We start from the raw sequence: 63015 nt of genomic DNA, 5'->3' as shown, positions 1-63015 counted from the left end.
GTGGAAATAAGTTAAAATTAATGCATACAAAAAATACAGCTTCTGTTGCAAAGTTGGCCTAGAGAGTTCAGAGTATAGTTCATGAAATGTTGAATATATTTTTATATAAACATACTACACTTGTATCCTGTCACAGTGTGCATATAATTCAGGGACATAGATCCTCTGCTGTCCTTTGACTGTTGGTGTGTCTTACTTTTATGTTGCATATTAGGAAAACTATAAATGACTTAAGTAACTGGCCATCTTTTTCTTCAAGTATACTAAGGAAGGAAAGGAATGCCACGCTGCAACTTTTTTTGTTTCAATTTTAATGTCATCGAACTAACCTGTTCCCAAATGAAGGTAAGATCTGAATCTAAATATTACCAATTTGTTACTCTGCTTCTGACTTCATGGCCTTGTGAAAACAGTAAATGTGAAATTGCCTTTTTTTTTCCTGTATTTGGCACAAGAATCACTTTGCCAATTTGTGTATGTATGCGTGCGCATTTGATTATGGCTTTTGCTCCTGAGGTTGCTTTTGTAGACTGCAGTACTCCAGCAGCGTTAAATAAAAAACGAAATAAAGTGTGATGAAATAAAGCGTGAAATTTGGCTCTGCAACTTGTAAAACTTTGGTGCTAACCTATTTATAGAGCTTATACTTACAAGAGCTCCTAAATGGCAATGAAATGTGTTGCTGCTGCTAGAAAGTTTGTTGAACTACCCAGGTTTATGCAATGCCAGAATGTTAAGGCTACAAATTAGTTAGAAGTATTTCTGCCAGAGGGAACGATAGTCATAATAGAGGAGAAGCAGGGAAGGGCAAGGAACAGCTAAAAAGAGCTCTGTCCTGAAAGTTTTTTGCTAGAACTGTGTTTAGAAAATGAAAAAGAAAATGTTTTGAGAGATGTGAAGAGCAGATGTGAACTGAACTGTCTTGGCACGTTTTAGTGATGGAGAAGGATAATGATGTAAGAAATGGGAATGTGCACATCTCTGGTATTTTGCAAATTGTACTATCGTATTTGACAGAAATGCATGTGCACATGTTAAATTGTAGCTTTTTCAATGTTTAAGAGGAAAGCTTCTCCTTTTCTTTTGTCAATAACAGCAATATATACATCACAGGCCACCCCCTTCTCATCTGTCTCAATAAAAACAAGGAATGTCCATACTTTCCATTAAATACCTCAATTACTTTTTCATGCTAATATACTAATACTAATTTTAAACACTGGAGAAATCAGTCCTCAACAGTGTTTTATTGCATTTGTTCTACTTTTAAGATGATTTATTTTGTTATTTACCAAATGTAGGTTTAATGTGTCATTAATTGTAGTATTCTGACTTTCCCTTAAGGAAATAAAATATGATGCTGTTTCTCTAAGAAGTGCCAAATGTGAACATATTTAATCTTTACCTCCTACCTTTATATTATACAGTGATTTGAGAGTGTTAATGATAACCTCATCTTCAGACATACATTTCACATACTTAATCTTTATGCATTTATTTTAAAGAATTGTTTTTATTAGTAGTTATTTGTTTTGTCTCAATTAAAAATTACCATTCACTTAAAGCCATGCCTTGCCTTTGGAAGACAGACGGCAACATTTTAAGTAGCATAAGCTTTACTCATGTAAAGAACTCCACAAAACTTGCTAATCACATTATCTTAATAAATTCATTTTATATATTTGCTAGTCAGACTGTTGAAATTCCTTTTGTGGATTTACTTATTTATATTTTGCATTTGGGATAATTAGCTCATATATTTCTTATAGTTTTTGTCAGGATTCAAAGCAACCACTGCATCTAGAAAATATTATGTTTATTCTATGACAATAACTGATGCTATACAATAATTTAAAAATCATCTTCATGATTTTTAATATAATCATTTTAATAAAATGATTTTTATTATACTCTGAAGTATAATGCTGCAGGGTATCAGACCTTCTATTGCTATAAATGCATAGTATTGAGTTATGGTACTACTTTGGGGGTGTTATCATCAATCAGATATTTAAGATTTTTTTTATTTAGACACCACCTCACAACAGAAATAACAAAAATGTGAATAGCTATTGGGGGGTGGGAGGGGAACCACTCTTTTACAAAGAAACTGGTTTGCTTTTGTCCGTGAACACTGGTGTATGCACATCTTATGTGACACAGATTTTTAGAATGAGGTTGTGTCTAGCATATAACTGTACTGCTTATTTATGACTAACAAGCAGAAAGGTTGGACTAAAGTTTTATCTCTTTGTGGGAAATGTTCCTTTAAAAGAAAACACAGGACAAAACGTGAAAGAAACAAGTTCAGTTGTATGTAGTTGGCAAAAAATTATTGGCATCAGTAATTATATTGCATAAATGAGGGACTATGCAGTCTGGCCCCATGTTTCCATTCCAGTACCAAATTAGAATGTTTGGGAAAAAATGGAGTTTGTTCTTTAAGCCAAAATTGCCACCAGCTGTCCTAGTTCTTCTTCATTTTTTTCCACGCTTCCCTCATCTTGTTTTTATGTTGTTTATTTTTCAAACAGTGACCCATAGAGTTTCTGAAATGAAGTCTGCCCCTTGGGAGCCTTTCCAGTCGCTCTGTGCATTGGTGTTCTTTCTCTGTCCCTTTGCATGTGTCTGTCCCCAGGATCCCTGGGGTTTTCAGGCCTCCTGTAGAGAGCTGGGAACTGTGTCCTTGTCACACTTGCTGCATTTTAAAGCAGGTTTCCAGCTCCAACATCTCCAGAAGCCTGCCAGGAAACAGGGATGAGTCGAATTGGATCCTATGAGCTATTCTGTAGAACCCCAGACCAAGAAGCTGGAAGATATTTCATGAATCAACACTGATTCATGATTTTGACAAATTTCTTACCATGGAAATTTCAACCGCTTCTAAACTTTGCTTTTATGGTTTCCTTCATTCTTCTTTTATGTATTGGATTGGTTTCATAAGCATTGCTGAGACTTATAACTTCTCCAAATACTGTATGTGATTTGCAAAGGATTAAAATTTAAGGAAATACGTTTCTGAAGAACAAATGAATAAACTACAGTTTGAAAGGAGGAAAGCTAATAATTTTTCAGTGTTAAATATATGGTTGATTGTTTCAATCCTTGATACTACAATGAGGGATAGAGTGCAGGTTTTCTCCCTCATACTTGCTCAAATACAATTCAAAGCATATATGCCTTTAAATTACGTATTGTTTTCTGTTTAGAGTTTTTCCAATATTTTTTCCCAGAAAATCTTCTTTTTCAAAACATGCTTTATAAATAATTATTTTAAAATACATGTTGAGCTTTAGGAGGAGTCTCAAAACATTGGAAATGCAGATTTCAACAGTATTTGAAAACTTAAGCCCCATAAATCAAGCTTAATTGAATGGTCATTTTTGGGATTTGCCTTGCTAACAGGTATTCTTCACCTATAAATATATTTGTCTTCACTTAGTTATTAAAAATATGAATACTGTGAATGTAAAAAAATTTTCAGATAGTCATTTTAACTGCCCCCACTACAGTTTTCATCATAGAAGTATTTTCCCAAGAGATCTTGTGACTATTTTAAGTATCAATAAATGACTAGTTTGTGGTAGAAGATTCCATTGGGTTTTTTACTGTGATTTCATACTCTGATAACTCTCTAAAATACATATTAAACTACTAAAATACATATTAAATAACTAGTTAACACACCATTTCAGTGGGTCATTACAAGTGTTTGTTAAATTGTGAAAATAAATTGGGATGCAGTGGGATAGGACTACCTGTGTGTTATGAACGGAAAGCAGGTGCAGATCCCTCAGGACAAGGCACAATGCTTGGTAAGCGAAAGCTTTGGCTTTTGATAAAGTGTAGCATTACCACGGTGGGAATCCTGTGACACTGATGCTAATCAAATGGGGACCTGATGCAGTGGAGCCCTGCTCTGGAGTAAAGCTCAAGGGAAAGCATGGCAGGGGTGAGTAATAAAACCTGCGCTGATTAACATATACACATCCAATGTCCTGTTTTGCTCATTAGCGAACTGATGTAATGCAGGTGCTGTTGTCCGAATTCAAAGATCTGCAGCTGGCCTTCACCTTGGTGCCCATGCAGGGCTATGTACAAACTGGGGGGAAAGCGAACTCTCCTGGCTTACCGTAACAAGGAGATAAAACGTGCTTGGGACTCTACATACATGGATGGAAAGAAGCGAACTCTTCCAGGTTACTGGAACAAGAAGACGAAATGTGCTCGGGACTCTACATACACTGATGAGGAAGGCAAACTGTCCTGCGTTACCGTAACAAGATGGGTGGGGGCTGGATCCCATTGTGTCTGGGATTTTTACTAATGAAACACGGGGTGGGATGGAAAGCACACTTACACAACATACAAGATTAGAACTCACAATAATCACGGTGATGGTTTAAATTTAAGCTCTAAGTCTTGTATTTCTGAAGGATAAATATGAAATGAAATGTAACTGAAGGACTTCAGAAAAAAATCTCTGGGGGCCATAGTGGATCACAAACTGAGCATGAATCCATGTGTACAGTTTCCAAAAAAGAAAAAAAAAAATGGGTGGGGGAGAAGACCTGAAGCATACTATAAGAGAGCCATATATGACAGAAGGTAATTGTCTTGCTCTGTTTGGCACTAGTGAAGCATCAGCAGGAATACTTCACCATTTAGGCACTGCACTTAAGGTATGTACAGGCAAAATGAAAGAGAATAGAGGACCATAATAAAATTATGTTTAGAAAACATAAACAGAGAAAACTGAAAGAATTGGGCTTATGTAGACAAGATTAGGTTGAGCAGAACTGTGTGTGTGTGAAGTGTTGCTGTGAAAAGTGAGTTTTCTCTGTGCTGTGTCAAGCTTAAGCCAGGCAGTATTAATTTTTAAGCAAGGGTGATTCTGTTCCAGTTTTTACATTGGAAAGCTTCACGTGGAGCACCGGAATAGGTTACTCACACACCTGTGGGATCCCCTTTCCTATAAATTTGTAAAAACAGATCAGATAAAGCTGTCATAAGTGCCCAGGCCCACTTGGTCCTGTCCCTGGGAAATGGAGGGACTCAGCAGTGATCTGCAGTCCCTCTGCGTTCTCAGTAAAGTAGATTAGACACACTCAAATATTTACCTTCAATCAGGAAATGCTATTAATTTGTTTATTAATTTCATTGTATTCCAATCACTTTAATTTCCAAGGTTTTACTTGTGGTTTTTCCACTGATACATAGCAAAAGAATAGGTGTTGCCAAGGTGTTACTAGAACTTATGTAAAAGATGTTCTAGGGGAATACTGAATATCCATTATATACATATGCTAATGCAGTGGAAAAGTGACGTCATTCTAAAATCAGCAGTGGGGTAAAAGCCTGCCATGCACATCCATGTGTTGGGGGAGGGTGGAAGGCAAGTCTTGCCAGTCCAGTCGTCTTAGCTGCCAAGAACTTGAGTCACCGTCCCTGGAGGTATTTAAAAGAAGTGTAGATGTGGCACTTAGGGACGTGGTTCAGTGGTAACTTGGCAGTTTTAGGGCTACAGTTGGATTCTGTGATCTTCAAGGTCTTCTTTTCCAACCTAAATGAGTCTCTGATTCTATGATTTTGTTACTGCCTCAGCTAAACTTCTGCAACTTTTTCCCTTCGTGTAGCAGTTTCCTGGATGTGAAGTCTTCATATAACCAGGAGATGGCAGAAGAGACCCTTGCAGCCTTTTAGATGCACACGCAGTACTATCAGCAAAGGTGTGAAAAACAATCAGCCTTCCAGCTGTGTGCCTAAAATCTGCCCATTAGAAACAGGCAGACACGAAATGGCAGAGATTTTTTTATATTCGATTTTTAAAATGTGTTTACATTCAGCTGTTCCCTTTAATCTTTTAGAGAAATGCCTGCACACACAACTTGGTAATATTAAATCTTAGATTACCTTCTGTCTACACGTAATGCACTCATTTGTGCAAAAGCTGTCAAAGTAAGCACACTGCAAAATATAGATGTTGAATTACACATTACAGACACAGCGTTAAGCATCTTACCTAACATTCCTGTCCTCACCGGCTATAGCCCAGCTTTTTCCTTCAGTAAACTGAGAAGGGATGTAAGGATGTGTCTGTGCTCCCTGATTTGGGATGCAGTGAAGGTAGATGGACAGAGTAATTTTTGTTCTGTTGCTACAGTTCTGCATCCTGCCGAAGTTATTCTTTTCCTCAGCTCATAGTAACACTCGCTGGATACTTGATGTAAGTGACTGGAAGAAAGAAAATAGGAAAAAACAGTGTGTAGTGAGAAATATAGAAGTGGAGAAGAAATAACTAGAAACATGAAATGGAGAAAAGCTTTGAAATCAAAAAGGAAAACAAGGTAACATTTATTTCCATTTCATTTGAACAGACTTGTTTGGATCAGTACAAAGATCTGATTTATACTATGTGTAAGTTAAGGGAACGAAGAGTCAGTAAAATACTTTCATTGCTACATTTCAAAGCAGCGTTGTATGGCATACACCAGGATGGGCACAGAGGGTGATAGATGACGGAGGGCTGCCAGCTGTGATGGCTCATTCTCCTGCTGGACTCATCATGCTCAAATGCTAACTCTGAAATCAAGGGAAAAAATGATTCTCTCTTTAACAGCTGGGAGTGAAAAGTCACTTTCAAGAAAGATAATGCTTTAGTCGTGGCATAGCTAGATTTCTTTAGAAGGTATTTGTGGGAAACAAAAGTAAAAATAATGGAACATTTCTGATTTAATACATTATTTTTTTATATTTAACAGGTTGTTAAATGTAACTTTAGGAGTAACCATCATGAAAAAACTTATCCTTCAGCAAAGACTGACAAAGAAAAAGGCCTTGATCTCAAATGTGAAGTCAGCCTCTCTGTTAGGTTTTGAAAAGATTTCAGGGTGTCTAAGCATGACATTTTGTGGTCTTGATCAGATTATTAGTCCAAGTGATCTGAACAATTATTAAAACCAGTAGCATTTATGTGAATTTGCATATGCACATTGTTCTCTGTAGGTGCATCTCATATCCCTAGATATTTTTACTACAAACCATAGCCTAAAGCATATTTATGCACCTAAAAATTAATCCCTATCTACTTTGAAAAATAAAACCATTTCTAAAGCCCCTTTTCATGCTGCTTCCTTCCAACTAATAGTTTTTAAATCTAATTACTAGTCTAGACTGAATTAAACCAACTACAGACTTCTGCGCGGTTTTGTTTGAGCAATGTCCATGCTGAGATCTCTCTCAATGTAACAAGAATGGGTGCTGAAGAAGGATTTACATGGCTGGTTTTCCAACTATAATAGTTCAGCTAATAAAAATTAAGATAGAAAAAAAAAAAAATCTGCTGGTGAACCTTGCTTCTCTAACAGCAGTACGTGTTTTAAATGTGGTCCTGATTCATATCAACTTTGACTTTTTTTTAATAAGCTTAAATTGGGGTAAGAAACTCTTAAAAACATAACACGTAAGTGTTTTCTTTCTAAATATTTATAGCATCTCTACAGAATATATATCTTTTTAAAACATTTCACCAATTCTGCTTACCTGCTGGTAATTGCCTTATAGTAAAGAGCCATGGGAGCTCTTGGCATTTTGAGCGCTGTGTTGATTTAGATCAGTTCCAAGCATGATGAGCCATTTAATTTTCATCTATGCATTGTCCCTCTGTTTATTCCAGGCCCTCTTGGTATTTCTGAACATATGGTCTTTTTATTCCTTATGGAAAAGTAGCTCTTATTCTGTCAAAGAGGAAAGATTATAATAACTGATAGTAAAGAAATTGGTTAGAGGCCATTTGTAATGCTTTTAAGTCACAAGGAGTGATTTCTCAGAAATTACAGTGGTTGGATAAACATGCCAGGGCAAAGACCATATAAATTGTACAGCAGATGCCAGCAGCCCTTGCTTCACAGGGCAGACCTTCAACAGGAAACCTGCATGGCCACAGATGAACACGCATCCTCCTGTGTGTCATGAGATGCCTTTTTTACTCTGAATTGCATCACCACCGAGCTACTCCCAAGGACCACAGCTTCACTCTACCCTAGTCTCGCAGGACCCTCCACTGTTAGGAGAAAGGGTCACCTGCTGTAACAAAATGACAATCCCCTTCTTTGGTCTTGTGTACCCCCACTGTAACAATGCAAAGTGGTGGCAGTTTTCTCCAGTACCTGTGGGGAACCAAAGGTACTTGGCAGCCCTTGGTTACTCTCTCTTCAGTTCCTTCAAAGTTTCAATAGGAAGGTGATATCTCAGATCATGACCCTGCCCCTCTGCAGGGCTCAGGGCTGGCCTTTGGGCTGGAAGATGTGGAGTAGCAATTAATTCTCAAAGGCTGGACTGTTATCCCAAAAAGATATCTGCTTCTCAACTGCCTGGTAGGCATCCAAGCAGGACCAGCCAGTTCTGCAGAACCTCCTCAGCCTTGTGCATGTACATTTCTGCAGAGCTGCCTTGCATTTGTCCCAGCCAGGCATCTCTAACGCCACTTCTTGGCCTCCTTGAATGCAGCTGCTGCTTACAAGAAGTATAGGGGTCAAGTGACAAATCTCAACTCATTTTAATTCCCCTGGATGCTAAAGTGTTGCCATCTCCATTCCCACAGAACGGCCTGGCCTGGACTGGCAGTTGGCATTATGATCCTCAGAATCCTTTGGTCTTCAGGAAGCTGATGGTCCTTATGAGGGAAGTGGTGCCTCCCCAAAGAGAGCGCACAAACATCTGCATAAAATATTGTCATTATCTTCAGTAAATGGATCTTAAGACTTCTGCTAGTGGTAGTCATGTAAACGTGTCTGAGCTCTTTTTCTCCACCTTCTTGTAGCAGCAGAGGGAAAGGTTCTATCTGGTCCTGCTCTACTCTGTGACTAATTCCCGAGGACTTTAGCATAAGCAGGTTTTCTTCACATTGGTAATATTACTTGATTTTAAACATGCTATTTCTGAACTCCAGTTTGCCAGGAGGTTTTCAAACAAACACCTAATGAATAATACATAGAAACAGAAAGAAGGCAGCTTAAGAATTTCAGATAAAATTAAACTAGCAGCTGTTAAATATTGTAGCAGTCATTACATCCAGAAGTCATCTGCCATCTATCCAGAATACTCATACATTTTATGTATAATGGAAATGAGATTTGGTTTAACCTTGTCACAATGTGATCAATTTGTGTCTCTGAGAGATTAACATTTGATACCATCTTTTGGCTGTGACATTTGCCTCAATAAAAAGCAATTAATAAACCAGCAGTGTGTAAAGATGCAATTTGCAGCTCAGATGGTGAAAATATCTCAAAATCTGCAAAGAAACTATGTGACAGATGTATCAGTGGATGCTAAAACCCGAGATTTTCTATTTTTTAGAGCACCATCATATGTCACGTATTCTTTTTGTCCTATTGAACAGCTTGCCAAGTACCTTTATTAGTTGACATAAAATAAAGCTGGAAAAAATAATGCCATATAGATAGACTGTTTCATACTTTTAAAAAAATATTTGTAAATAGATATATATGTATATAAGTTATATAGAAGCACATAAGTATCATATATTATTTATATGCGTAGTTAATATTATGTAGGGACTAGGAATGGAAATAATTCCGGGCACAAGGGACATATTTATCTCCCTGGCATGGGACCTTGCCCTATCTGGGATGTAGAATGCTGTTAAAGTAATCAGAGAAATTTGAACTGAGAAGGAAACTTGAAGGAAAATTTCCTTCTGATGTTCACGAAAATTTAGTCCTTGAGAAAGGTATTTTGCCTGACTGCAACAGAGGTTTGGCAGGATTCTCCAGGCAGGCAATGGCACTGATATTGCTACTTCTGACTGGAGAGGCTGCTTCCAGGCCACGTGTTAAATACAGCTGACCCAAGGGACTTGTCATTTAGTAACTCAGTTAACAGAGCAGATGCCTGTATGTCTCCTTCCCATCTCCTGCATACTTGGTCTGCTCCAGAAAATATGTTGGCACCAGAACTGGCTCACCCTCAGAATCTCTGCTACTTTAAAAAATTTCCTCAAGTTTGTGGTGGGCGTAGTCTTCACAGATACCTAATGAAAAGAACAGTTAAGAACCTGTGCTTGGGATATTCAGGCTGGGGCAGTGAAAGGGGGGAGGGGTGGATTTTTTTATAAAACTGGGGAAATTTAAAGCAACTTATGTACGTTTTGGTCAAGTAAACTCTGTAAACTTCCCATTGTTAATCAGAAAGTGCTTGGGAAGGATAAATGGATGAGGTTTTAAGTAATTAGATAGGAAACACATTCATACAGTGAAAAAAAACAACAAACAACAACAACAAAAAAACCCCACCGCAAATATATGTGTCCTGCAGGGCTTTGTCTGTGTTAGAGATGTATGTAGACTTTTTTAGGTATGTAACAGATGTACAGGAGGCATTAATGCTTCAACTTTTGTTCAGACTTTTTTACAGCAGTTCCCTTAGTTTCCTCCAGGAAGCTTATTTAGACATTTTAACAGTAGTTCCCTTGATTTTCTCCAGGAAGCTTTTTTAGTGGGCACAGGCTACTGCTGTAGTGCAGGCTTCAGAGTCAATTGCTACTTACACAGATCAGAAACAAAGGGCTCCAGGAGGACTACAGTCATGGCTGATTGTGGGCAGATTCTAAATAAGTTATTAGCCACCTTTAAATAGAGGTGTCTGAAAGGCATTTGTAATTTTGTTGGTCAGAGACAATTAAACTCTTGAGCGGTGGCATCACTGATAGAACAGAGGAGGACTCAGGCTATGCCATGAAAATGAGCGAGCAAGGAGAGATGGCTTAGAACGGGCTCACAAGTCAACATCATTCAATGAAACAATTTGCTATAGCAACTGTATTTTGAGTGGACAGGAGCTGAAACGTAGGTTTTATGGAAAGACAGATGAAGAGGTTTGAGTAAAACATTTTAGTGTATTAATATAAAGAAAAATATATATCTTTATATATATATACATTAATAGATTTAGACATAAGCTAAATAATTAAGTAGGAGGAGTTCAGCCTTCAAACCTCTACCTACTGACAGCCTAAGAAATAGTCAAGAGGCATGGTTACATTAACTGTGATCACAGAAGAGTGAATGCTGAGAAATCTAGCAGGAGTGGCAGAATAACGCAGCAAGCCACAGGATAAATGGACAGTGGGGCTTGTGTGTAGGTGGTAGAGGATGAGTGCAAAGCAGAAAACAAGAACAAAGACAGACAAATCAGATGTGCAGTCATGATTTCTGGAGGCAAACTGATGCCAAGCAGGAGTGTGATAAGCATTTTCAATGCTGCAGTAGTCCTATTCTTGCACAGGAGGGGGGATGGAAAGGGGAGGGAATTCATGGGTACCCTACAGTGAAAAGCTGCCCGTAAAACACTAGGAACCTTCTATCAATATACTACAGGGGCATTACTGCAGCAGCCAAGTGTTTCTGGTGCACACAAAACCCAAGGACGGGATGGGAACACTTCTAAAAGCCGTGCTCAAGGTAATATGAGGAAAGACAGGGAGAGTAAGGTAGCAGAGAAACCTGTGTGACCTGCAGAGCTGCAAGAGATCTGGGAGGGAATATATGACATGAATCCTGTAACCTGAGCAGAATGTTAATTCTGTCTTTTTTGATTCTTTAGTCCAGAAAACATACTTTATATAAGCAGCCAGAAGCCAGCCGATTGGTACAACCGAACAGCCTTGACCTTTACCTTTTTCTGTTTTACAACCTTCTCTCCCAAACCCCTCACCCCATGCCTGGTGCTTTTAACCTGATGCTGTAGTCCCAGGAGAATGCAATGAGGGAGTTTATCCACTTGCTTGTCTCAGACTTTCTCGGCAGCACGGTGCTCAGCCCAGAAAGGAGCAGGCTTGAGACGACCTCTTTAGACAGTGGATCATCTGCTTGATAAGGAATAAAAAAGCCAATTCTAGGGGTAGGGGGATCGGGAGCAGCAGCGTCCCGTCTCCCGCCGGCGTCCGGGGACGCTGGTCCCTGTGCCCTCCCCTGGGGGTGCATTCCCCAGCGCCGTTTGAGGCCGCTCAGCTCTATAAATGCCATTTGCATCGGGATAGGATGTAACAAGAGCTGTAAATCACTGACGGCGGAGTGAACTCCTCCAGGGGCAGACACGGCGGAGCCGAGCCTCCGCGAGCTGTGGCAATGTGTGAACGGTATCTTTTGTTGGGGGGGAGGACTGATGGCAATTAGATGATACTTATCTGGCCCTTTGATGTGTATTTACACAAACAACGTTTTCCTCCTGGACTTGCGGTATAAAGGAGGAGCAGCGCTCCTCGACACCCTCCGTCCTGGCATCTCCGAAACAAGACAGGATGACCAAGGCCCCTTTCTCTGTGGAGTGGTTGTCCCAGAGCAGCCAGGCCCTCAGGAGCTCCACCGAGGGCTTCCCGCACCGATCATCCTCTGCGGCCCTGGGCCACCGGCCCGGCTGCAGCCCTGGCCTGAGCGAGCGAAGCGAGGAGCAGTCCACCGGCCCGCGGGCAGGGACGGGCGGCGGGAGCCGGGACCGTTTTGCGACCCCCCCCGCTGCAGGTAACCGCGGTCTCCCCACGCCCGTCGGGGCATCTCGGTGCTCCTGCGCTGGGATGGGGAGGACAGACGGGGCCCTGAACCACCCCCAGGGCCCGGCTGAGGACCGACAGTGCGGCGGCTGCCCGAAGGTGAAGGAGGCGGGCGGACACCCCCACAGTTCCCGGGCCTGTCTGACCTCTTTCTCCCTCTCCCCAGGAGCAGGCGAGCAGGCGCGGGGAGCGGAGCAGCCCCCGCCGGAGGGGGGTCTCGATTGCTCGGGCCCCGAGGAGCCCGGCGGCAGGGCCGGAGGGCGGCGGCTGCGCACGGCCTTCAGCGCCGAGCAGCTCAGCACCCTGGAGAGCTCCTTCCAGCGGCAGCGGTACCTGGGGGCCGCCGAGCGCCGCCGGCTGGCGGGCAGGATGGGGCTCTCGGAGGTGCAGGTGAGCGGGGGGGTCCGGGCACGGCATCGGGCTCCACGGGCCACGGCCTGGGCGTGGGCCATGGCATGGGCGGGGTAACCTCGTCTACCCCCTTCCCGCCTCCCTTTTTTCCCCAGATCAAAACCTGGTTTCAGAACCGCCGGATGAAGCTCAAGCGGCAGCTGCAGGAGCTGAGGATGGAGCCTTTCTGCAGCCCCCCACTTCCTTACGGACCTCAGAGCAGCGTTGTGCCCTTACCGCTCACCTACGTGGCCCGGCCACCACTTCTGCCCCAGGAAGGGGCTGCCTCCGGGGGCTTCGCCTTGACGGCGCTGCCAGCACCCACCCTGGAACTCAGCAGCACCTGCAGAGCACAGCCTGTGGGCTTTTGGGTGGCACCCCACTTTGTAGGGTACAGGAATCCCAGAGCTTTCTTGCTGGGTGTCTGACCCTCTAATATGGACTATGACGAAGGAGGATTTGCACTACTGATAACTATCTGGGCTGCCCTTGTCTGTAACTGCCTGGTGGAGTTATGATGCAGCACTGAGCAATGAATTTTACAGAGACACACTGGAAAATCTTGATCTGGATCATGGACTTCAGACCCCTGCATTTATAGGCAACTGTGTAAAATAGAAACACAGTGGGGCAAACACTAATTTATATTGGAATCTTTTAATAAACCAAAAGTTTTTCCAGCTTTCATGTGAATTCCTTCCACAAGGATTGCAGAGCTATTTATCCTGCCCTAAAAGAGCTCCTCTTCATTAAAGGAAGCATAGATTCCTTACTCTCTAGAGCTATTCTGCCTCCCTGCAATTTACTGAGAGTGAGTGCAGAAAAGCATGCATTTCCTTGTCCTCTAAAGCAGGTATCCAACCCCTTCAGCCCCTTCCTAGGTGGCACTTTCTCTGATGGGACTGTTTTTATCCAAATGTGTGGATGCACCTGTTACTAATACCTAATACCGGGGTTGCTATAGTAGCAGAACAGATGCTTTCTGTTGGAGCTCTTTAAATAGCATATAGAATATAATTTTAAGATGTAAAAAGTTACTTTAAATAAATATATAAATATATCTTCACGTTTTCTTGTGCTGCCTCAGTTGATTAGTACTAAACAGATCTTGGAAAGAATCTAGCCTTGAAATTTATCAACAAAATAGTATCTCAGCATCTCACATGCACCTAAGGGGGTATGAGGGTGATTATCAGAAGAAACTCAACATTCCAAAGCTGTTTTCCCTTAAATGGTAGTAAAGTTGTTACCATTGTGCTATGCACTTTTTAATTACTATTATTATTTGAATACTGCTCTAGAAAATTTTAATATCAAAATGGTCTGATTTCAGGCTAGAGAAAGAGCCCTGAGAAATGATCCTTGCCTGACAGAAGTTGCCATAAATCTTTCAAAGTCAATTGTCAACTAACATGAAAAAAGCAATAAAAATTTCCATCACACTAGAGTTGATCTCGGGGGTTATTAGAAGACTTCCAGCGCACTTGTAATCTGGGCTCATATAATGAATGGTCTGAAGGTTCTCTGTCAGTCATCCTTCAACACACCTATTTTTCTTTCGTATACAGAGGCCAAACTGCCACTTGAGTACACTTGCCTGGTAAAAAGCAACATTATGCTTTTTTTTTTCAGCATTACTGTTGAAGGTTATGGCCTTTGATTTTCTGAGTAGCTGTCACATTTGGAAGTCTCTTTAATTATTTTGTAATCCATGCTGTATTTTCCTAGCCTTTTGAGATAGTAGTTTTTGCTTGTAATTGCAGATAATGTGGTTCTGATGCTACAGTTTCAGAAAACTAATAAGAGCTCAGCTGCTATCAATCTTGATAAGATCTCTTCAGGGATATGATGCATTTGGGATTAAGGAAATTTGTTGACACAAGATAAAAATTCCGATTGAAGGGAGGTTTATTTCTCCAAGTCAGGTATTGTTAAATGGCTATATTGACTCGAAGGAAAAAAAAAAAACAATCTGCAATTCTCTGACTCTTTCAAATGTCATTAGGGAACTGAGATGTTTTTGGAAAGTCATCTGCAACGGTGAATATTTTCTTTGCTCTAAAGCAGTGACATTTTTAAAATAGCAAAACAGTGAAGGTCAATAAATATACAGTTTACTGGGAGAAGGAAAAAGGTCTTAAGCGTGAGACCCATCTTGAAGGGGATAGTGGTAGAGGGGTTAGGTGATCCCCTTATAATCTTGTATGGCCACAGAGGTGGAACCCACCTCTCCTATAAATGCGTTGCTCACCCCGTACAAAAGGAAGAGTGATAGCCCTTCGTGCTGTTAGAAGCCAGAGCCGGGTGTATAGGGGGGGCGGGGGGGGTACAACACTCCAAGGGGGCCGGGCCGGAGCTGCCCGCAGCGCCACAAACCCGGACCAAACAGGGAGGAGGGTGAAAGGGAAGGAGGGGCGGGCACTGCCGCAGCTGAGGCCGGGGGAAGTGAGAGAGAGATGAAAGGGCTGGGGGGGGGGGGGAGATGAAAGGGCTGGGGGGGAGGGGAGAACAAAGTGCTCCTACCCGTGGGGACAGGGTTTGGGAGCAGGCTCCCCCCAGCTCCCAGAAGGGCAATAAGGAAAAGGAGACGCAGGAGCGCACCTCACCGAGGTCTCCAAATGTCCCGGGTGAGATGTCTGCCGAAGTCTAGAGGTGCTCAGAGGGGCGTGGGAAGCGGTTCCCCCTCTCTCCAAAAGTCTAGAGCAAGCCAGAGGCAACTGGGGCTGCCGGGACGACATATAGCGATGTAGCGTTGCAATTTTGGCAGGGTTTAAGCATGCGGGGGTTGTGGGGACCACGCTGGGACAGGCAGAGCTGAGCGGCACCGGCCACGGGGGCAATCTCGGAGGTGGAGACTCTGTTTGTATGCTAAAGCGGGGGGGGGGGGCTTGGTGCTGGGGGTGCAGGCTGGCGCGTGGGACTAACGGGGTGTCCTGCCTGGGCGGGTACGAGCTGCAGAGCGGCTGGAGAGGGAGAAGTCAGGCTCTGTTTGAAAAGGTGCTGATGATCGCTTAACATAACGACTCCTTGGCCACACGTATACCCAACAACCACACGAAATGCCTTGCCAGTGTTCTGGCAGTGCCAGCTTCCAAATACTGTCCCGTTTCCCGACAATTGCTCAAATGAACGCGGGAGGTGACGGTCACTTGGCTGAGTCCATAATGGTAGCCGATTCCTCCGAATACCTACATAATAATTCCTCTTCTGCCTACAGAAGTTGGCTTTCTCTAGGAGGTAACTGCCACATTCCAGTGATCTAGAAAACTATGTGAAATCATTTCATTTTGGCTAAAGCGGTCCAATTCTGTTACGAAAATGCAGTTGCAAGTTTTCACTTTGATCCGGGAGAAATGAAGGCATTTCAGGAAAGCATCCCTTCATGGTTTATTCTTGCTCATTTGAATTTCTCATCCGCTGTGTTTTACCCCCGGCGGCAACAGAGGTGCATTAGCGCTGGGGTCCTGCGCTGGCCCTGCACGCCACAGCCCCGGCATTAGCCAGAGGGCCAGCAGCCCCGCAGCCAGCCTCCCGGCTTGCTCCACCAGCGCGGCTGGGAGCCCCCTCGTTTCTAGCACTCCCCTTTGTATCTTTAATCGCATCACGATAATAATCGGGACAGGAATGCTCTCCCGCAAGACAAAGCTTTGTCTGCAAGTGAGCTACAAATGGAACAGCCGGGTCGATGAGCTGGTGAGGAGCAGTTTAATGCTCGTGCGGTGAAACTGTTGGAGCCCCCGGCCTGGCGGCTCTCGAGGAAGAGACCGGGTAACCTGGAAACGGGGCTCCCCGGGGAGGAAAAGGGGATGGGAGGGGAAAATTGCCAGAGCACTAACTTCAAAGCCTTTCTCCCCTGCAGCGTGTACGCGGAGGGGGAGAAACATGATTGAATTAGCCCAGTGGTAACGGCAGGGAAACGTCTGCAGCCCACGCTTCTTAACGCCTGTCCCAATTTGGCGAGAGCAGCCAACAGGGGAGTGGGAATAGGGTAGGGGTGTTTCCCGCCCCCCCCCACCCCCGCAGCTCCCAGACACGGTGGAGCCTCTCCAGGCTCCTCTTTACAAACCAGGTGAAGTTATTCGGCGTTGTGTGCTAATCGGGAGAGATTTCGCACTAGCAGGCCATTACATCTAATTGCTGTCCATTATCTCTTTCTTTGATACGCAATTAGATGACAATTAACTTGATAAATCCCACCGAAGCGGGGGCAGGAAGAAAGAGGTCTTGGTCTCGACTTGTTCCTTGTGCAGACTTTACTACTTCTCCTTTATAGCTGTTTCTTAAACTCTCTAAACCTCGACTCAGTATTACCTTCCAATGGTAATTAGTGGGGAGCTAATCCCGGCAACCCTGGTATTTAGGGAGGTTAAGTGCTTTAATTCTTGTTTCGGTGCTTAGTTATTCTGCTTGGGCAATTCCGAACAACTGTGGAGGTGTCACAAGTCCTCGGGCAACGTGGTGATGGTTTGTGTGGGAATTCAAGTACTATTTTGTTTGGAGCTAACTTGTACTTAACTTATCTAGGCGCTTTGGCCATTAGTTGCGCAAAGACCTGAATGAGATTTCCCCGATAAACTGTTTTTTAATGCAAAGCGCGTGTTTGCTCCCGCAGTTGCTGAATGGGACTGTCTGAGCCTGCAGCGTGGGAGCCGGGGGAGCAGAGGGTGCAGCGCTGCTGGTCAGGAGCGTTTGTCATTTATTGTGTGTTTGCCCGCATTGTTCCCGTGGGCAAAGGAGCGACTGAGTGATGGCCCTGTTAGTGTTCTCGGGTACTTCAAACAGAAGAGCATCTATTTCGAAACAATCGATCTCGTTGATGCCTAATTGACTATCTAATAGCACCTATCAGGACATCAAAGGAGGCGCTCAATAATCTAGTTAGCATTTCCAAAGGGGAGCAGCGGAGGGTACAGTGATGGATTGTCCCACCGGCCGTGTGCGGGGACCCCAGCCCGGGCCCTGCCCCTCACTACGGGCCTGCATTTCCTACGGCCCCGGCTGGACAAGGGCAAACGTATGTCGTCTTGCCTGTACTTCCAGCACGTTAACCTCATTCCCTGCGGTAAGTCATTTTACTTACCTTTGAAGGGCTGCCACAGACTCTCTCCTAAAAAAACTGCCACCTGTTTGTGCAGCTAAACAGAGGTGGCGTACCATCCCCACTCCTCCATTTTTGTCAAGAAGACTTTGAAATATCTAGACTTTCCAGAAAGATAAATGAAACCTGCCTTGTGATGGAGCCAGTAACTCAGTAGGTATCAGGTCTGGTGACCTAGTTAGTACCTCAGCTCTTGGTCTATGATAAATATTATGACAGTTTGCTCAGTATGCTGCTTTTTGATGGACTATTCCTCACAAACATGGCTAGTAGAAGAAAAGTTTGGAACCTGATGATCTGCCGCAATTTTGCTAGAAATTATTTTTATTGAGAATGATTATTCTTCTGTTCTCCAATTTGTGGCCATTTTTTTTTTTTTTCTTATGCTGTCACACAAAAACAGGTGTGGAAGGACTTGTCACAACAGCATTCTTGGGGAGTACAAGTACTTGAGCTTCTAGTAACTGGTGCAGGAAACATTGCAACCTAGGTAACAGGCTGAACATTCCCCCCAACAATACCTCCATGCATGTAGCGCTGCTAAAGCCCTGCACGTTCTCATGGGCTTATACTTTGTGTGTGTGCACAAAGTCCCAAAAGAAATATTCCCATTGTGTACCACTGAGGTAAATCGATAATTTCTCCCTAGAAGTCTTGTAGAGTCCACATGAAAAGAACGCTTTGTCCTGATGACTTTAGCTGTAATTCTCACATCTTGGCATCTCTCGCTGCACCTAAATCTCAGGGTATCATACAGAGTTATAAGTGCATATAAGTTATCAGTAAATTTATTGAAGCAAGCATGTTTCTTACGGTTGTAAGGCTTACATGCAACAGCAGAACAACAAATATTTATAAATAGGATTTGGAGAAATGGGTCCACTATGTTCTTAATAAATCATGTAAGAAAAATAGATGTATTTTCTAAGATTCTACAATATCCCTAAGTTCTGGGTATACAGAATTCTACATGAAAAGACATTAATTTCCCTAAAAACTTAGATTTCTTTTTAATCATGATTATGCATCAATTGAATGATACAAAAAAGTTTCAAGCGTTACAAAAGAATTGAGTGGAAGTAAATTTTTGTCTCCTTTAAGCACTAAATTTCTGCAAGGTGAGGGGAGGATTTAACTGCAGCTGCAGAGCCTCTATCCACCCAGGGTCATCAAAGTTTTCAAGTTTCCCAAGCTGCCACCTCTTTCTGATGGGAGCTACAACAGCCACATAACACATCCCACCTCTTCCCCATCTGTTCCAGGGTTTTGTGGTCCACAGATGCAGCTATGTTCATGTGGGGGAAGAGGGGAGGAGTCCTGTGGTTGGGTATAAACATCTTGTTCAACAGGCAATTCAGATTGGATTCTAATTTAAAAAAAAAAAAAAAAGTAGGTCACTTTTCATTGACTTTCAGCAGTGAGATGGGTTAGCTGCTCACCTGCATACTCGGTCAACTGACAGGGGAAATGGCAGCAGCTGTTCAGAGGTACTAACAGTTCCTCTATAAGACACATAATGTATAAATGCAAACGCACGTGCTCTTTGGGCACAACACTGATGTTCATCTCATGCCTGGTTTAATTTTGGTGGTAGGGATGAAGTGTCCCTCACTAGATGGTAGTCTCTGGGTGTCACTGTGTGCCTGTGGGGGGGGACTACAGGGCACAGAGGACCCAGGGCTGCCTGGCTTGGCACAGGTTTCATCTGCTGGAGAACTGGTGGGGAAACTACCCTGGGGGGAGGACACTGCATGCTGGGCAGGTGTGTGCTTGGTTTAGGAGCTCCTGAATCCCAGTGGTTTTCAGGTACTACCTCCAAATGTATTTTTGGCAAGGCAGTCGGGCTCTGTAGATAGTATGCAGTGCACTACAAGGAACAACTTGCTGTGGGTGAATTATATATATGGCGAAACATGAGTTTCTCTGCTTGGATTTGTCCACACATGGGGTTATTCAGAAACGGCTGCCCTCAAATAAGATCTAAATAGTGAGTACTGTGGTGTGTTTGCTCTAGAAAAAGAGGGACCATATAGAGATTGAACAGTTCAGGAATGGTTATTAAATCCAGAAATGATTAAAATGAATATACAGGCACTTAGGTCTTTCAGGGAGCAGTGAGTGGCCTATCCCTGTTTGACTGAAATATGTCTAGGAAATGCTATGGGGTTTAAACTCTCCCCTGCTATGGTGGGTTTGGTTCTGTCAGTGGCACACACGGGTATGTGTTTCTGACCCAGGGAGGGTGTCTGGTCTCCAGCTCAATGTTCAACTACTTGGGCATTTGCACTGGCTTGTGCATATCAGTGAAAACGACAGTCTTGTGTCAAGAGTAACTGAACCTCTGTTAGTGGCTACACCCAGCACCCCATAAAGACCAGGCCGATCTCTCTATCAGGGCTGTGTCCAGGCAAGTACAGCCTCTCCCATCCCTACCCTTAGGGACTGGTGTTGCAAGCAAAGCTCCAGAAGGAATCCATCTTCTGGGTTCTATGGGCTTGGTAAGGTGTTTGCATTGCTCTAGTGCCCGAGCTTTATCACTCCCCAGGACAGAGTGGGATAAGCCGGTGTGGCCCTTGGGGGCAGGAGGGGTCAGTAACGCAGTGTCCATTCTGGTGACCATTGAGTTACGGGAACACTTGAAACAAAGAAAAGGGGTAGCACAAATATGATTTTCTCCCCTGACTTTTCATTATAAATTACAGAGTTTTGAGGGGAGCTGGTTTGATTTGGGTGTTTGACTTTTTTTTTTTTTTTTTTTGGAGAAAGAAAACTCGCATCTAGTTCTTATGAGTGGGAACCGAGATTATCGCTCTGTTCTTAGAAAGAAACCAGGTCCCACCCCATTAGATCCAGGTTTATGGTGCCCATTCCTTTCAGTTGTGCATCCTGGTGGGAACCCCGAGGAGTTTAGTGACAGGACAGAGTCCTGTCAGTGCATTCACTCAGTTACAGAGATGGCAATCGCTTCAGCCAGTCTTTAGGAACATCGAGGGTTAGAATGTGTGTTACCCAAGTATCCCTACTGCCGGTGGGGTTGTGATCGGTGTGGTCTTTTTCACTGGGGTGGCTAAAAGCCGGGTGTCAGTTGAACACAAGAAGAGCCTGGAGACGGCTGAGCTGCTGGGATGCCTCTTTCCCCAACTGCGCTTTACCGGGGAGGTGTCTTGGTGTCCTCCCTGCATGACAAGGGCATCGTCCTTCTCGGGAAGTGATGTGTGGATTGGGGATAGTTTGAAGTTGATGGGGTGTAAGATTTGCTGCTCACTTAGTGCTTTGATCACTAAACTCTTTGGGAGGTTGCTTGCATTTTCTGGCTAGACCGATGGCGCCAAGTTCAAGCTGAGAGGGCCCGCGGCCCTGCTAACCCCACGGCTCAGCCCCAGGCATAGGGACTTCTTGATACCGGCCTCCCACCGCTTTTCCCAGGGAGGCCGGTCTCCACAGCTCCCCCGGAGTGAAGTGCCCAACGGCAGGGCTGGCAGGCCCTGGTCGGCCTTATGTTATCCCTCATCCCTGGTTTGGGGTACCTGCGCAATGCGGGACCGCGCGGCTGGAAAGGGAGTGGGTAAAACCGCGCTGGTACCGGCGCCGTCGGTATCTTTAAACGCCCCTTCGCGGGGCTGGGCCTGCCCGTGCCCTGCCCTCCGGGGGAGAGGGGCAGGTTTGCACTTCAAGGGGGTCTCCCCGGCCCCGCAGACACGCTGGAGCCAGGGGCCGTAGACATTTGCCATATGTGTGAACTTTCCTCCTCGCTGGCAGCTGTTATCTCTGCTCGATTCCCACTTTGATGTAGGTTCACACTTGCAAACGAGCCCGCCCGGGACCCAAGAGCTCATATAAGAGCGGGGCGAGCCCGGCGCTCCCCCAGCCCCTCTTCGCCATGAACCAGGACAAACTCCCTTTAGTGGAGACCAAGCCTCACGGGATCAGGCCCCACATCTGCTGCGCTCCCCCTCCCCGAGCCCCCACCTCCCTTGGCGGTCCCCGACTCCTGGTCAGAGCCGAGCCCCGACGGGGCAGGCCGCGACCGAGCCAGCCCGCGGACAACGAGCCCTGCGCGGTGGAGCAGGACCAAGTCAGTCCCCGGGAACCCACCGACCCGTACCCGTCGGAGACAGGTAGCGATAGGACAAGAAGTAACAGTTCTAAACTGAAAGAGGGTAGATTTAGACTAGATTTTAGGAAGAAATTCTTTGCTGTGAGGGTGGTGAGAGCCTGGCCCAGGTTGCCCAGAGAAGCTGTGGCTGCCCCATCCCTGGAGGGGTTTAAGGCCAGGTTGGATGGGGCTTTGAGCAACCTGGTCTGGTGGGAGGTGTCCCTGCCCAGGGCAGGGGGGTTGGAACTCGATGATCTTTAAGGTCCCTTCCAACTCTAACCATTCTGTGATTCTATGAGATGGGTGAGGAGGGGACAAGAAGGGAGAAAAGGGGAGCGGGTGTGGGGGCACACACACGGAACTTGGACTCCCTTCGGTAAAACGGCCCGACAGGACAAGGGAAGGCAGAGGCACCCCCCCAGCCAGGGGAAGAGTCCTCACCGCCCCCGCTTCCCTCCTACTTTGCAGCCCCCGACGGTGGCTGGCTGAGCGCCGACGAGTCCTCGGGCTACGAGAGCGAGAGCGCCGGCGGGGAGTGCGCCGTGGCGGCGGGCGGGAGCCTCGGGCGGCAGCGGCGGGCACGGACAGCCTTCACCTTGGAGCAGGTCTGCCGGCTGGAGAAGACCTTCCAGCGCCAGAAGTACCTGGGGGCTTCGGAGCGGAGGAAGCTGGCGGCTGCCTTGCAGCTCTCAGAAATGCAGGTGGGTCCCGGAGGAAGCGGATCCTTCCCGGCCCCGTCGGGCAGGGGCAGCCAGGCTCGGCATCAGCCTTCCCTGTCCTGAACAGACGTAGCTGGGTTTAACAGTGGCTATGGGAAGGGTAGTGGGATCCCTCGGGGATTATGGAGTTAACAGTCAGGGAACTTGGAGTAGTTTCTACCGGGTAGGTATTAAGGTTTCTTTATTTCTTAATAAGGTAAACTGCTTGTCCGTGATGTACAGTGATCTGCATAGACCTTGCAAAGCTTATGTATGGTCTTAAAGACTCAGAATGATTAATCTAAATCGCTAAACACAGACACTCTTCCCATCTACACCCCCCCACATCCCCTGCCCTCAGTTAACTAGGGTTGAAAGCATCAGTCCAACTCTATCAATTCAAGTGGAGCAAAATGGCAAAGGCAGATGAGATACAGTTAATAGCCTGCACATTATTTTTAAGCAAAGTTCCTCATTTGTCTCCTCCACCCGTTCTTTTTGTTGCTCAGATCAAGACCTGGTTCCAGAACCGGAGGATGAAACTGAAGAGGCAGATACAGGACCACCAGCACAGATTCGTGTCTCCTGCTCCACTCTACACCTACCCCCCGGGGACCCTGTTTCAGGATGGTTTCCACTACCCCTTTGCTCCACAGCACCAGAGACTCCTGCCTTTTACACCAGTGCCTGCTGTGCAGTTCAGCTTCTCCTTTCCCAGATATGATGGATCACAAAGCACCTACTGCTTTATGGGAAGTGAGCTGCCGTACTACCATCAACACTTTCTTCCTCATCCTTCTTTCCATCCAGTTATTCAGAACAAAATGGACAACCAGTGCCACCCTGTATATGCATTATAGGAGGGGAAGAAAAAGGGGCAGGCAAAGGGGGAAAGTGTTGTATGCTGCAATGTATTATTTTGTGCTCAGAATCTCTTATCTAATTTGGAAGAGCATATGTTTATTATTTTAACTTAAATGTTAAAAGGAATATTTTTATATTTTTACTAATTGATATTAAAATTCATTGGATGTGATGCCACTCATTTTTTTGTTTGATAGGCTATTATTTTTTTTTAAATATTGGTAGTCTACTATCTTCATTGAAAAGATAGTAGACTGAAAGGGAACTGGAGGGAGAAAAGTGGTAGCAGAAACTTGCTTTTGCCAAATTTCCCATGGTGTAGGAAGAATATTTAGTCTGAAATAGACATGTTAAGAAACTGGTTTTCATTTCACATTCCCAGTTTTTCATATATATATAAAAAAATAAAATCTGAACAGAACCTCTCTAAAGGTTGCACTCGTGCAGTGTAGAAGATCATGCTTACCTGAACTCTGGTTTTGGGCAATGAGGAGGTATTTAAATGTTTTAATGTATCTTACCTGCACTGATGCTGAGATATATTCTCTATGTTGTTGAGTGTGTTTGGGAGCCTAGACCTTAACAGTTGCATCGCACTGTGCTTTTGGCCAAGTGTATCCTCCAGAAGGAAGGCTAAACTGTTGGCGAATTTATCTTCTGAATATTAATCAATTTATTGCTTTGCATTTCCAGTCCCATCACCCACCTGAAATCATCAGCTGTGTCAATCGTAAATGTTAATTAAATTGGTGTGTCTTTTAACAGAAATTGAAGAGTTCAAGCATTCAGTATGGAATTTTAAAGTTTTACAATTACCAAAACAATAGCTTTATAAAAAAATTAAGAGCATAATTGTGTTTGGTTCATTGCCATATCATTTAAACGGGATCTTAATCTGCAAGTTTGGCCTTTGATTCACTACTAAATGCCCATGATAACTGCATATTTTGAACCTTTTTTTAGTAAACTGAACCCTTTAGAAGAAACATTTTAAACGGAGTAGCTCAAGTTTTTACTTTAGCAATTCTGAGATTTGTTGGTTTCTTTAGTTGTTCCTGGGATCAGTTTTCACTCTCCCTGAAAAGAACTTGTTAACACTTATTTCTTGATCTTTTAGACTTCAGTGAAGTTTCTTTAATTCACATGAAAGGTCTTCTAAATGCATTAGCAATTGATTGCTGCATTGTAGTCCAATTTCCCCCCCACACTCTCCAATCCAGTGAGGTGTCAAGAGTTTCGATTTAATAGCCCAGGGACTTCTCATTTGTGAAAAGGACGGCTTGGAAGGGGAAAAGGGAATTTTCTGCAATTATGCTGTTGCAACCCAGATACGGTCTTAACTCCAAGAGGATACAGATTGATATGCTGGAAGCAAACTTGCTGGTTGTTGGGGAACTGAGGTGTGGAATTACAGGCTGTTCGTTAATAGTCATGCTGCATCTTCCCTGTATTGTATACCTCTGTGTTCAAAGTAACTGAGAATTGGGCACTGAGAAGGTGTGTAGTGGGGGAAACTCCTTCAAGTGTCTCCCACCCTCCCCTCAGATAGGAAAGGTAAGGGTGCTTGCGAGCAGGTTCAGCGATAAAACCCCAGACATGCCATAGCGAGGTTATTTTTTCATCAGAGGTAATAATCAGACAGGAGGAGACACAGGAGCAATGCTCATAAATTCTTTTGAGCAATCCCTACATGGGAGGCAGTGTTTGTTTGGTTTTAATTTCTCTTGACAATTGCAAAGTAGTGTAACTGTCACCTGGCAAGCAGGTTAGAATGGTGGGGGGTGGGGGAGCAGGGAAGGAGATGTAAATCACATCTACTGCAATTGCTTTATGCTGATGCAAGATCTTTTGTTTCTCATTCTTCCCTAAAGGCTCGGCTTTGCCATTTCCATAAAGCTTGCTTTGGGACTTTTAGGAACAGCCCTGAGTGTTCCTGATAGCAAGACTAACAGAATTCTGCAGTTTAAAATTAGTGAGACTGCCACGTTACAGCCAAAACTTCAGAAGTAAAAACTGAAATATTTTCGAGTATCCCAGGAGACCTGAATGTGTGAAGAACTCTAATGTTTTCATCAGCAGATTTAAATTACAGGTTTGACATTAGCATCAAAATACATGCTTGCTAATTAATTCCTTACCTCTCTTTAAATGCATAATGGAGTATCTACATCAACAAACAGCAGAAGCCACTTTAGGAATGGTGGAGAACATACAGATAAAAGACAATACTGGACAACTTGTTCAGTTGCACTCATAGGGCTGCCACCTTTGGTACCATTTTCATTTTGATGCGTTTCCTGTAGTTTACAAGTATTTCCCTAAAAACCCCCACTCAAACAGAATGGTCAAAATTTTAACACTGTTATCCATTACGTGATATAATTACTAAGCAAATTAAAATGTAAGGAGTACTCTCCTTTTCAGTGGGGATCACTACATGATTATAAGTTGTTTTCTGAAAACAAACCTTTGGATAGGAAAATTTATATAGAAGTTTCAATACAGCATAGTGAAGACTGGAGGAATAAGGGAAATTTCAAGTCCTCCACTTCCATCTTCAGTATTACTTCTCTAATACAGGCAAATTCTGTTCTCCTTTAACATAAACCACAAAAGTTGATTAAAAAAAATTAAAATTGAATCATCAATCTATTTAATATAACAAAATAAGTTAAAAAATTACTCTTAGAGATATTTGGCAGTTCTTATTTAGATTACAGATAGTCTTTGGCATTTTTAACAGGAAGGAAGGTGTGGCTGGAGCCTCAGTCTTTTATGGTCTTTGGTTAGAGTCATTGCTGGAACTACAGAAGAGTAACAAAATAATCCTGGGCTGGGAGGCAACAGCAAAGCTGGTCTTGGCAAAACTGTCTGAAAGGACTGAGCTGGAACAGAAGGCAACAACAAGGCAGGGCTCGGCAGAGCTGGGGGAAGGGAAGCAGTAGAGGTAGAAGAGACACTGCTGTCCATCTCCGGCGAAAAGCTGGAGGTAGCAATATCTGGGTAACAATGATAAGGCAAAAATAAGCCTGAGAAAAGAGCTTCCACCCTGGCATCTTGAGTCTGACGTTTAAACTTCATGCGACGATTCTGAAACCACGTTTTTATCTGAGGATAAGAAAAGAAAAAAGTCAAGAACCAACCCACTTGTCCCTTTTCCATATGTATGTCCATCCTGTATATCCATAAAGTCAGATTTACTATACAAGTAACAGAATGTAGTAACAGTTGTAAGATTTGGGGCTGATAACATTGATCCATATTCAATGTTGAGTAATTGTCTGGCATGAGGGAGAATCAAACTGTAACAACCCATGATGCACAGGAAGCCAATTACTCAGATCAGATTTGGACCAGGACTGTAATTCAAGCCAGGGGCAGCGGGATTAAAAGGCCTGGGTAGGGCTAGTTCTACTCTGAGAGAAATTCTGCAATACTAGCAATATATACATAATTTTAAGGAAGAATTAGCCTGAAAATGGAAATTCCACTGATTGTGCAACTATTTTTATCTCCGATGACTTTTCACCTTTTAAGTTTGTATTCTTGGTTTTCCATTTCCGTGTTGTCTCCAGTGTGACGCAAACCCGCAGGGGGCAGCAGAGCTGTGCCGGCCCAGGCGGGGTGTAAGCTCGCTTCACGCTCATCCCCCGCCAGAGGGCGAAGCCGACAGGCGCTGTCCCCGTCCCCCCAGTGACCACGAGGTGCCCATCAAGGCGCACAAGGGCAGCGGGCGCCCCTCCCCTCCCGCCGCTCTCAGGAGGGGTGCGAGGGCCGGGGCCCGTCTCCCCCCCCCCCCCACGCCCTCGGGCAGAGGCGGCGCTGGGGGGGCCCGGCCGCGCTCACCTGGCTCTGGGAGAGGTTCAGCGCGGCGGCCAGGCGACGCTTCTCGCTGGCGCCGATGTAGCGCTGCTCGCGGAAGCTCCGCTCCAGCTCCTGCAGCTGCGCGGCCGAGAACTTGGTGCGGGGCCGTCCGGGCACGGCGGGGCCGCCACGCGCCTCCGCTCGGTGCCGGGGGCCGCTGCGGTCCGCGGCCTCCCGCCGCCGGCGCGCGGCTAACGGCGAGAAGAGGAGAGCGTCGGGGGGGAGGGCGCACGCGACCCTTCCCTCCGTGCGCGCGCGGGGCCGCGCGGGCCGTGACGTAGGCAGCGGCCGCACGCGCGGCTGCCGCTCCCAAACGGCCTCACGCGCGGCGGTCACGGCCGCCACCGAGGGTGCCCCCGCGCGACGCGCCCGTGAGGAGAGGCGGGACTCACCGGGGTCCACCGGGCCCGCGCCGCCGCCGGCGCCTCCGGGCGGGGAGCGGGGCCGGCGGGCGGCGGCGGCGGCCCGGGTTCCGCCGCGGCTGCTCTGGGCCAGCCACTCCACCGAGAAGGGCCCCTTCTCCATCGCTCCCGGCTCCGCGGCTGCTGCCGGCGCTCCCCGCTCTCTGAAGCCGCCCCGGCTTTAGGGGCGATCATTTAAAGCGCCTTCTGCGACGTGGTTTGAAAAGGCCGCAAAAGCATCAAATGAGGCCGAGAACAAAGGACCCCATTGAGAGGCGCTTTAATGTCCCCTTTCAGGTGATTGTTACATCCGCCTAATCTCCCAGTGCGGTAGTTAGCAGGACTCAAGGCTGCCGGACCTGGCGCCAAGTTCAGCTCTGAGTCGTCTCTTGGCCATGTCATTGCATCATGGCCTGCGCTTTTTAAGCTGCCCACGCTGGCCTCGACTCTTTAATCATACCATGATTTTCAGTCTTTATCTCCTGGTATGAAGGACAAGGATGCAGAAGAGGCTGGTAACAAAGGAGGACAGAAAGAGGCCTCTTTTATGAGACTTAAACCCAAATTTGGAGTCCCTCTTTCCTGTTTGATGTAAGGCTTGGAAGAATCCTGTTGCCTTTCTACTAGAAAAGGAGAGTGACTCGAAGTAGGAATGAGTCCTTGAGCTTGCAAACAGGTAAAAATTATGGAGAAACACTGATACTAGTATCTTCCCAATATGCCTATAAGTAACACACTGCTCTTTATCAAGCGGAGGTGGGTAGGTGTTGTTTGAACTAGGAGTTAGTTGGAAACGCAGGGTTAAATATTTTTCACTGCTGTCCATGCTGCAGCTACACCTTTCGTCTTCCTCTGAAGCGTGAGGTACAGTTGTTCACTTCAGCTTACAGAGCATCAGAGATTTAAAGAAGTCTTCAACGAGAGAAGGTTTGAAACTAGATCACAGTAGCGCTACCATGGCGGTTTATTAGGTCATTTGTAGAAAGTAGGTGGGAAGTTTTGAATTATCTAATAGGTAGTAGGATGAGTTAATTCTTATGAATTTATTTAAGAATAAAATTAAGCAATGAGCAGTTACGTTTCAGGATATTGGACAGGATGAGAAACACTGAGAAAATTCTTTTCTGTTCATGTCTTAAAAAACATGATCTCCTTTTCCAAGAAAGAGATGTGTGCGTTTCAAAGTAAACAATTCTGGTGTTCTTATAAAGTAGATCAAAGAGGAGGTGCGTAAACTCTGTTCAGAGGCAGTCTGTTCAGCGATGCTTCAGATAAGGGTGAGAAAAGAACCACTTTTATGGCCTGAAGTGAGTCCTTATCCTCTGCAAACACAAGCTGACACATTTACAGGTTGTTTCAGTAAACAGTCACTACTGCTTGAGTTTATACAGTCAGAGATAATGAACTAGCTTTCTCACAGAGCTGCCCCGTGTTTGAGAAAACATGTTAATTAGACTTCAAAGAACTTCACGTCACCTTTTATGAACGGTGATGTATTTGTGGCGAGATGGCAAAAGTCAGGTAATGCTATCCTTGTAACTCTTTTCCCCCTAAGGTTTTCTCTGTTTTCTCAGGCAGGAATATTATTTTCTCCCATAAAATGTAATGGGATTCACATGCCCTTTTGTTAGTTCTGCCGAAGCATGACATAAGTAAGAATTTTTTAGACGCTGACTTTGAGTATTCTTCATATATACATCTGCAGCTTTTTTTAAAAAAAATATTTTGTTTTCCTTTTAATAACGAGACAAGTTCTCTCGAATATCCATCTGGGCAGTCTGGGTTTTTTTTATCAGCATGAGTCTTCTAGGAGGTGACTACATATGCTTCAAAGAAATGACTGCGTAGCTGACACGTTCTAGTGAAAAGCTTATCTGAATAGACTAACAGGGGTGGCAGCTGCATTGTCTTCATGTGTTTCTAATGCCACCCACAGCAATCTGTAGCTTTTAAAAACAATTAAGTTGCAAGTTAGAAGTTACAGCTTTTCTTTTTAATGAAAAAAAAAGAAAACAAACAAACAAAAAAACCAACCACCAAAACAAAACCCACAGAGAAATCTGCGGATTCTTTTTCTGCGTTTACCAGATGAAATCAATCTTAAAAAAACCCCACCACAAAACACCACGCACCGCCTTCCCTCTCTCCTCCCCCAAACGCAGGAAGGAGGCTGTTGCTAAGTAGTCTGCTTTGATGACAATGAAGGAGTATAGTTTTGAAGCCTTAGTGTAACATTATGGGAAAAAGTTACTGGGAAATATTTCAGTGTTCAGGACGATTTGTCTAAAATGGACCGTTATATATATATATTTTAGTTAGCTTGGTTCCTATTCCTACAAATCTGCAAATTAGTCCCGCAAAGAATAAAGTTTGATCTGGAAAAATTATAAAGTCATAGAAAACTTCTGAAATGGGTCATTGTAATATATTTAGTGTTACAGGTAACGCCTAATCAGAAGAATCAATAAGACATTATTTCTTTATTATATTATTGCTTCTAGTTGTTAATTAGTATTGTGCTTATTCTAGGAGATGAACAAACTTTTTTAGTAACAAAAGGATTGCCATTATGATGTCAGTTTTTAAATTTGTATTTTAGTGTTAATGAAACTTGTAGGTTTTTTTGTGTTTTTTTTTTTGTTTGTTTGTTTGTGGGGTTTTTTTTGGTTTTGCGTTTTTTAAATCCTTCAATCCTTTATCGATTGGAATATTCGATTTTACAGCTTTTAGGAGAAAAGCCTTAATTTCAAAAGATTACAGGAAGCTAATATAGTATTTTTGTAGCAGAGCCGTCTTTCAGACTCATGCTGTGGATGGGCGCGTGAGGCTTCCTTCCTACTTTTTTTCATGGGACTGTATCACCTGAGAGAGTTTTTCTAGAATTTCTTTTTGCAGCCTCTGAAGTAGTTTGGCTTTGAAATTGTACTTAGGAGACTAGGAGTAGGGATTTCTATATTGACCGTCTCCTCCTGAAAAATCAAGTACCTTTTTAAAGGATAGCGGTGGGGAATCTCCTTTGCTTTATCTGCTGATGATAACTTTCATAGATTTGTGTCAGAATTGCTCTGAGAACTTTTGCTGCTGAGGATGTTTTTGCATTTAATGCAATCGCTTTAAAAACGGTGCTAGTAGTTTTAATTATGTCTAACACGGTTAGACATACCATTAAGGACTTTTCCTGCTTGTTGGGTAAAATAAAATGTACGGGCAGCAATATTTTTGCATTGGTATAACTGTTAGCAGAAAAACATTTGCAGATACAAAATGAAGTGGCTCTGGGGGCTGCCCATGTTTTAAATACTGGTCCATTTATTGTAAAAAGAAGTAGATGATAATAACTTTTTGTGTTGACATATGACTGTACTAGAACAGATGTATAGTGTTCTACGTTAGAAACTCAATATGCATTTTGTGGTTTATTTTATTTTATTATTTTTTAAGGCTTTTAGTATTTCTTAACGTGATTGTTTTTCTGTAAGATCTTTCTGTTGTTTTTCCTTTAGTTGATATTTAAACTTCAGTGGTTTAGGTTTGGGGGTTTTTTTGGGGGGTGGGGGGGGGTGGTGGTGTCATAACATAACATATAACATAACGTAAACGTAACCACCACTTCATTTTTGCCAGACCATGCGACTCTGCTGCAATGTTAGAACAAAACTAAACAGGGAGCTCAACAAAATAGAAGAGGGAGTGCCAGTGGCTATGAAGGTGGTAAACACATGAAAACATACGCTTGAAGTGAATTACATTTTTTAAATGCTAATACTAATGGGTTGAGTGTTATTGTGATGATTTACCTAAGATACAGAGCATGTCTTGAGGCAAAGTCCCCATTCAAAGGACTTTGATGGAGTGATTGTAATCCCCTAAGTGACCGTCATATGAGAGCAATTACAATTTAAAGGGTAATTGCCGTGTGTTTCTGGTTAGCAATTAACAATTGGCAGGTCCTGTGATGAAACATTTATCCCGTCTTCAATGATTACTAGCACTTGCTATGAATACGTAGACTACAAAAAACTATAGTGACCAGAACTTTGCATGTAAATTGTAAGCTAGAGAAGTGTTGCGGAGGCTCTCGTTTTACTGCTGCTATTCAATGATAACCTTTCTTGATCGAGATCTCAGTGAAAATGTTTGGTATCACTTAGAGCTATGTTTTCTTCTATTTAAGTCTCTTGTTGAAATAACTTGATGGAGGGTCTCATAGTAATTAATACTTTTTTTAGCCATTGCATCAGTTGTGAAGATCACGTCCTGCAAAACGAAAATTATTCTCGTGGTGTTGATTTGATTATGGAAAATATTAATGCGTAGAAGCTGTACTAGGATCTGTTAGTAGACTAACAGTATCTAAGCAATCAAAAACACTGGAGCAGGTTAATTCAATCATTTGAACAATTTCTAAATGCAATCAGATAAAAATGTTGTGTACCATATTCATTTCTACTTCGTACCAAGGGCACACCCAGCTAATACGTTGAATAGAACTATCAGCTCTCTGCTGTTGAAGGGGGTGGTTTCACTCCTCCCTACTTCTTTCTAGGCATGCTTTTCCCCTCGTGCTCTGAGTTTAGGTAACCCTATGATCTGTCAGGTGGTCCATTCAGGTTTCTCATCTAGCAGGAAACAAACAGGAAAGGAAAGCAAATGGCTTTTTTACAGCTTGGATGAGCTCTATATCTTGCACAGAGGACCGCTTGGTGCAGGGAAGGGAAGAGGAAGAAGCAGTGTGATTCCTTTCAGTACTGACTAGTTTTGTTGCTTTATATAAATAAATGCTGGTGTCTTAACAGTCAGTGGGTCGCTATAATTACTCACTTTCTCCAAGTAGAGAGACTAATGCAAGAACTGGAGTGATGTGCAGACACGTGTGACTCACTAGTAAATAAATAGTGTTTTTTAAATATGACTTTCACTTTCATGGCTTCCTCTTTGCCAGCTTTTCTAAATCTAGATTAGATTAGTTTGACCCTATAGTATGTCCTCTGCTCCTTGTTCCAGTACTTTATCGAATTCAATGTTGCTTGCTTGCACTGGTGCAAGGCCTCTTACGATGGTGCTGAATTACGTCACCTAGTGGCACTTCGCAGTACTCAAAAGAAGAATCTGTTAACGGGCTCCTCCTTCCATGCACTTCCATTTGTTAAGCACTATACATCTGTGATTCAGCATTAGCTGAGTAACAGCTTAATTTTAATAACGCATTCTGCTCCAATAAAGGAGAAATCTATTACTGCTTTCAGGCTCTCTCTGACAGTGGGTAATGATTTTCTTCCGTAAAGGGTATCATATGGTAATGGAAAAAATATTTTTAATGCAAAACAATACCTTTTTTAGAATTAAAATTCAAATAGTGCTCAATCTTAATTTAACCCCCTTGACATATTAGAAGACAAAAAAAAAAAAGAAGAAAAAATGCAAGGAAATTAGTTTAAAAAAACTTGACCCATCTCACAGGGAATCTGTCACTAACAGAAGAAATAAGTTGTTTGATATGTCATTAACCATTCTTCATTGTAAGACTTTTTTCCTTTCTGCTTTCCTTTTTTCACTTGATCTACAGCTTCCCATATCTACAGCTGATAAAGCTTTGATCTTGCAGAATGGAAGAATCCTATGGGGAAAAAAAAAAAGGTAATAATTTATGGGACAGAGGGGATTGAATTCAGACCACATTATCATGCATATTTTATGAAGTGGAATTAAATTGTATGAGTAACTCCAGTATGTTTTAACTTTTCAGCTCCTAGTAGATTGCTCAATATTTACAAAGATTTATTAAATTTTTTTTTAAATCCACAATGTGTATTTGTATCAAAGCTCACTATCAAAAAAGGTAAAAGATACATTTTGCTGACAGGAATAAGTGTTGTAATCCCAAATTCTGGAGGGGGTTGTATTATAGAAACAGATCACTTGCATAAACGGAAAAGAACGGAAAAAACCCAAACGGCCCCAAATTCTTCCTTCCCAACAATAGCTCTTGTCTCCCCATATGCTTCATAAACACCCAGTCCTTTCTGTCCTTTATCTCTGCTTTTGTAAACCCAGTCTCCTTTGCTTTGACATGCGGTGTCTCCTGTCGTTCCTTCCTTCTCAGTCTCGCCGCCTGCTCCTGCCCGTGGGGCGGCAGGGGGAGCGCCGGGGACGCGGGAGAGGCTGTCTCTGCCTGGAGAAAGCTGGATCTCAAAAGGTCGTCGCTGGACTCTATGTGAAATCTAATTAAAGCTCATAAACAAATACTACAGTAATTTAATTACATACAGTTAAAAAAAAAAAAAAAATTAGTCCTAAACTGAGCTATTTTAGGTCGGGTATTGAGTGAGGCTTCCCCCCGTTCCCCTTACGCACACATGCATGCTGTGTAAATTCTCGATAAACTGCAGTTCTTCAGTGAAACAAACAAACAAACAACAGTAACAAAAACATTTGAAGTTGTTTTGGTGGGTTTTGTTTTATATTGTTAAAACCTTAACCCAAGAATTTTCCTCTTTCTGGATGTCTTTGGTAAAAGAAAACTAGCCTTAATTAGTGCAAGGTAAGCAGGAGGAGGAGGAAGGTATGAGGGACTGTCCCTTTTTAGCGTCAGTGAGCTTTTTAATCTGCTCAGTTTTTCATATAGAACTGCACCTTTCTTGTTTGCATGTAGCAATGAAACTGACTTCTTGGCAACTTAAAACAAATTTTAAAAAGTTTTATGTGGATGCTGGAACATGAATTTGAAGACAGCTTTAGTTTCAGTTAAAAACTAATCTAAATGTTCATGGTATAGTATGTTGCTGCTGTATGGGGTTTTGTAGCAAAATACTGTATTTGGATGTACAGACCATGATTCCTTCCTGCTTTCCCACTGCCACTTATGTCAGCGTTGGCAGGTAGCGTTACAGAGAATTAAATTTACACGTGTCAGTGAGTTTTCGAAAAAGGCAGAGATGAACATATTTCCTCCTAGCTAAGTCTTGGCTTTTTTCTCTAGGGCAAATCTGTCACAGATATTTGTGTGTACACAAATGAGTAGTGAGTACAGAGAAAATGTAAACACTCTCTTTTTCCTCAAACAGCGATTGCAAAGATGTTCCTAAGTGTTCTTCCAATTTAAGCAACTTCTGTTTCTCTTCCTTCATTATATTGATGCAGCTGGTTTTGCAGGTACAAAGTGAATGGGATCAGTGGACTAATTCCAGTGAGGCAGGGGGAAAGCAGAATTTTTTGTCTGCTGCTTTTTTTTTTTTTCCTTAGGCAGGCTGGTTCTCTGATCTAGTTTAAAGCACAGATACAGTGAGGCAAAGGTAGGAATAGGGAGTCATGGGAACCACAGAATACTGGTCATGTAATGCACATTTTTAACAAATGTTAAGGGAACAATTTCTGAAAAAAAAGACATTGTTCCCTGTGTCTTTTAAGACTATTGCATGTAGTGATAATGAAAAACTTTGCAGTGAAGTTAATCCAGTTTGACTTCTGAGAGGGCTTTTGTTGGATTGGTTTTGATATGTTAAAATGTTTCAGATGTAATTGAAACCCACAATGTTTATCAGTATCTCCCAACATTTAAACTAAAGAAGACGTGATTAAGAAAAAAATTATTTCTAAGTGGCAAAATGTACTAAACAACTGAAGGCCAGCTTTTCTCTACCAGCTGAAAACTTGACAGACTTAGTTGAGCATTCTAATTATGTCAGATCCTAGAGACTTGTTTTGAAGCAGTGTTCTTGGCACCATTGAATTTCTCTTGCAGCAATTCTTCTTTAGCAAATCTAGTTGCTGCTTCCAGTTGATTTGTCTGAACTACGTGTGCTCATTGGAGAGCTGTTGCACAACTGTAAGTGACCTTACCTAGTAGTTTACAGTGCTGTTGCACTTACCTTTTCAGCTTCTGGTTGCACACTTCTGATCCTGAACTTTTGCTAGCACTGACACTTTTTGGATTATTCTGTTAGAGGAAGTTTGATTCATATATAGCCCACTATCATAACAGAAAACTGTGGTTTTGCTTGCTTGCTTGTTTGTTTTTAGCTTCTGTATTACTAAGTTTAAGTGACATATGAAAGGGTTTGAAAACTGCCATAGACAATCTAAATTCAGGAAAAGACTATCAGGACAGGAAAAAGGGCATTGAGATGTCACCCCTTCTATCTTTTTCACTGCTTTTAAATTGGTAGGGATTACAGAATATAACACCATTACAAATAGGAAATTTTAGCCGGCCAGAAATTTTTAAAAGTGTAGGCATTGTTACTTAGAGTAAGCTAATTTATTTCCTGCTTCTCCTAGTGCTGTGCTCTTTATTTGGAGACAGTGGATTAGTTTCATAATATTCACTGCATTAATAGACAATGAATATATCTTTTCATTATAGTTTCTTTTAGGTAAATTTATTTGTTCTTGGGGGTGCCTCAGATCATTTAGGAAAAAAAAAAAACAAACCAGAAATATTGAGAAATTACCTGAATTATTTTTTTCATGTGTGTTTATCAGATGTTCCTATGGATAACACACTACATAGAATAACTCTGTAACAACGGCAATATTATACTTCATTAATATTACATATGTAGTACTGATGAAATAGTCTTCTGTTTGGGGAATATTTTCTGCATTATGAAATAAGGATATTTCAATTTGAAAAAAATGTTCTAAGAAGCTTGAAATGAAATTATTATTCTAAGTGGTTAATGAGTTAACCTTTATAGTTTTCTGTGCCGTGTGTTTGGTTTCATCACCTCTGTCACATATTTATTGCCAGTCCAAAACTGGATAGCTTAAGTGTTTTTTATGTGTAGAAGTGATTAAAAGCATATACTTTCGTGTGTACACAGTATGCACCTCTTTTGGCTATGGAGATTTGTGTGGGAAGATGAATGGAAAATGCAGATAAAAATAGAAGATAACTCTGCATGTTTCAGGCAAACGTACCTTCACACGTAGGTCGTAGGACTCCTACATAATGCTCCTGCTTTGAAGGGCAGTATGTGTAAGCAGGATTTCTAGATGATGTGTCTGTCCTTACTGAGTGATTTCTCCTGATATCTGGGACATGCACATTTACGTTGCTTATAGAGCTGAAAACTTTAATAATTTATTTTTATTATTTGATCCCTATTTATAATTAGTTTCCAATTTGAAATTTTTCCTAGATGTAGTAATTTGCTTGTACATCTGACTTCAGAATTGAGACCTCCAGTATTTTAAATTAGCTTGAAGTATCACATATAAGTACAAGCTGTTACTACCAGTTTGTGCATAAAATATGCACAAATTATCTAGTTCAAAATCAGTACAACACAGAATCTTGAACAAATCTCGGTTCAGATGAGATGCAATGGCAAAAACCTTCCAAAAGGGAAAATCTGCTTCCATTGCCTGTTACAGAATGTAGAGGAGCAATTGTATAGTGTGTGGAGCCTGACATGGTTACACTCCAGTCATTGTAATGCAAAACGTTGATGTATGTTGTAATGGAACCAAATCTTGGGGTTTAGGAATCTGTTTTCTTATAGAGTGATAATGTTCTAATTGTGTTTCTACTGATGGACAGGAAAAAACCCTGTCCCTGGCAAGAAAAATAGGTCACGAAATTACTTTAAAACCTTAATATACTGAATTTTACTAGATTTCTTCTTGTGTCAGAGGTAGATTTGCAATGGTTTAGAAAAATAAATAATCAAAAGTCCTTTCCAGCTTGGTGCTTCCCTCTTTGTGCAACTGGTGTAGTGTCTGTGTTCACCACTGTCTTGATTCATAGCTGACTTCACTTTTATTTTATTTTCGTAATGGACATTTTGTACTTTTATCTGCAGATAGAGGTAAGTTCATACTTTCCCCTTTCCTGTGTCCCATTTTTTCCAGTTTCCCAAGGTTATATGAGAAATGACATAAGCAGCAGGAATATATTTGTGCAAAGGAATTTTAAAGCTTTCACTGCCCACTTAATTCAGGCAGTGGTACAAACTGCGATACAGCTGTTGAACAGTGGCATGTACCCCTGTATGTTATTGTCATCATAATGTTTTGTCAGTTCATCTTATCCCAATGTTTTCAGGAGGTGAAAAGGACATTTATAGCTAGGGTTCTGCCTTTTTATTTAAGCCTTACAGAATGGGATCTTCCTGTCCTTACCTCCTTGCTTTACCGCTTATTAATTTTAAATAATTATTTTTAATGATAATTAGTTTGGATCTTATGCTGGGCACAAAGTAAAAGGGAAAAGGTCTCTCCACCTGGTCATTAACCATATCTTTTCCTCTCCTTTTAGTCTTTTTCAGGAAGGTGTTTATGCACAGAGTTATGGTTTGTGTTTGAGAGTTTAAGCACAAACAGGATAGAGGTGGAAAAGCCTGTAGATAATCTGTACTTCACTATCCTGTCGTTGTCCCATCCCTTTCCAGATTTGCTAGTTCTGCTTCCGGAATCTGTCCCGAGTTTTATCATTTGTATGTCCTGTTGTTTCGTCGCTTTATATATGCTTACTAAGACTGGTTTCTTGGAGTTAATAAAAGAAATGTGGAATTTGAGAACATTGAGAGGTTTGTAAAGTTTTAAAATTTATGGTTTGTAGAGTTTTGACTTCAGTCATTAAAGCTGGTATCAGTAACCAGTGGTACCTAAGAAGAGTGAGAACTAGATTCATTCTTCTGAAAGGATTTTAAAAACATAAAAAAACCCACTCAAAGCATAAAAAAAAATAATAAATCAATGAGATGCTTGTTTATCAGTTCATATACACCCCCTCCCCCAAGCTTTTGTAAATGAGCTGAAATGATTCCTCTAGCATAGTGAGGGAATGTAAACATTGTGTTTCTTGTTTGCTTTTAGGTAGTTTATCTGATTGTTCTTTCTTTTTATGAAAGCTACTTCTTTTAAATTAAAAGAAAAAAAGATACCAAATATTAAAATTCTCTTATTTTTGACAGTCATGTGCTCCTTCATTTCAGTATTGCTATTTGTCTTGCTACTACCATGTTTGATATGGTTGCTCTTTGGCCTGATATTTTTATTGATGTCGCTCCAACCTCAAACACTTTTTCTTCTCTTTTTGGTAAGAGCTGACATGACATTATTTTTCCTATTAGCTTGTCATTTAAACAGTGTACTCTGTGTCTGGGAAACAGAGGGAGGGGAACAAAGGGAGGGGAAAGTGGGGAAGAGGAACAGAAAAGATAGAAAAGAAAAAAGTATCAGTTGTAGTCTTGTTGCATAGGGTTCTGGAATTGTTATAGGCTAAATTATACAAGAAAGGTATTAAAGATAAAATATACACTTTTCCAACACAACTGCATTTTAAAATTTTATATTAACATGAAATCTTTGTGGAATTTGAGAAACCCAAAGTTATATGGGGTTTTGTCTCTTGTTTATTTATATTTTTGTTTGGTTTGTATGTCTTTTTTTTCCACCTTTATGTGCAGTGATTCTGGAGGTTCCTCTTGATTCTAATGACAGTTATTTTGATACAGTTTTTTTATATTAAAACCTTCCGTTCTCTCACAAGTGAATTTAGTAATGTATTGGTTATGTACTTCCATCCCCTTTAATGCAAGCTTTAATATGAAATCAGTGAATAAACATACAGTTGTGGGTGTAATTTTTTATTGCCTTTTAACTTAAGAAAAAATGTGACGTAAATAGAATAGTCCTTTGATACTATAGTGTTACAGACAAATAAAACAGTAACTTCTGAAGTGTTCATTTAGGCTTGAATAGTACAGCATAACAATAACCACTGAGTAAAATTAGTTGTAATACACCTCGTTTTGCTTTTTCTGAGCACATAGCTTTACAAGACTTGTTAGAATTTGTGATGCAGGGTAATGCAAACTTTGGATCTGTGACTGAAACATTAGGCTTTTAGTTGACATGCAGTATGTACAGTTACATTGTTCCATAATAGTATTTTTTTCCCCAGAACTGATGTGATACATTGCTATTTTGACTAAATAAAAGTAATTGAACAGAAGCATAAAAAACATGTTTAATGACCATTTTTCTACTGGATGAAAAAAGCCAAGAGAACATCCACACTTCCACTTCCAAGATACCTGTGGATGAAAGAAGAAAAAAAAATTAGCATGTTTATTATTTGATTTACTATTAACTGTCTGATTTTTACAAGAGGAGAATTTCTAATGCCACACATGCAGGCATCATGTAAAAGGTACTTAGGATCTTAAAGGATCGAGTCCTAAGAATGAACAGTACATTGAAGATAGCCCATTTGGTTAACATTACACACCTGAGTGGAGGGGGCCTTACACACCTGGGTCAGCACTGGCTGAAATCAGCACTGATTGACTCCTAGCAACTGAGATAGGTCCAAAGAGTTGGATTTTTGCAGTTTGTGCAACTACCTTTCTGTTATTTTCAATTGGAGGTTTATGGGAATAAGGAGTACAGAAGTAGCTTCTTAGCAGTACATGTATTTTAGATAGAACATTAAACCAAGCAGTGTGTTAAATACTGTGGTTGGATAAATGCTTAAAATTTTATTCTTGTGATAAATCAGATTTTTAGGATGAAACCAACATTCAGCCATTACATCAAAGTAATAATGCCAGTATCTTTTTATTCAGTTTTTTATGGTTAAGCAAGAGTTTAATAAATTAACCTTTCATTTCTTCATACATCTGTTTTTCTCTATGCATTTGTACAGTCACCTTGGAAATGCTGTTTGAAATGAATGGTGAAGTACCTCAGTCGCCCCATTTTCCCATGCTCTATGCCTCTTTAGATCCAGTTCTCAAAGAAGTATATGCATAGGAAAAAGGAACAACGAGCTAGATCAAGATCAACTCCCCTTGTGGCAAGAGTAAACCTGGAATATAAATGTATAGATTAAGGAGAATAAAAATAAATTATATTCTTTACACAGTATTTTTTAGTTTAATCTCAGTGTTATAAGGCTATTAAAAACTAGTGCAAGCTAGAACAGAGGTTAAAGTATGAGACAGCCAACGTTAATGCCTAGGAATCAGCAGAGACTTAACAGTATTTAGTATGTTAAAAATTCATCATGCAATCTCATTTTTTGAATTACATAAGAGAAAACATAGAAAAAATGAAGAATCATCTCTGTAGAACTGACCTGAAGATGAATTACAAGTCAGTAACAACATCCTGTTTTCAGTATATTGCAATATTCCACAATATTTGAGGCTTTTTTATTTAAAAGCTGTGAAAATACCTATTTCAATTACCCAACAAATGCAAGAGAGAGAGAAATCTTATAAATGACAAAATACTGTGAAATCATCTCTACAAAGAACAATAAGGCTTACCTGGTTAGCTGTCTGATGCCTGAACTGCAATATCGTCGTTTTCATGAGAATTTATGCTCTGCTCAAGACCTTGAAGAAGTATGAACAATACAGAGTAACTGTTTTCATAAGTGATAATCGGTTTGCCCCTTGCCAAGGTCTTTTCTGCACCTGCAGATTGGGTGCACAAAAAGCACTGCTTTGTAAAACTGCTGAAAACATGGGAAGTATCATTCATGTGTTGGGGGAGGTAGAAATGGGAGTGCAATGGAAAACAGGACTGATAGGAATAATTAAAGTGATGGCTTGAAATGTGCTCTGAGAAAGAGAATTTATCGCCTGTGTTCATACTTCAACAGTGTTTGGAAAATGCAAATCTGGGAGAGGACTTCTTGTTCTCAAAGCCTGTGCTGTGTTTTCTGTCAACCCCCCGCTCCCCCCGCCATTGCCCAGCACACTTTTTTCAGAATCTCTATCAATGTCCTTCACTGCAAATACGACTTTACTGAGAAGATATCAAGGTCTGTGTACAAGGCTTTCCTCTGCTTATCCAGACACCAGCGAGGCTCCCTGCTGGATGCCAAGGCTGGGAAATGTCTTTCACCGTATTTACTCCTATTTGCTAACAAATTCTTTAACCATTTGCTTTCAAGTTGCTGGCTGTCTTTTAGGACCTTTATTACACTGTAACACTTGATCTCCTATGTAGAGATGATCTATTTTGCATACTAGAGGTCTGGATTGATCAGCCAAAATTGTTTAAAATTGGTTCAAATTCATTCAGAGAACTACAGTGTCACAGGTAGCCACAATACTAATTGTTATGTGGTGGTGTTTATTCATAAGTTTGGATGCTCCTGAAATTCATTAACTGTGCTCTTTCAGTGACAGAAGATTTGTTAAAGTTTCCCTAATTTTCTAATTTTAATTTTGTAACCTCAGGTTCAGTTTGTTCCTTCCTGTCATAACAAAAAGTCCTCGCATTCTGATTCGTGTACAGTCCTTTGAAATAAAAATATTTCTGTTTTTAGTTTAGGATGAATCTTAGATTTTTACAAAAATTCTTTCAGTTTTTCTTCAGAGAATTTTTTTGCTTCTGGCCTGAAGTCATCCCAATATTTTCCTGAAGCAAGTATTGTATGTTTTGTGCTTTATCATATGCAATCCTTACTTCAGCTCTGCTGGGCTTTCTGCCTTCAATCAGACGGTTATGTCATGTCACCTGGAAAGAGAAAATGTGTCCTGCACAAAACCAGAGACGGTTCAGAGCAGTGCTGAACACCTTCTCGTATAACAGACATGCTAGAGGAATTGTCCGTTTTGGATTTTTTATGTCCTCTGATAAATATATATATATTGAGAGAAAAGAGTTGTTTTTGGTTTTTTTCCCCAAGGGGATTAGCAGCTGGAATATAAACAAAGCATAAAGCACTGTTTATGCTTTAGTCTTGAGTCCTAGATAGGCCACCTAACGCAGGGTGAAAGCATCACCAAACTTGGGAATGTTGTGTTTTGACATTAGATGATGTCCGAAGCTTTGTTTAAGGGCTATATCCACAGAAGACCTTAATGAAATCTGGAGCGGGGTTTAAGGCATCCATCGTTATGAACAGGAGTGGCTATTCAGATAAATGTTCTCACTCAGAGTAGTAAGATTGCTTACTTGGGTGTGAAGGAGCACTCTCTTGATCTTCATGGTTTATAATTGGGATTATTTATTTGTGGGTTGGAAAAATACCCGGTACAGCTGATTTGCAATTTATCACTCTCTCTTAAGAACACAATCAAAGCTGGTTTTGATTTGGATTGCAGAATTAAACCTTTATTAAATTACACATTTTATTCAGAAATATAAATAGAGCAGTTGACTTTGAAATTTTAGAAAAAAATAATGAAATGAACGCACTAGTCAATCTTTTGATATTGAATACAAAGAGGTGATCTGATCCCTTTTAACCTCAGGGCATGATTTCTCACTTCAGGCATTCCTCTGAAAGCCACATAAACAGCTTATTTTACAGCTAGTGTAAAATAAATAGCCTGAAATTTTAATGTATACAAAGATTGAGGTCTCCAATATTTTATGTATTGTATGTGTAATTTGGTATCATAAATGTTTATATTTAACAACCTTTTCCTGTAAAAAGATCCATGCAAACTTCAGTTCATGCATATTGTGTAGAACTGTGGATTATGGCTGTTAGCTACTGTTTAAAAAACAAAAAAGAAAAGAAACAGTAAAATTAATTATGTAGCATTGACATATCTCAGAGGATATTTATTGTTTCAACTCCCTCTGAGCAGTTAGAACTGGTGGGAGTAGAATTCCCAACTATTTCATAATGTATTTCCAAAAGGGCAGATTATAGTGCTTGTGAACCTCTGGAACATGTTTTTCATCACCTTACACTAGAGCACTCTCTTAGCTGGTGTCTTAAACAGCGTGGAAGGGACTTTTATTTCATGTATGGACAGGTGTGTGTGTATGTATGCGTGTTTTTGCAAGGATTTGTTTATGGGCCTCAAGTCGTTTTTTGCTTTGGGAATGTTTGGATTTTTTTTTTATTATGACACATACAGCTTTATATAGAGTTTTCATTTTTCAATGTTTCTGTCTTTGTGAGAAATTTAGAATAGAATAGACTATTTCAGTTGGAAGAGACCTACAGTGATCATCTAGTCCGACTTCCTGACCAATTCAGGGCTGACCAAGTTAAAGCATGTAACTTGTGGGAGAGGGGTTGAAGTGTGTTGGAAAAAGCCTCACTTAAAACACCACATGAGTGCTTCCCCTAAGAATAAAGTTCAAAGTTGGGGAGGGGGGCTTTGGTTAAAAACTTTTATTGGGTATTGCTGAATCTACCTCCTTTTCAATCAAAATGTTATGTTGATTAAGACTGCCTGCAGAGCTATTTGGCTCCACGTTGCTGCTTAACAGCCCCCTAAAAGTAAGGAAATACTATATTATTATGACCATTGATAAATTCTAATGTGTATATTTGCAGGTACAATGCCTTTTTATAGCTGAGGGCTGGCATGAGTTTCTATTTGTCATGTAAACTTTCATTGGAGTATGCAAGTGAGGGCTGAAGAAAGTGATGAAAGTTTCCTTCATGCTGATTTTCAAGTAGGGTACATGGCACTGAGCAGGCAGAAGACAGCTTGCAGAGATTTCCTTTTACACTGAGCAACAATAGGATAGGAAGAGTTCCCTATTCCAGGATGGTGGACTACTAGAACATTTGGCTCGTGTTCTGTGTGTGTGAATTCTGTCTTGTCAATATCCAGCTCCCCTTTAAAACCCAAATATTTGAACCTTGATCACGGAGGACAAATCAAAGTTTCTTTAAAACAAACCCCAAAACCAACCCACCCCCCCACACCCTCCCAAACACAAAAAAAACGAACCAAAAGAAAAAGCACAAACACCCCATCAGCCTTCCCCTTCCAACTCCCGTCCCCATTCCCTGCCATTCCCACAAAACCCCAGCTGTTTATTATTAAGAGGTTATTCACTTACTTAACTGTCCTCAAAGAGGCAGGATCGTGATAATGTTAATATTAGCTTTTGAATAGTCTAATGCTGTAAATAGCTGCAGATGTGGAAAGCAGTGATCCCTTGGTTAGTATATGAACCTTGTTTTTTTGTTGTATTTTGCAATGAACCTGGTTGGTGTTACACCTGGGGCAATGCTGGTTATTTCAAATGTTTGGCAGACTCATTTCTGCATTCTTAGGCAATTTCAAAGGTCGGTAATTGTAGGATTGAGAGTACTCTTGTTAAAGTCGGTGATCGACTGTGTGTATGTTGGGCAAACATGTCCAAACTGATTCCTACGCTAAACAATAGCGTGAGTAAACGAATGCACTTTTTCCATTCAAACCTCAGTAATTCTATATGGTGTATCTTGCGCTGTTTTTTAAGTGGAGCTAACAATTAATTCAAATCACTGGAACTGATGTTTTAAAAGAATGCAGAGTGTTTTTATGGTTATGGAATATAAATATATATATATTTGTCAAGGCTAATGAATCTGAAAAAAGCCATCCCAGTGTTCTCAGTGTTTTTAATTTATTGATCGTTGTGTTGGGGAAGAGGGAGAATTTGGCATTTTTAAACTGATATTTAAAATCTAATGGCCTAAGTAAAGAACATTCTTAATTGTATGTAGCTGCCAATCTTTGAGTGCTGTGTTTGAAAAGCTCCTTTTTAATCTTAAAAGCTATTCCAGCTTGCTCATCTAAACCAAACATTTGTATGTAACCTGTCCTTCCGTGGATGGTTGTTACAGAGTAGATGCAGCCAGGAGGGAAAGCCAACTGGGCTATAATGCACAGACGTGAGAGAAAGCCCTAGATTTATGTTTCATCAGCCACTTGATTTATAATGTTTGAGTTGTAGCTTTGAAACAAAATAAGTTGGAATGGAGTTCATTGGGCCTGTATGGTATCTTGGAAAAGTATGATTAGGGTGGAGACATAGTTTTTAGAAGTTGAAGGTGTAGTAGCAGTTTGAGTGGTTAGCTCAAGATACTATTTATGATCAAACTAAGCCCAAATTTTTAGAATAGTTTTTCTCAAAAAAACTTCAGATATGACAGAACTGGGCCTTTTCTAATGAATTTCTTACACATTTTAAATGTAGAAATCTATTTGTTAGGCCTTCTACCGTAGCACCCGAATTAAAATTGGAATGTTCATTCATAGTTGCACATTCTGTGTAATGTCCAAAAGGAGGATGATCAGACACGAAAACTTGGTTTATGCAAGAAAGAAGTTGATTTGTGCCTCTGATTAACCAAGGATGACAACATTCATTGTTACTTTTTCAAACAAGAATCTTTGGTTTTCTACTCTACAACGTGGCTTTGCTTATACATTTATAAAGCTTTTTGATTAGCTGTCTAGAAATCTGTTAAAATCCACCTTTTGCCATAGTACCTTAAAGAACTTTCTAGCTAGGTTGCTGTGGAGCTGATTATATTGCTCATCATGCTGACTAATTTGTCAGCGCTAATTTGTGAGAGTAATTGTCTCATTGTTCTCACCTACTCTTTGTCTTCTCCTTTGTACTTAGTGGTATGGAGCAAGAATTACATTTTTTCATTCTGTAAAATGCTTAATAGAATGCAGTCAGGTTTTTTCTCCTTTCAATGAAACTACAGACCTGCCCTGTGTGTTTCACCAAACAAAAATCAACACACAGCCTCTTAACAGATGGTTGGGGGAGCTACCAAGAGCTTTGCAGATAAAACTTCTGCATTTAAATTATGATCCAGTGAGGTTATAAGTTTGTAATTTTGTCTGTAACATGACATACTTACGTGGACAAACATGTAATTGAATTACTATTGTTTTTAGTAGGGTAAACTTTATAATGGAAATCATAACTAAAAAATACTGAAGATGTTCATAATGTTTATATGTGGTGTTAAGATGCTTTGGAAGTTTCATGCAGCAGTGTTCTGCCCAGGTACAGCTTTTTTAATGAATATAAATTATTTCCTTATTCAGTGCCTAAAGTCTTAGATGTTTAACTAAAAGCAGAATCTGTGCAAGTTCATTTCAGGAAAATAGACTGAATGTATAAAACCAGGTGGTGAGCGATCCTTGCAAACAAAAATGTTCATTTGCATAAAATCCATTTATATAAGTATTATATAAACAAAAGAGAGTGAGCATCCTTGTTTGCAAATGCCAAGTTCTAATTGGGTAACAAGGTGCTTTATTCTATTATTCTGTGTTATTTTGATTTTGGTTTTTAAATTAAATTTTCTTAAAGTGAACATCCATGAACTGTACCCAAATAGCTAAAGCAAAAATATAAAAAAATATGCTACTGACATGAATGGTAATGGTCAAAGTTGTTGGAAAGAAAGCTTGCATATTTTTCGTCTGAAAGAATTAAGTTGGCAAGCATCTTAACTACTAAAAGAATGCAAGATACAGTAGTTGGCCTTCAAAACTTTTTTTCTGGGCCAAGTAGGGTGAACAAAGTTGATTGTATGCAAACTGCAGAAAACATGAAACTAAACTGGAATAAACTCATTCAGAGATCTGATCTGGTGTTTAATGAAGTCAGTGAAAGATTCCCAGTGAAAACACAGGACTTCAGAGGAGCCTTAAAATCTTCGTGTTTTTTTTTTTCCATTTTGTCTTAATAAGAGATGAAGTGCTAGTATTTTACAAATCAAAGCTGAAACCCAGCTTAACTCTACAGATTCATTACAAATTCAGCACAATGAACAGAATTATTTGTTTTTTTTTAAACTAAGGTTTTCCATCTGGTTGTTTTTAAGTTCCACTTGATATATATTAACCAGTACAAGCACTTTTTGAACCTACCCAGAGAAAAGTTTTTCTACCTTTCAGTTGCCCCCTTGCTGCTCTTTTTAAGAAGAAAAGACTCTCATTCTTTTAAATATTTTATTTGGGATCAATTATTTTGTTTTCCCTGCAGGTGTGGCTTTTACTTTTTTTTTTTTAAATACTGTTAAAACTCATGCTTAGCTATGTGTGTGAACGGGTGATCTATTGGTAGAACTTGAACATACACAGTTGTACTTTTCACTTATGTGGTGCAGAGCTGAGTTAAACTGCAGGTTGCTCTGGGCTACCAGGGTACAAGTCCAGCTTTCTTAAAGGGAAAATAAAAATAATTGGTTTCAATTTTGCACATTAGGGCAGGCTAAATTTGAACTGTTACTGAAGTGTTGATGCTGGCCACTCTCTCCTTCGCAGGTTCTCCTTCTTAACTAAAATGCAGTGCTCCCTTATTCATGTGTTAAGTGATCTGTCTCAAGCTCCTGCTGCTTATTCTCTGCTGGCTCTCGCTTTTGGTGTATATTTCCATAAGCCAGCTCAATTCACTAGTTATTTTCCAATGAAAGATAAAATAGTAGCTTTCAGCCAGATTTGCAAGATGTAGGGAAAAAGAAGGGGAAATAAGGACTCCCCATTTTAGTAAAAGCAAGATTGACTGGCTTGACTGAAGAACCACACCTACAAAGTATAAATAACCAGAATAATAGCCATTTTTCTGTATCTTGTCCCAGGATGGTGTAACTGGTAACTGTGTGCGATCCCCACAGACTGGGTTTTGTCTCTATTTTAATTGGAAATGGAGTAGGTAATATATGCTAAACAGTATAGTGAAATGAAAACCTTTGTTTTTATTTTATTTCTCTGTTGTTGTTGTAGCTCTATGTTAGTCTGTCAGCTGAAGGCTTTTTGTTAATATAAAACATTAGCAAATGTGAACCACCTTCATTGTCATTTGTTTGCCTGAGCTCTTATTACAGGTAATGCAATAGTTCCATATAGGTTATACATTATTGTTGTAATTGGGTAAAATTTTTAAAAAGAATGCATTTCAGATGCGTGTGGAAAAATACCTACATGTTAATAAAATGTGAGGATTTCTTTCACCTGTAAATATGTGGATGGGCTCACAAGATTTTGAGTACTTCAAGAACTTTCCTGAGTGCTTTGGAAACAGTGGTAGTGCATCTGAACGACCTATTAGCCTCAAATGCAAAGTAATGCATCTCCTGTAGACCAGATCATCAGCTGGTGTAAATGAGTGAAGATCTGTGGGCTGAAAGTATGTTGTTTCACAGCAGCAGGCCCAAAAGTTTTTGTGCTGTACATTGAACTAAAGCTCATATTTTAGTATATAGGAGCTTGTTCAAACTTGAAAGATGTGATTAAGAAAAGGGATTTCTGAACATACAGTAGTGTCATTACATCTAGTCCTTAGTTTAAGTCTGAATCTATTAATTTTGTCAACAACTAAGCTGCCTGTGTCCAAAAGCATCACAACCCCCAAATTAAAAAAAAAATAAAAAAATTACATGTTTATAGTTAGAAGAATAGTCTTATTTCAGTAGAATTACTAATATGAGTAATGGAACACTTTTTCATGGATATAATCTGAAAAGTAAAACTTCAAGGCTTATAGACTTAATTTATCTCTTGGTATGTGACACTGTGACTAACAATTGGGTGTGGGTTGTTGGTTTGTTTTTTGGTTTGGGGCTTTTTTTCCCAATCTGTTATACACACATAGGTGCAAATACTTTTGATCGGGTTCAAGCAAATCCTCTTCAATTTTAATTACTCAGAAACAGAAATGGAAAAATACAGCAGCTTGCTCTACAATGTTGTCCCTGAAGGTATATAACATTCTCAGCAATCTCGCTAACAAGAAACACCCTTGTTTTTTCTACATCCTTTGAGGTATCAGTATTACCTTTAGAAATATAACAGACAGATTCAAACAGTGGCCTTGACAAAAGATGAAAACTTCATTTAGCATTGGTACAAGTTACTGATACCAAACAAGCTGGGAAAGAAATTAGTGAGGAGACAGAATTATCTTCTTATCCTGCCAGAGGGAGTAACAGCAAAATTATCCTTGAAAACTGTTTGGAGAGCATTCTTGCGAAAACAGTATGACACAGTGTTAAAGTTATGGCTATGAAGAGGTCAACAGTTCTTAACTGATTATGGGCAGTTGCATTTTTATTTACTGTGGGTTTAAAGTAATGTTACAGCAGACATATTGGTGCTAATTTGCTGAGTGCACAAACAGTATCTTCTCATTTTCTGCAGCCTGATTGAAGGACTCGTTAAATTATTGTATTGTTCACCCCTCTTCTTTAAAGCAAAGTTTCATTCAGGTATCTGATTTGAACCTGTCAAAAATACAACACTCCATTCTTAGCAACTATGCATTCCATATGCTATGATTATAATTTGTATTTAAGGACACGAGATTTTGTTAATATAATGTTTAGGTCAGTAGCTAGTTAGTTCAGTAACTTGAACATATTTGATGTAGACTTTTTGCTAATATTTGGTGCTTGAGACAGTCTTCTAGTCTATTTTTTAAGAACACTTATTTTTTTAAATTTTCTTTTCCTTCAGAAATGGTGTGTTCTAGGGTATAATTTTGGTGCTTTCATAATATGTTTTCAGATCTTAGTTTAAATATGGTTATGGGATAATTGATATATAGTGTTATGGGATAATTGGTACTCTAAAACCAAAACTAACATGAGCCATGAAACATTGCATTTCTGCTTTCAAAATAGAGAACTTTAACAAGTACTAGCTAAATGTGAACTAAACTCGGCCATTTAGATAACCTTTACTAGGAAAAAATATTCTTATATGTTGGTTATCTCACAGTAACTAACGCATAATATTCTTAAACAGATTTGGTTATCTGTAGTTTCCCTAAAGTTTGATAGTTTTAGGTAAATGAGGTAAACATTAGGGTGAAATCAGTCTGCTAATGTATGTGAAGAATGGAAATAACTCTGTGTTGGAGGTTAATGTGTCAGCCAGCTTATGACAAAAGTACTTAAATTTCCACCTTCATGGTAAGAAGTACAGGAATAAATGTACCTGGAGATAAGATAACACAGATTACTTTAAGCTGTGAAAAAAAAAAAAATTGTTTCCCCCTAAGGTTTGAGTCTCTAGTGACAATAAAAGTTTGACAATTGAAAGTTACTTTCTATTTCAGAAAAAGAAATGGGCTACTTTCCCAGCTTAGCAGCAACTTTTTTTCTTTTGAGCGTTGATGAAGAACAGAAAACCTTTCCATTGGGGTGTTTGGTTTTTCCAGTTTAATTTCCTGAACAACATAACCTGTTTTGGACTGAAAATTTAGAACATTTCAAACTCATGGAACAGCATCCTTCAGGTGGGGTTCTTTGAGACTGCTGAACCAACTCAACAGTTCTCTGTTATTGAAAAGTAAAGTCTGTTCTTCTATATTTAGAAAGATAGCTGCTATCTGCTCTCTTTTGTATTTCAGTTTATTTTTTTGGGGTATCTCCCTGCCCCAAGTTTGGTGTAGAACACAAAATTCCAGGATCATTGTTAACAGCTTAAGAAAACCACAAATTTAATAACAGTTCAAATCCACATTTCATTAAAAAGTTTAAGAAAAATATCCTTAAATTTTCAGCCTTTCTTACCATACAGAGTTCTGACATTACAAATTGAGTATGACTATACTGAATTTAGGTTCTTTCAGCATGTTATTAACCAATAATATAACTGTAAATGTAGCTGACAGCAGGATCCTACAAGGTTGCAATCTGTCACTTAATTAGAGGTAAACATTTTCAGGACCAACAACCTATTAATAAACAATGAAGGCCAAGGTACTAAGAAGTTGCTGGTGATTCTTAATGTCTCCTCTGCAGCTGCCCCTAAGAGGTCCCATTTTGAAAGTAGTCTTAATGCAGAATTTTCTTAATGAGATCTGATTTTTAGGAGCATGAAATTTGGCACATGTGTAAATGAGGCACTTCTATCAGTTTCAGAGAATCTTAACCCAAAAGCTCACTCACTGTAGGAGCTACTTAGCTCTGTAGCAGACACTCAGCAGAATGACTGAGTCATGTTTTGTGTAACCATGTTTATAACTGTGACTGTTTCACAGCCATTTACACATTGTGTTCGCCTTTTTAGCATATAATGTGTGTAGGAAAAGTTTGAATGTATTTTATTATATTCTGGAACAATCCTGTTCTTAAAAGTCAACATCTTTGTTTAATTTTATGTTATTAAAAATAGTGTTTATAGGCTTGCAGAAGCCATACAGAGAAACTTCTGTATCATATTGTGCTAAAAACATGTTCTTTCTGTAGACGTGTGATTTAACATGTTCATAGTTGGTTTCTTTTCTTTGAGGAGCCTTTAAAGAAAATAATACTTAATGAATTGTAGTTTGATGCTTTTTTCTGCGGCATCGAACCTGCTTTGAAGACTGAAGTCTGAAAACTTATATCTGGCAATTAGATGATGGTAGACAGTTTTGCCATTCTAATGAAAAATAAATTTATCCTGGTGAATTCCAGCACTTAATGAAGCAAAGACATCATAGTAAAGAGTGTGCAAGAGAGAAAGAGAGAAAAGGATAACAAAAGAACATGTGAAAATGTCTCAATCTTATATTTAGCCAGGCTAATATTAGATAACTTCTAGCCTAAGAAGTTACTTTATATTGCCATGAAGGGGTCTGAGATATGAAGTTAGATAAGGAGAATTATCATGAATAATAATAAATAAATGCATTTTGAAAGGATTTTAACTTTCCTGAAGCTTTTATTCTGTCCCTTTGTATCAGCATAACTGCCATGGCATAAGGTCTGAAATTTACTTACTTAGGTTTTCAAGATTGAGTCTTGGCTTGCTGAAGAATTAGAGAAAATGATATTCCCATTTAAATGCTTTCTTCACTTTTAATGAGAAAGTAATATGATGATTTGCCCTTTTGACAAGACAGAAACCTGGTTTAATACATATGTAAAATTGATCACTTTGTATGGGTTATGTGAAAGAAATTATATGTTTTATACTAAGGACAAATAGTAACAGGAGGACATCAGGAAAAAGTTATGGCTCTATTGATGTAAAAAATATATTTTTCTGATAGATGTAACTAGGCCAGGATTTCACTACAGACGTCCACATGGATTTGTTCAGACCTGTTTTCACTGTCTTTCATGCTCCTGAACCTAAGGGTCTTCTGACACTTATGTAGGTATACAGGCAAACAATTTTTTCTTTTGCTTTGAGAGGTTCCCATAAGTAGTACTGGGTGATGTCCCATCTGTCCCAAGAGATTCATTCAGCGCAGGATTGCACAGTAGTCTGTTCTTCTATCATTAGTTGAATTGTGACAGAGTTCTTCCCCTTCGTAGCAGAGGTCTAAACTCCTAAAACAGGGAAAGAAAACAAGCAAACTGTTTCAGTTTTGTTAACAAATGTAATCCATGTCTGGCAGTATCTATGGCTGAGAATATCTCTAAGCAGCCTCTGTACCCTCTGCACCAACTATTTTTTTTTTTTTTTGAGGGAGACTGATAAACAGCAAAAAAGAAAAATGTTTCTTTTTTGTGCAGTAAGCATTCATTCTTTAAAAGTTATTTCAAATCTTAACTCTTTATGCCCAGTTCTGAAGTATGCTGGTGATCAGAAAAATGTCTAACACTATTTTGACTAAAAAATTAAGCCAGAGTGAACATTAAAAATTGTTTCCTTAATAGAAGATTTTTTTTTTCCTGTTAGTTTCACTGTGTAGGGTTTAAAGACCTTTCAATATTTTATATCTTCGTTACTTTTTTTTTACCAAAGTTTTTCATTTATTTATTTTGGAAAGGTTTATTCACAGAAAATGAAATTCCGTTTTCAGTATACATATATCTTTAAAAATATTTCAATAAAATAAGGATTTGAAGCTTGTCAAAATGCATACAAACCAGACCTTTGATAACAATGACATTTTTTGGTGGTTAAAATTTTTCCCTTTCTGTAGAAAGGACTTCTTTGATGGAAGACATTCTCATGAGGAATCTATTAATACTCTCAAAAGCCATTTATGTTCCACCCTTGCTCCCAAACTATTGCAAAACACTTGTCAAATCAGACTCAGAAATACACAGGTGAAATGCAGGGCTACATAAAAATGACCAGAGTTACTGTCTAAAAATTACTTTTTTGAATGGGAATATTAAAGTTTTCATGTTCCAATTTATATCCAGAAAATGCATCTTATCAGACAATGTAGTGAAAAGATTTGTTATCTTCTTAAAATAAACTCTCTCTGAAGATGTTAAGCCTTAGAAATTAAAAACCTCTTGGGATTATTCTGCTTTTCTCCCTGAGTTAAGATGTGTCTTAATTCTGTTTTGATTCCCTCTCCTTTGTTATAATTACACTAAGAAGGTGCTCTTAAATGTATGAAGTACGATTATGTTTTGATGCAAAATGTTGCAAAGGAGCTGGAATTCATGGAACTCAAGGCAACAACAAATCTTAGAAGGTTTAATATGAGGTGATGACTTAGCAGGCTATTATTTGTCTTTCAAAAGATTACCTAATTTTAACTGAAACGTTAAAAAGCGGTACCCTTATTTTTCTTGGTAAATTCCCCCCTCTCCCCCCAGCGATTAGTCAACTTGTTTAAAATCTTGATTTGCATTTCTCTTTTTTCAGCTTGTTATTATTGGTTCTTGTTAGGCTGTTCCTTAGGAATTAGATAATTTTCTATTATCTAGTATTTTCTCTCTGTAAAGATACTCTGTATTGCTCTGTGATGACTGAAGCCTAAACAGCTCCCCTGCAGCTGAGTTCACACAAAAAATAAGACATGCATCCCAATTGATCACTGATAGCTGCAAAGTTAGAAATGCAAACCAGTATCAATATTTACTTCCAAACTTTTCAGTACAAAATGTTTTTTTTTCCTCTTCTCATGGTACATTGCTTTTCATTGAAAGTACAAGGATTTCAGTATTTAATACTATTCAAATAAATTAAAAGTTCCATCTGTTTCTGGCAATTGTTTCATGCAATGTATTTTTAAATAAAAATGAAATTATGAATTCAGAAAATATTAAGGAATTAATTCTGAATATTCATTTAACTACTGCCCAAGAGAGTGAAATGGACAATTATGGGAGGTAATAATAGTAGTCATGATTTGTTCTTTTTAAACAGTTATTTAGGTGGGAAATTATTTAAATATAGATTGAATATTCTCTGACTGCCTTGGTCTTGATTTTTATTTGGGCCTTAACCTGGTTTCCAGTATTGAGGAGTGTTTTTGTGTAGTTAAATACAAAGGTAGCTCTTTCATCCTTCAGTTGAGTGTTCTAAGATCAAACTGATTTTGATCTACCAGTTCATTTTATAATTCACTCTCCTTCAAACCTTTATAAAAAATTACAGATTGACCTAGGAGATGCAGAGCTGATGCAGAGCTGATGCTTTTGGTGGGCTAGTTCAATAGTTGATTGCTGCATGTTCTGAACTTCGTAGCTGAACAGTTAAACTGCATCTCTAATGTTGCCAGCTCAAAACTTTTTACAAGTATTACATTTAGCAAAATGAAAAAAGCAAAGGTGACTTTGCCCTATCTTTTATTTTTGAGCACATTACTTCTGAACTGGAAAAAAAGTCACAGCATTTAATCCTTTCTTTTGTTGCAATTGTCATCCTTAAGAAATGATCAGATTTATAACAAAAAATAAATATTTTTATATACCTTGAGTTATTACTTTTTTGATACATGAAGATAAATAGCCAACTGTGATGAAGTAAAATTGTTACTGTGGTTGTGTTTTTAATTCATTTTTGGCAGAGGACATAAAGAATGTGATTATAGTGAGTATGTTATGGGTGAATTCTATAATCTCATAGGTGGTTATTTTACCATTTTTTGGCATCTTATCTTTATAGGGGCTTAGTTATAATAAATTTGCCTTAATTACAGCAAATAATGAATCAGTTTATTAAGATACTATTTTGAAAATTGAAATTTAGCTCAGCCTTGTTTTTTCAATTCATCACAATATAGTAATATTTTTCATCTAAGTTTCTTCAATTATGATTGGAATGAAATAATTTTACATGCTGCTGAAGTCTGCTATTGAGAAATTGAAATTGTAAGCCTCAGATAATTTCCCAATTGCAGTAAACATTAGGAGTAAGGTGGGCCAAATACTGGCCTAACACTTCCCCGCTTCCCTTCTAGTTGTTCTACCAAATGATGACCAGTTCTATCTTCCAGTGGCCCTGTTCTGTTATCATTGACATGTCCTTAATTCAAGAAAGATTGACATAGTCCAAAACATCGATGAAAAAGACATGGAATGAAAAGTGAGAATACTGTATGGAAAACATTTTATGTTCCTTTGGGGGGGGAGGCGAGGGGGGAGGGGGTGGGGAAGCATTTTCTGAGTTTGAGGGAGACTGCAATTTAGTGGCAAACTAAGCTGGTATGATTTCTGTGGACTAGCCTGGCTTCTCTAAGTGCCTTGATTGAAGATTCCTGCTCCTTTACTATGTCAGTTCCAACACGGCTTGTTTGACTTCATTTTTTTTTCTTTTTTTTTTTTTTTAAGCACACTAATGCAGTAAAGTATGACAGTGACAATGAAAACATGAATGTCTTTTAATCATGACAGCACACTGGTTGGACAAGCACTGGTTCTGGGGCACAGGAGGGAGCAAGACTATAGATGGCTTGAAAGTGGAGCTAAATCTCAGCAATAAGCATGTTTTGGAAGTACAGTTTGAGGATAAACTGGACATTCATAAGTCCATGGGCCCTGATGGGATGCACCCACGAGTGCTGAGAGAGCTGGCAGATGTTATCGCTGGGCCACTCTCTATCATCTTTGAAAGGTCATGGAGAACAGGAGAGGTGCCTGAAGACTGGAGGAAGGCCAACATCACTCCAGTCTTCAAAAAGGACAAGAAGGAGTACCCTGGGAACTACAGACCAGTTAGTCTCACCTCCATCCCTGGGAAGGTAATGGAGAGACTCATTCTAGATGTCATCTCCAAACAAGTTGAAGAGTGGGGGGTTATTGGAAGTGGACAACATGGGTTTACCAAGGGTAAATCATTTTTGACCAATCTGATAGCTTTCTACGATGCTATAACTGGTTGGTTGGATGAGGGGAGGGCAGCAGATGTCATCTACCTTGACTTCAGCAAGGCTTTTCACACAGTCTCCCATAGCATCCTCATTGGGAAACTAAGGAAGTGTGGGCTGGATGAGGGGACAGTGAGGTGGATTGAGAACTGGCTGTGTGACAGGACCCAAAGGGTAATGATTAATGGAGCAGGTTCAAGCTGGAGGCCTGTAACCAGTGGTGTCCCCCAGGGGTCAATACTTGGTCCAGTCCTGTTCAACATATTCATCAGCGACCTGGACGAGGGGACCGAGTGTATCCTCAGCAAGTTTGCTGATGATACCAAACTGGGAGGGGTGGCTGACAGCCCGGAGGGCCGTGCTGCCATGCAGCGAGACCTGGACAGGCTGGAGAGCTGGGCAAGGAAGAACCTCATGAGGTTCAACAGGGAAAAGTGTAGGGTCCTGCACCTGGGGAAGAAGAATGTTAGGCACCAATACAGGTTAGGTGTGGACCTGCTGGAGTCAAGTTCTGAAGAGAAAGATCTGGGGGTCCTGGTAGACAGCAAAATGACAATGAGCAAGCAGTGTGCTCTTGTGGCCAGGAAGGCCAACGGAATCCTGGGCTGCATAGGGAAGAGTGTGGCTAGTAGGTCGAGGGAAGTCATTCTCCCCCTCTACTCTGCACTGGTGAGGCCACAACTGGAATACTGCATCCAGTTCTGGGCTCCCCAATTCAAGAGGGATAGGGAACTACTGGAAAGAGTCCAGCGAAGGGCAACGAGGATGATTCAAGGATTAGAGCATCTCCCTTATGAAGAAAGGCTGAGAGAGCTGGGACTCTTTAGCCTGGAGAAGAGAAGGCTGAGGGGAGACCTTATCAATGCTTATAAGTATCTGAAGGGTGGGTTGAAGGAGGAGGGAGCCGGATTCTTTTCAGTGGTTGCCAGTGAGAGGACGAGGGGCAACGGGCACAAGCTGGAACATAGGAGGTTCCACTCAAATATGAGAAGAAACTTCTTTACGGTGAGGATGACAGAGCACTGGAACAGGCTGCCTGGGGAGGGTGTGGAGTCCCCTTCTTTGGAGATTTTCAAGACCCGCCTGGATGCAGAGTAACATGCTCTGACATGCTCTGGGCAATCCTGCTTCAGCAGGGGAGTTGGACTAGATGATCTTTATGGTCCCTTCCAACTCTAAAAAATTCAGTGAAATTCAGTGAAATAAAGTTGCACTTCATGACCAATGTTATCTAACAGCTTGATCTTGTGAGAATAGGAAAATTCTGTTCCTAGCTGCATGATCCTACATTTTTACTCACACGAGCTCCAGAACGTAACTGATTGTGTGATAAATTGATTCAAGTCTTTCAATCATAAACAAACTATTCACTTTCCTTTCTTTGTCAGGTTATTTTCTTCTGGTTCAACAATTTGAATTGACTCAGGGCAGGGTATGATGTGTGAGAGAGCCAGAGCAAGTGGAATGTGAAACATGGAGAAAGAATAGTGTATATAGTCAGAAGCAGGAGGAACAAGATCCCCCCCTTTTGGTAGTGATGAACTAGTAGATCAGTTCAAGACCTAATGCCTAACTGAATCCCATACTGTTATTTTTCGCAACAGCTCAACAGTTGTTTTCATAAAGAAATGATTCTTAGGTATTATCCTTGTTTCAAGTTGAAGTTAAATACTGAATGTTCCCTTTTCAAGGACCAGTTCTGGGTAATGCACTGATTTGAAAGCACCTGTCTTACCCACTTTGCTAGCTCTAGCACATTACAGAATTTGACAATAAAAATTCTCTGCTGTCTGGGATTTTGGAGCTGATTAGAATTAAGTGACTTAAGATTGCTTCTATATGTGACAATAGGATTACCTTTGTGCTAAATTATCAGGTTTTATTTTGTACGGAGAGTTAAGTCCAAACTCAGAATTAAATGTACATGTTTGTTTTAATATTAAGAACTGGAAAATACAGGAAGACATTTGGTATTTGGAAATAGTCAAACAGAATACTCAGCAGCTCAGAATGATAATGCTAGTCAAAGTGCTTATTATACAAGTTTCTGCTAGAATAAAGGACCCAAGCATTACTTACTTTAAATAAAGTTAACATTCCACAGACTGTGTGCTTAAGAGACTAAATACTCTCTAAACTGATGCTGATGGGAACAGGTTCTTCAAGGAAGTGCATGTACAATCTCTTCTGTGGCCTTGTTATTTGGCTCCCTGTATCACAGACTTTGAAGCAGATCACATAGAGTTTGTTCAGCTGAACTGAAGAAAGGCTTCATAGGAAGGTTTCTCTGTGACAGAGCTAGGGAAGATAACAAGGAGAGACATCCAACCGAGTATAAAAACATACCCTAGAGGCAGTACTGTAGCAGTACTCGGAGAAACATAAAAATCAACCTGTGAAGAAAAAGTTAATAGACCTCACTGTGACTGAACCCTCAGTGCCTGGTCTGCGATCCAGGCACCTGTGATTAACTGTCCCATGGTAAAATTGTGTGGGAAGGCTTTTCATGTGCCATTCAATTAACAATAGAAACCAAATTTGAATATAGTTGATGTGATTATGTCATACCTGAGATTCTTAGATATTTGGGTTGTTTTATTGGGTTTGTATCTCTTTATGTTCAATGCACAATTTGATTCAAACTCAGGAGCCCTATGAATTGAATGACCATGCAGGGAAGTGAGATAATCTCACTTCAAAAAAAAATATAATTAAATGCACATAACTACAGTAAATAGCTAAGTAATTTGCTACTTAGGAAGTAAAACCAGATGATTACAAAACCCCATCTTTTCATATGAATTAAATTGACAGTTTGAGCTCTAGCAAATTCTTTAGAAAGAATAATCTTGATTTAAATACATCAAATCACAGACAAATAATAAATGTTTCTAATAAGCCATTTATCTTCATGATTAAGATTTTGTGCCCTATTCTTGTTTGAACTTCAGCCTCCAGGGAATATCTTAGGATTCAGTTTTCACTCTTAAGTGTTTTCTTACTTCATGGCCACATGTTAGGTAGGTAGGAGATTTGGGGAGAGATTACTTTTAAAGCAACTTTTTGGGACACTTTCTGATCACTGAAAAGTGGAAGAGATTAGCTTCCTTGACCATAATTATTTTCATAATTTATATTAATATAAATAATTATGAATAATTTACTAGCAATTACTCAGACATAAATAATACACCCTGTTCAAGGGAAATTTGCCAGAAGAGGAGCTGAATACAGTATAAACTATGGCTCTGAACAACTTTCTTCTTAGACAGGTATCTGGGTCTTCAATTGCATGTATAGGGAAGACTGAAAAAATATTAACTTTCAAAACTGAATATATATATATAATTCCATACCAGCATGGGACATTTCATTAGCAAGTAAATGAAGCATAGATTTTAGAATATGTCGTGCAATATCTGATGCAATATAATTTCTAAATTGAAAGTTTTGAAGACTGTAAATTATATCGCTAGATGGCAGTAATAGCCAAGTGAAATGAAATAGCCACCTAAAGCATCTCAGGATTTTATTTTGAATTTAATCTCTTAATATCGAATCTAGATATAAATGTTAGGCATGACATTGTGCTATGTCCAAATCCAGATCAGATATAAATTATGTTCATTCATAGGTCTGTTAATCTCTATCACGGGATATAAGACTACAAAAGACCATTTGCAATGCTTTCTAGGGATTTGAGGATCCTGTTAGAATTTGCAAATTGTTCTATCTGCCTGGTGTTTTGTTTTTTAAAAACAAATAAATAAACAGCCAGTAAGTTAGATGTCCAATGTCCAAAGTGGCTGTTTCTGATCTAGTAAGACTCAGAGCCTAGAAGACAGGAAATGAACCAGTGAACATAAACTGTTATAAGCAGGAGGCAGATGCTGTTCCATAATCTTATTGGATAATATGTAAATGGAAACATCTAAAATAGTGTCCATTTGTAGGATTTGAGTAAGCTTAAAACAAGAAGATTGTAGAAAAAGTTCTGATAGCATGGAGGAAATAAATACAGTAATTATGAAATCAAGATAGTAATGTAAGTTATTAGCTGATATAACAGCAACTCTAGTTTTCTGTGTATTTATTGATCAGTAATTGTGCTATGTTGTCACTGTGACATGGCACAAATGTGCCATATAGCCACTGGAAAAGGAAAATAATCTATGACAGATATACCATATAGATTCTTTGTGACACTGGAAAAAGAGAACTAATTTGGCCACAACTGCCTCGCAGAGTTCCCCTGGGTTAGAACAACCACTGGTTGCATGTAGGTGCAGAAACATAGCCAGTACCTCAAAGGAAGTGATTATCCCCCACTACTCAGTAGACTGCATCTAGAATATTATGTCCAGTTTTGGTCCCCCGGTACAGGAAAGACATTGATAAACTGGTGCAAGTTCAGTGGATGGCCACTAAGAAGGTCAGAGATGGGTTGGAGCTCATTCCCTATGAGGACAGGCTGAGGGAACTTGGCTTCTTCACTTAGGAGAATATAGGGCTTTATGGGGACCTAACGGCGGCTTCCAAATAGAAGGTTACCAAGGTGGACCCAGGCCCTGTACAGTGGTCCATGGTAGATGCATGAGAAACAATGGACATGAGTTGAAAGAGAGGTTCTGACTTGATATATGGAAAAACTTTTGACCGTGAGTCCTCTCAAGCATTGTGAGATTGCGGAGCTTCTTCCTTGGAGGTTTTGACAGCCCAACTAGGTAAAGCAGGTTTATGGATGTGGAATGAAACAAGGTCAGAGAAGGCACACTGCCACACTATGGCAATAATCTGAATAGCAGATGACATCCCAAAGTAGGATACATAAAATAGTTTAATAGCTATTGAAACTTAAATTTGCCATACTTAGTTTGTTTATTTGTTTCCAACTCTCAGTATGTTAAATGTTGATCCCATGCACATTCTGGATCCGTCTTCTAATTTTCTTTGGTCTCTTCTGCTCTTCTCTTGTTCTCTCTTAAACATCCCCTGAAAGGCTTTCCTTATCTTTACTGCTTTGTCCACTACACTAATTTTTCTTCCACTGAGATGAGATCATATCACCTGTACAAAAAAAATGGAAAAGCTACATCTGTATTTGGAAAGGAAAAAAAAAATAAATTCTGGAGTATTTTAGCTGTTCTGAGGCAGCCAAGAAGATACTGAACCTAAATCAGCATCCTAATTTGTAACAACTTTTAATTGAATAGCCTACAGGCTGGAGAACCTTTAAAGCAAACGCTTCATTTCATAGAATCACAGAATGGTGTGGGTTGGAAGGGACCTTAAAGATCACCTAGTTCCAACCCCCCTGCCATGGGCATGGACACCCCCACTAGACCAGGTTGCTCAAAGCCCCATCCAATCTGGCCTTGACACTTCCAGGCATGGGACATCCACAACTTCTCTGGGCAACCTGTTCCAGGGTCTCATCACCCCTGTGGTGAAAAATTTCTTCCTTACATATAATCTGAATCTACCCTCTTTCAGTTTAAAACTATTACCCCTCATCCTATCACTACATGCCCTTGTAAACAGTCTCTCTCCGCCTTTTCTGCAGGCTACCTTTAAGTACTGGAAGGCTGCTACAAGGTCTTCCTGGAGCCTTCTGTTCTCCAGACTGAATAACCTGTCTTCATAGGAGAGTTGCTCCAGCCCTCTGATTGTCTTTGCGGCCCTCCTCTGGACTTGCTCCGTGTCCCTCTTATGTTGGGCAACCCAGAGCCCAGAGCTGGACGCAGTACACCAAGCGGTGTCTCACGAGATCATGGAGGAGAATCACCTCCCTCAACCTGCTGGCCACACTTTTTTTGATGCAGCCCATGATATGGATGGTTTTCTGGGCTGTGAGCGCACATTGCCATCTCATGTTGAGCTTCTCATCCACCAACACCCCCAAGTCCTTCTCCTCAGGGCTGTTCTCAATCCATTCTCACTCAGCCTGTATTTGTGCTTGGAATTTCATCTCTTCATTTCCAGTCTCCTAAAGAATAGATCCTCTGTGTGCTCAGCCACAGGCAACATCTTACTTCTTGTATTATCCACAATGAATTAACATTGACGTAGCACCCTTTCTTCCCAGATATTGGGTTCTATGCACAGTATCTCTGGGTATGTGAGGGACGAAATAATATTACCACTGCCTTTTTCATATATACTTTAATAGCAGTCAAGATTAGGTAAGACTCCTTCTGTCTCTCTTGCTTGTATCTGAATAGTGCTTTCTTCCACAAGCAGCAATTTGGAAGGAATTAATCAGCTTGAGTGCATGTAATAAAATCAGCCATTTAACTGGAGGGTGGCTCTTTTGC

The 63015-nt window shown here is 40.4% G+C and overlaps 2 protein-coding genes across 2 annotated transcripts; both read left to right on the top strand.

The window, feature by feature from the left end:
* Positions 1-12322: 12322 nt before the first annotated feature.
* LOC141472277 (uncharacterized) lies at positions 12323-13389 on the top strand. The gene is made up of 3 exons (XM_074159186.1): positions 12323-12542; positions 12738-12961; positions 13078-13389. The coding sequence occupies exons 1-3, from the start codon at positions 12323-12325 to the stop codon at positions 13387-13389; spliced, it is 756 nt and encodes a 251-aa protein (XP_074015287.1).
* Positions 13390-21897: 8508 nt separating this feature from the next.
* On the top strand, positions 21898-23713 carry LOC141472237 (uncharacterized). The gene is made up of 3 exons (XM_074159109.1): positions 21898-22177; positions 22624-22856; positions 23363-23713. The coding sequence occupies exons 1-3, from the start codon at positions 21940-21942 to the stop codon at positions 23711-23713; spliced, it is 822 nt and encodes a 273-aa protein (XP_074015210.1). The 5' UTR covers positions 21898-21939.
* The last annotated feature ends 39302 nt before the right edge of the window (positions 23714-63015 follow it).

Source organism: Numenius arquata, chromosome 15, assembly GCF_964106895.1.
Source record: "Numenius arquata chromosome 15, bNumArq3.hap1.1, whole genome shotgun sequence".
Taxonomy (NCBI): domain Eukaryota; kingdom Metazoa; phylum Chordata; class Aves; order Charadriiformes; family Scolopacidae; genus Numenius; species Numenius arquata.
Note: the sequence above shows the minus strand (reverse complement) of the source record. Positions and strands in the feature narration are given on the sequence as shown.

Coding starts and splice junctions, on each gene's coding strand:
- LOC141472237 (XM_074159109.1), top strand. CDS start 21,940: ATGAACCAGGACAAACTCCCTTTAGTGGAGACCAAGCCTCACGGGATC. Junction 22,178..22,623: donor CCCGTACCCGTCGGAGACAG/GTAGCGATAGGA, acceptor CCTACTTTGCAG/CCCCCGACGGTGGCTGGCTG. Junction 22,857..23,362: donor TGCAGCTCTCAGAAATGCAG/GTGGGTCCCGGA, acceptor TTTGTTGCTCAG/ATCAAGACCTGGTTCCAGAA.
- LOC141472277 (XM_074159186.1), top strand. CDS start 12,323: ATGACCAAGGCCCCTTTCTCTGTGGAGTGGTTGTCCCAGAGCAGCCAG. Junction 12,543..12,737: donor TGCGACCCCCCCCGCTGCAG/GTAACCGCGGTC, acceptor CCCTCTCCCCAG/GAGCAGGCGAGCAGGCGCGG. Junction 12,962..13,077: donor TGGGGCTCTCGGAGGTGCAG/GTGAGCGGGGGG, acceptor TTTTTTCCCCAG/ATCAAAACCTGGTTTCAGAA.